The following is a 72,089-nucleotide window of genomic DNA, read 5'->3' on the forward strand; positions in this document are numbered from 1 at the left end:
CGATCACACTGCAACAGGCAGCAATTCTGGGCACACACAAGTCCCCTTTAATTACAGGGATTGCTTCATTGCTTGAAACAGACCACTGAGGTTGAAAAACAGATGAGTGAAGACAAACAGCAGCCTGAGATATCACAGGACATAACTGGTGGTATGTCTTTCATGTTAAATTTTGCTGTGCTCTCCCCCAGGCCTGATGCTGAGGAGGCAGGATCAGGCCAATGTGCCAACTCCAGCATCGCAGACATCCAGGAAGCAATCAGGCACTGTGAAAAAGCTGCAACAAACAGCTGGTTTCAGCAGTTTTCCAACTTGACTTTCATTTCAAGGTGAAAGCAACGAGCTGGGCTCAGAACTGACTTCAATTTGGTTTCACAGCCATATGGGGACTGATGTGCCAACAATAATGCTAGCAGTAAAACTGGTAAACATTCAAGGGTGACTAACATTGTCACAGTTTGCATCTAGAGCCCAAATTAATTCCTACTGAAAAGCTGATCAGAAAATAGTCTGATTTTTTATTAGGCTTGGATAGTATCAAAACAGACTGTAAATGTGTACTATCAGTTGAGCAGACCTCAGATGGATGCTCTTGACCACCGTAACCAAACAAGGTGCTTTGGTACAGGCTCCAAAGGAGGTAAAGCCTGACCCACAGCCAGGCCAACGACTCCAAGAAACCCACAGAAGAACAGAGAGATCCTGAGAGCATTGATGTATATGATCTTGGAGCACTGATCCTGAGATTAACTCATGAACATCAGGTGCACCCCTGATTTATCAAGGAACAAAGACAGTTGTGGATACAAGGAGTCTCACAGATAACTTTCCATTTTATACAGTTTGAGTACAGCCCAACCACTTCATTCCATGAATTTGACAGCATTCACAAAGGCAGCAAACCAACCCTGCAAAATCTCAAAGTTTTAATCAACGGATGGAATTTGCCTAAAGCAACAGAAGGAGTCAGTGTCAAAGCTGGCATAAAAGCATATCCATGGAAAAAATGTTTAAAACTTCTTTCAAAAGAAATTTGCCATTGAAATTGTCAGAGAACTCAACAGAAAACTTTGAATGGATTACTTTCTCTGCAGACTGGGACATATATGGTACAACAACATTGCCATGAGGTTGCCTTTATTCATTCCATAGACCTTGTGGTTGTTTCTCTCCACATGTGAGTACGTTTATTTTCCTCATTTTTTTTTTATCACTGTTGGCCTCATGTTGTTGAGGTTTCAAATCATTATTTATGAGACATTTTTCAATTTAAAATTAAAATTTACGAAGCAAATTATACACTGGATGAATACCTCCTGCTTCCAGAAGGACCTTCAATAGATACATACATATGTGTGCATTTCTCGGTGGTAGGAATTAACCTGGCCTCTGCTAAACTGGTTAATTTAAAATGCATAAAACATTCCAGAAGCTCAGGAGAGAGCAACCAAATGAATGTGGTGTTACATGCTCAGTTTCATTCTTCATCAATATTTATTTGCTTTCTCTACCCCCGCTTCTCTGACTAAAAGAATTTTAAAAGTCTTTTTTTCATTTAAAAGATGAATCTGAACCAAACCCACATGTCAAGTGAGAATCTCTTTCCTGCATCTCCCTTCAAAGGTTTTCATGTCACTGTCCTTCATTGCATAGAGGAAAGTCAGTGGAATGTCTGTTGGACACATTCTAGTAAAACCAATTTATCTCACACAGAGTGGCTGCAATAAAATAAATATTTGTTTGTGGTGTCAAAGGATCCATGAGGAATTAATTGTGTCTTTAATTTTCTCACTATGTGCATAAGTGACCTTCTCCCTCTGAATTAGCACACTTTATACCACAATCATTTATTTCGTGCATGAAAGCTTCTGATCTTCAGCACTGTGACCTACCTGGTCCCGTCCTCTCCTCACCTGCTTGAGGCCCAATAACCTCCACCTCCACATTTATAAGTTTCTCATCCTTCAAGCTGAGAAGATTGCATTGATACAACTGCAATCAGATTTTATAATTGGAGATACTGTTTTCATGTTCTGTGTATTTATGATGATTCCCATATCCCTAAAATATGTATGGCGAGGACTGTCTTGTTTTTTCACATCATCGTCACGGGTTCTGGGGTCCACAGTGAAGTTCCTTCTGTGATAGTTTTGCATCAGGTTAGAAGAGCAATTCTTATATGTCTGTCCCATATGGGTCATGGTATTTGGGGACTGAACCTCCAGTTACTTTCTCCACCAATATTTGCACAAGGCCTGATACCTGCCAGCCTTGACTTCCATGCCCAAGCCCCACCTATGGGTTTGGGCTTTATGCTTCCCATGGGCTGAGTCCAGGATTCAGACACATCAAGCTGGTAAAAATCACTAAGAAAAGAAGTTTAAGTGAGACCAAATCAGACCAGTGCCTTTACAGACATTTTGAGAGGATGATTTCTCTTGTTTCTGGGGATGACCTTAACAGCCAGTTTTCCCTCTCCTGGGAGCACACCAGGAACTTCCTAAACTGAGGAACTTGGAGCATAAGTCATGCCTCAAACAGGACACACATGCAAAGAGATATGAGATTTTCCAAGCAGCAATTAATAACCCTTTTAGTCCATAAGGAGACACTTCCTTTATACTCTGCTTATATTACATTACTTTCTTTTTACTGCTTATAGTTTCAGGATTTCAAAAAATCTCTCTTGTCCTTGAAAAAACTTCCATGGCAGAATGAAATTCTCAAAAATTTCTGTAATCTGAAAAAACAATTTTCAGACATCTCTCCATTCAATGTTCTGTAGCATTCAGAAAAAAAGTGGAACATTAACATTTGTCACCATTATCAAAGTATTTATAAATTTGCTTTTCTGATAAGATTACCAAACGTTTACAGCCACCTTGTAATGAAGGTACCAGCTCTTCCACTATGGAGAGCAGCCATAAACCCATTTGGAGGCCTCTTGCTGGGTGAAGAAAGACAGACCTTCATCCAGGTAAGTTCAGGTTTATAAAAGGAGAGGTCACCCAGACTCCAAGGAATGAACTGAAATTAAAGCTCTGGGATGTTGTCACTCTGAATTAACCAAATTGTCTCATGTAAAATCACATCATGATGTGTGTCATGGAGGGGAGAACAGAGATAATTCAACATAGAAATAAACTGCAGAACTTTTCCTTGTTTCATAGGCTTTGGTTTCAAGTTTTACATCTTCTGTCCATTTTCAGAAGCTGAACAGAAAAAAGCTTCACAAAAAGGGCATAATTCTCTCTCCAGAAGATAAGGGTTTTTCCACTATTAAAATAATAAATAATTAACTGATGAATTAAAATAGATGACTTATTTTTTCCATAGTAGCTGTTGTACAGCAATCCCTGGAAAAACTTTGAAGTACACCAAGAAAAAAAAAAAAAAAAAAAAGAAAGGAAATTTAAAATACATTAAATGAAAAAAATCAAATTACTTTTCTTCTAGGAAAACTCTCCTTTACTCCTCTCAGGCAAGGCAATGCTTCAGAGAGAAGTCTATTGTGTAATGAGTCACTTGCCAGCACCAGCAAGCTCTCAAAGAAGGGAAAAAAAAAAAAATCAATCCTCTCTGGGATTTCAGGATTTTAGGCCAAGAAACTTCTATTTTTCCTTTTAATGATTCCTAGGATTTCTTTGAAAACAAAGGAATGAAAGGGGGGAATAAAAAGCGAAAGAGAAGCCAGGCAAACTTTTGTCTGATCCTCACTGGTACAGTTGTGCCTCAGCTTAGGCTGATCCCTCCGTGCCATGCCTTGGTGATGGTGTTGGCACCAGCCACTTTGCTTCTGGGTGCCTTCCCAAAAACATTCTGCCAGTTTTGCCCTGGAATTGGATTGTTTCCAAAGCCAGATGAGATGGAGCCTGAGGACTGTCAGACACCTGTGAGCTGGAGCCTTTCTTCATGGGTTTTCTTTCAAGCTACTAAGACTGGTTACATTCAGCTGCATTAACTCCTCTGTCTTGTTTGTTTATTGACTGTATCCAGAGCCTTTGGGTGAGGTTTGCAATTTCAAGGTGGGAAAAAGGAAAAATCTTCTTGTCTCCCATCTAGGGCTCACAAATCTTCAGGCAATGTTTAAAAGCCCAAGAATGTCAATTTTGACTGAGTTTCTCACATGAGTTTTGAAGGTCACAGTAACACTATTCTCTATCCAAGGTGTCTCCAAGCACCCCAAAAAAGAACAATCATCTCAGGTATTCACACTGGGAGAATTATATAGGAGTGAAAGTCCTCAGAGGGACTGAAACTGCTGCTTCTCCTTTCATTGCAAATCTGCAGCTGCAGGAGATATTTAAAAGCATCCTTCCTGCAAGAGCAGAGCTGCTCTTGCAAGTTGGTGTCATCCAAACTGGTGCTCCCAAACTAGAGTACAGCTACCCCTCCCAGATCCTGTCTGTGTACATCACCATCACTTTACAAGTAGAGAGGAGAGGCCAACAGGTCTGAGTGAGGGAAACTCCCCCATTTCCTCTCTTTGCTTCAGGTACACTAAACCTGCAGTGCCCCACTACCCTCTGCCACCATGGAATCAGTCTCTATAACCTGCCCTATCACTTTTTTCCCCAAGAAAATATCACTGATCATATTCCTCAGCAGGAATGTCACTGGTGCTTGAACCAGCCCCAGGTGTTATTTTTATGACACAGAAGTAGTGTGAGGGATGAATAAAAAAATCCAAGCCATTGATAAGACAATTTTCACTTCCAAAGATGAAGCCTAGTGAGCAAACTGCAGACACCAACAGGACAGCCTTTCCTCCAGATTTCTGAAAAGAGATGAGTATGAGATACTGGAGTCTGCAGCTCCCTTCACAGCACTGTAAAACAAGCCATTTATTCTCTAACATCCTCAAACTTTAATTCCTTTAATAACCAAATTGCCAACAAAATTAAGTATGACAGGTCTGTTTCCAACCCCTTTAATGAACCTCTTGTTTTGCCATCCACATTTGCCTGCCTTTATCACTTTCTCCCTTGAGTCTTGGCTCTGACACCTACAAGCCTCAAAGGCTTTATTTATGTTAATTATGAAGGAAGTTTCCTTCTAAGTGAATACTTGGATTATCTGACTCTTGATTTAATGGCAGAGTCAGCTTTATACACTGTGATTTAATGTTAAAAATATGATCCAAGGGAAAACCAGTCTTCTGAAGTGCATGAACTGACAGCAGTGCCACTCTGAGCTGGAGTTTTTCAGTGCTGGCTGATGCCACACACTTGAAGCAGGTACTGCAGCTTTGCAGACAGCCATCAACTTTTTCCTTGTGCTCTTCAGTCCCAGCTCTCTTTGTGGCAGTGCTCATTTTTTATCTCCAGTGATTAACTTAAGGGCGCAGCTTGCCCCAGAGACACAATGCAAAATGCAGGTGATGTAGTTGTGTTTGGAACAAAGCAGAAAGGAGCTTGACAAAGTCACTTACTCTGAATTTTATTGAGGGACGTATCACAGATTTAGCCAAGCTTGCCTCTCTCATGGCCCAGGGTGTTTCCTGTGTGCTACTTGCATGTACTTCAGAGTACATGCTAGAGGTAGAGGGAGAATCTGAATAGTCAAAGGGGAAGCTCAGAAGTAGGTTGAGAGCTGAAGGCACATATTAAAGTCTTCCACGAAGACTCAACATGCACAAATCCAGACACTGTAATTAAGCCAGCTTGCAGTTACTCATCCATTAGTCACTCACTGGCTTCTCCAAATATATCATGGCTGAAAGTCCCTCCATTTCCCTTCATAGGATATGCACCAGTGATGTATGTTCAAGGTTTTTCTGCTGCCTTCTTCAACTCAGCCATACTAAACAACTCAGCCCTATTTCTTAGGCAGGCAAGTGAAGGTAGAGGTCCTTACTTGTTTGGACCCATTTTTAAGACATGTGACCCATCTTACTCTGTATTGAACATACAACCCTTACATTTCCTTGTCATCCCTCATGTCCCCCACACAGCCAGCTGGCCCTGAACAGCCCCCTGAATCATCTGTAGAAACAGCATCACTTAACACCAGCACTGGGAAGTAAAGCTCTAGCAAATTAGTTAAGAACGTTGTGAAGGTCGATGTACATGACAAATTGTGTGCTCACCTCCCTCATCTTCCACCCTAGAACCAAAACCATCTTGATGAATTTTCAGCACAACATTAGGACATGGTAGCCAGATTCTCTGGTAATGAACACTGGGTGAATGTCCACTACATTCATTCAGGTGTGCTTCTCATGGTGCTGTTACAAACAGCATCATTGCTTCTGTTTCCCTTTCTCCACTTGTCTTGCAACATATTTATCTGGGAATTCCATGATGAGGGAGATGTCATTGGTATACAGGAACCACTACAATGGAGGCCACAGTAAGTGCTTACCAGAAAAGGGAGGCTGCAAGAATCCAGGGTGTCTCCAGGAAATTCCAGCACATCTGCAATGCCTGTTGGGAATGGGTGGAAAAGATAAAATATCATAGATGTGGTCACCCTGAACATTTCTTGCTTAACAGATAACACTGTCTTCATTCATAACACTGCTAAGCAACAGCAGAGATTCCAGCTTATCCTAGTGGTACATCTCAGCACAAGCTGTGCTTTTCTGAGCCTCTCACAGAGAGGTCATTGCCAGTGGACAGAAAATGGGCATTAGTGATTCTGAACATTTTACCAGCCTCTCACAGAAGTGCTGCATAAGTCAAACAATGACCTGCTTATCTGTGCTGTGCCCCTGCATGAGAAGAGCACCAACAAACTGGAACATCAGTGCTTGCAATAACAGAATAACTTTTTAATGATTTATGATTCGAGCTAGGAAACTTGCTAGCCAGATGGATCTGCAACTGAGCAAACCAAGGCTGACCTGAGGCTACAGAACCTGTGTCAGCACACTGCAGAGGTAGAGATTGATTGTACTATTTCATTGCCACAAAATCATCTGGTTAATTCTTAAGATTTTTTTTTTAATTTTTTTTAATTATTATCACTCAATCCAGACATACTCTGTTCACTTTCTTATCTGGCGCTGATATACCAGCTTTTGGAGTTCAAGATCTGTAATAACTTGCTGCAAGATATTAAGCCTTATTAGGTATTTTTTGCTTTTGAGAACAGCAGGCAACATTTGCAAAATTATGGAAGACAGGTAGCAGACTAAAAATACCAGTCATAGGATCACAGAATCACAGAATGCTTTATGTTGGGAAAAAACTTTAACATTTTGTCCAGCCGTTATCCCAGCTGTGCCAATCCCACCACTAAGCCATGTCCCTGAGAGCCACACTTACACATCTTTTAAATACCTCCAGGAATGGTGACTGGGGAGCTGCTTCCAGTGGTTGACAACCCTTTCAGAGAAGGAGCTTTTTCTAATATCTAACCCTCCACTGGCACAACTTGAGGCCATGTCCTCTTGTCCTTGAATATGTGGGCTAAGGGCTCATATTCTTCCTGACTAGTGTGTTCCCTGATAAATATGATTTTTTTTTTTTTATTATGACATCCTTCAGATCAATTATTTTATTTCAGTATGACTCTATTTACTCTTACTTTTCTTATAAATTGTACCGTTTCATGTCTAAGTAATGAAAATCTCAGATGAAAAAGTGTCAAATGGTAAATCTAACACAGTTTTCTGATTTTCTGGGAAAATACCCTGCTTTACTCAAAAATTCTATTTTCCTTTCCTGAATATGGTCATCTAAATTAAGACCCCCTTAATTACTATTCACAAGCACTGTGAATTATAAGACCATGGTTTTAGGTAAACTGAGATGCACTGGAAAACTTGCAATCATTTTTCTGGTGGATTCAGGGTGTGGAATCCCAGATACTCCTGTCTGGTGAACACTGGACAATGATGTGTGCTCACATCTTCTTTGCTAGACACAGGCTAAGCTGTTTGGTTTCTGGATTGTAACACATCACCAAATTTTCAGGAACTTCAGCACTTTCTCTGACTTCAGATATTCAATTTTCATCACAGAAACATCTCCTACCATCAAGTCCTCACCAAGTAGAATTTCCTCCTACTTGCTTTCCATTCCCTAATGTCCATCTAGGCTGTCGTTATCAAGGTCAACTTTAATTAGTGAACTGAAGATTGAGTACTTTCATTAATCATCTAGAAAAGGGAGCAAACTTCATATTAATGCAGTGGATTGTTGACATTAGGATGGAAGAGGTCACACCCAAGGGAGAAGGAGAATTATATGCTAAGGAGAACAAAGAAATCATTTGTCTTCAGGAAAAATATTCCTTTTTAATACTTCTTCAATCTTTTCTATCTAACTTTATTTCTTAGCTTTATTTTCTAAATCAAAAATATCTTGTTAGGCATAGGTCCTATTTTACCTTTTATACTGAAATACAATATTTATGATCCTAAATTCTAATCTGGATTCATTATGAGTTTTTTTGAGAAGAGGAAGCCACTGGGATGGTACTTCATGTAACCAAGTAACCTTTCCTGGAGAGAGGTTAAAATGCAAATTGGTTTCATTTTACCCCATCTTTTGTGCAGATACAAGGATAGATGAGACCTACATGGAAAAATGGGTTCAAACCAGAATGGCAAAACATGGAAGTTGAAAGCAAAGCTTTTGGAGCCCATTTTTGTTTCCCTTATAGTGAATTCTTTCATAGCATTTTAAACCAGATGTAACATTTTCTCCTGCCTGATTGTAGCTTCTCACACAGACCTTACAGAGAAGATACAAACTGGAGAACAAAGAACTGAGTGTAACATATTTCACATACCACCTGGAAATACAACCAGTCTTCCCTTGGAATGAAAAAAATGCACAAAAAGTATTACTTCTACTGCATTTATTCCTGTCTGTATTGCAGTTTAGCACCCAGTTTCTGTGAAGAGTCTCATAACTAATTATATTAAGCCAAAGAGAAACAAATACATTACCTCTTCAGGCTTCAAAAGAGGGCATCTTTGGAGACCTTCTTGACAACAAAGCACAGAGGAGGATGAAAGGAGTGTTTTACACTTGCAAATGAATGTGCAAGAACAGGTCAGGGTTTTTTTAATGGTCTGCTTTGTACAGTTACTCTTCAATAATGTTTTCCAGGTCTCAGCTGTGAGTCAATGGGTAAACACAAAGGTATCATATCAGAGTAAAAAGTGAGACAAAGGGGAAACATTACTAGATGACTAATTGCTTGGTGGATAGGAAATTCACTGTAAATGTGTATGAAGCTGCAATTTATTGCTGTAGCCAAGCCTAGCTATTCTAAGATGCATCTCCTTCATACATTCCTTCGAGATAAATTTATAAAAGACTGGTTTTCAAAAGACTAGAGAAAAGAAATCCATGAGATCCTTGACACATTTGACGCATGTTTTTCATTTTGCAGCCAGGCCTTCATTTTTCCTTCTACCCTTCCCACATCACAGCACGTGCCTTTCAAAGGGGTCTCAGGGACAAGAGAGGAACAGATGTGATACCAACTACTAATTTCAGGTCTATATTAATAACTTGGAGATAAGCAGGCTTGCCATTCACCCATTCAAAAGGCTCCTTTTCATGTCAAAAGTAGATTACCTGTGTATTACACTGTTAAGTATTTCACATATCCATCAAACCACCACAACAGCCTTATGACTGACACTGTCCTACTTTTTCTCCCTGTCCATCCCTGCTTGGTGTAGTTAGAGTTGCTTTCTGGTAGCACCAACCCTTATTATTTCAGAGGAGACCCAGTGGCACCTCCAGAGATCTTCCCTTTCATGCTCAGTTTAGATTTCCCAGCAACTCCTTCTGGGAATATATCCACGTATCTTACTTCAGTAAAAGCTGTTGTGTAATAATAGTTTGAAAGATCTTTTCATTGATCCCTGGTACTCCTTGTTTATCCAATTTTCTGCTCAATACAATGACTGATGTGTGCTCTATCAGACTCACTCTAGTGAGGTGCCTAAAGATTTGTTGACCCCTGCAGCACTCCCAGCTGGAGTTTAGTTCAGAATGAAAGGCAATTAGTGAAGAGAGTTCCACCCAGCTTTACCACAGGTGGTTGGATAAAGGAAACAAAGATGCCATTGCGAAAGTGTTGTTTGTTTGTATTTAACTTGTTCATCACATTAAACTAGTGAGGGGAATGTAGGTCCTCATCCTGTTTACACAAAAATTAATTTGTGCAACACCACAACCGCCTGCAGAGTGGCTCATGAGCTGTCTCAGAGGGGAACTGGGCAGATATAGAATCTGTTCCACCACAAACTACTTGGACAGAAATACAGCTGAAACCCCTGAGATGAAGCAACCCTGAGTATTTTTCAAGGAAATAGCCCAAAAATCTATTCAGAGGGCTTTCCTTCAATGCACAATTTCTAAACAAACACACTCCTTTCCACACCATTCTTCTCAGCTTTGAGAACTCTGGAATAATCATTGCCTGGTTTTTTGTTTTGGTTTTTTTTCCCCGTGTATGTTGATTTTGTTGTATTCCCATATGTCTTTGAAATGTCCTGAATCTATGCTTATTCACTATATACTTTGCCATTATTATACAATTATTATTATACAATGCCAGAAGTGACATATCAGAGTGTTCTGGAGAAAGTCCATGACCACATGGTATCCTAATAGCAACCTGAAAATGTGAAGGCCAAGACTTACACACAGTTCCAGAGGCCAAAAGGAACTTTGTAATGCTCCTCCTGCCTTTTATATCTTTCATAGGATATAATACATTTAGTATTTGTAGCCAAAGGAGGCCTTGACATGATGTTTCAGTAAGTTTCTAAGCCAGATCCACAGAACCATCCTGCATGCAGTGGGTCAGCTTTTGCTGGAGTGAAAACCAGAAATTAATGTGTATCACAAGCTCACAAGGGACAAGATGAACATCTAACATCAGCAGCTTGAAGATTCATCTCAGGCTTCACATGATTTATGAGGAATTCAATAGATACTTTTATGGCCTTGTAGAAACTTCGGAAACCCCTGTGCTTGAAGATTATAATTTTCCAAATTACTTGTTTTGAGCATTATCAGATCCAATCAAGTCCTTAAAGCAAGAGCTGTCTGAACTTTTAATTTGATACTGTTGTTATTGCAGTTTAAAATTATAAGCTCAATGTAAATTAAAATAACATCCTCTATTTGCTAACTGGCACAGGATAAAAGCCAAACACTTACCAGCATAAGTCTTCAGAGAGTCTCTTTTTCTTTTTCCTGAATGCTAAAAATCTTTATTCCCCTTTACATTTTTTATTTTCATTGGCAAGATTAAATACATGGTTTGATGTGCAACTGGGCAGTACAGAGATCAGACACATTCTGCTTTCCTGATATAAGTTTGTGGCTCATTTCATGTCTGCTCTGTTTAGAAAGCCCAACCTGGCAACTGAGGCACAGCCTTGGATGCCTGGTGGCAACCAGATCTCCAGAACAGTCACCTGCACTTACCATAGTCTTAATGGCAATAAATGGGTGTCAGTATTTCCTATTCTATCATCCTCACGTGTTTCAAACCCTAATGAAGGACTGATTTACACAAAAGTAAGAGACTATTACACCCACTTACTGCTTTCATTGTCTTGTATCTCTTGTCCTTTGGAAATCCTTGGATGCTCTATTGACAAAGGAAAACTGCTTAGAATCAAGATATGCCAAAATGAAAGAGAAGCAGAGTTCAGACACACAAATTATCTTTTTAGTTTTAATTAGTTAATGAATTGTTGTAAATCTTAAACAAAATTCCTATGGGGAATCATAGAACCACAAAATGGTTGGGTTAAAAGGGACTTTAAGGGTCATCTCATTCCAACCCATTGGAATCATTGGACATCATTCACTAGACCAGGCTGCTCCAAGCCTTATCCAACCTGGCCTTGAGCTCTTCCAGGGATGGGGCAGCCACAACTTCTCTGGACAGCCTGTGCCAGGGTCTCCCCTCCCTTACAGGGAAGAATTTCATCCTAATATCATCCTAATATCCAATCTCAACCTACTCTCAGTTTAAACACATTCCCCTTTGTCCTATCACTCCATGCTCTTGTCAAAAGTCCCTCTCCACCCTTCAGGTGGGGCCTCACCAGGAGAAAGCAGAGGGGCAGGTTCCCCTCCCTCACCTGCTGCCCACGGTGCTTTGGTTGCAGCCCAACCTGGATTTCTGTGCTGCAATAGCCCAGCTTACTTTGCTGACAGTGACCTCAGTCTTCAAAGTGATATATTTGGAGCATTTAAAAGAACTTTCTGGGTATTTTACCCTCTCACATAACCACTTCCAGAACCTTAAGCTGCAAGACATAGGACTTCTTGCTTTAATTTTCCCATTTTCCAGTATCCCAATGGCTCTTTTCTACACTTTCTTCACTCAAGAGGGAATGTATTCAACAGAAAAGTTCTTGTATGTACAAATCACTTAATTGCAGTTCCCAGTGTTTAGGGAAATAGGCAAATTACAAAAGCATAACTGTCCTTTCTAGGGTGAAAAAATGAGAATTAAGAAGTTTGTGAACACCTAGTAAAACTCATAGTTGTGGCTGCTTTGGGGAGTCACAGTACTTTAATTGCAATATTGGAATAAATGCTGTGCCTAATATTTCAAATATTCTTCTCCAGCTGAGTACTAATCTTTCTCACCTATAGTGATGGGTAGGAATTTATCATGTTTGTGGATAATAAAATCTTTGATCATGCAGACAAACATTATAGACTAAAGTCTATAGCTGGACAGCCAAGCTAGGCTGAGACCTACAAATTAAACACAGAGAGATTGGAATAGCAATTGCAGAGAATTCTAAAGCACTTACAGCAAAATCACAGTGACCTGAAAACTCTATTATCTTCTTCTAACACGGATAAATTCAGAGAGGTCCATAGCTGTGTACTACACCACAGGTCAGGCCACCTGAATGTAAAGGTTCCTTTGGATGTTTTCATCCTGGAATCTGTGAGCCTGCAGTTGATCCTCATAATAAGGTATAAATGTGTAAGTTTAGCTCATTGTGTCCCACAGTGCATGATTAAATCAGAAATGCTAGTTATGGTGCTTGCAGCTGTGGCACTGGAAGGGGAGAAAACTCAGCCTGTGAGGTTTGAAGCATGGTGAAAGAAAGAGATGTTCTCCACTACCAGGAAAATCAATAATTGGAATTTACTCTGAATCCTTCATTGTTTACTACCTAACTTAAATCGCTTTCTAAGAACACAAGTGTGAATGGGGAAAAATTAAGTTAGGACTCCTCTGGAAAGTGTAATGTTGTCCTGTTCCCCTGCCTTAGTGGTAATGGATCTGATTCTGTTTTGCACTTGTATATTTGAAATCCCTTTCTATCCTGAAAGATAAAGCCAATATGAATTACTGCTTAACAGAATTGCTAGAAGAGTGCCATGAATTTCTCTTCCACTGAGTATGAGAGACTGAAAAAATGAGCTGCCATTTATAGGAAGGATGTTACTTTATTTGAAATACAAGTGGTTATGATTGGTTATACTATGATGTTATTACTTCTGCAACAATCCTCTGAAGTGTTAAAATTCCTTTTTTCATCTAGTCTGATGAATCTGTTGGAAGAGGAACTTCTAGGACATAGATTCATGCAATTAATAACTGTGATGTACTGTGTTTGGAGGAACTGCTCATTTGTGCTATTCTCCAAGCATTTCTAGGCAGTGCTTACCAATGTGGTCCCATAAAGGACACAAAACTTCAATGTGAAGGAAGCATCACCTTCACCCCAGGTACTCAATCTCTCCAAGGAAAAATAGTTCTATTATACCAATGCCAAGGTGGTCTTCACAATCAGACTGAAATCCCTTCAAGAAGGAGAAATAAATGTTTTCCCTAACAATTGCTTTGAATACACCATGGATGGAACATCCCTAAACAGTGTACACTGCTCTCCTTTCCAACAGGGGAAACAAGATGAACACCAAGCAACATTTAGACACATTGTGCACTGTGCCTGACAGTTTTAAGGTCATGTAGAGACAGTGACTCATTAGAAACTCACCTATTAGTCCTCTTAAACTCTGTTTTTCAGCAAGTGCAAAGTCATTTACAATGAGGGGGAAAGAAATCTCATTAGTGACAAGCAAAGCAGGACAAGTGACATATCCTTGGCCTTTTGTCCTTGTAAGCAGAGGTGCCCCAAAAGTTTCCAACAGTTTTCAAAATATTTGTAAACAAGTAACCATTCCAGAGTCTATTTTTGAAGTCTTTGGCTACATGAAAAAATTAGCTGTGTCCTGATATCAGGGCCTTTGAGGATAATGGTGTTTTATGAAATGAAGGTTGTTGTCAACTTTGGGGAACTTAGAGATGACAATCTTTCCAGTCAGTAAGGGGTATCAACAAGTTCCTTTCCAAACAGCATATTTTATGCTCTTTGGTTTCTGAATAGTTATAAAAGGCAGGAAAGAATTTTATAGAATGAGAAAGTTATTTCTATAAAATATTACTGGGTGGCTGATGTGCAAATTATTAATATAAAAAATTACAGTAATAGGCATGTAAGTCCTTTCAACTATGATATGAGTTATTGTCAGAGAGTAGGACACAATTACAGAAAACTTCCCATCATCAAAAAGAAGCTATTATAGGTAAAACGATATAGAATATTGTTTGGAATTACATTAAATTATACTGAAATCTTTAAATCACTTTCCTTTTACATTAAATTTATGTCTTACATATTCCAAGATGTAATTTTGAAAGTACAGCTTTTTAGAAAAGAAGATATTGCAAACTGAACAGGACTAAATTTTAAAAGGCGTGATATGTGCAGATACTTCATTTTAACTGGTGGCAGCTGTTTCAGGAAGTTAAAGGCTGATCAGGCCTGTAATAGAAATAAAACAGTCATGAAATGCACCTCAGTGCCATGGCAGGGAGAGGAACAAAGCAAAAGACTGTGAGTCGGATGAGCCTCAAGTGGCCCCTGCTGTAAACAGATTTAACGAAGCTGTATGAAATGGGGAGCTATTCCCTCCTCTCACCAAAGCAAGAATTAAGTGAACCAAAAGTGTGTTTAAGTTCATAGAATTTTTCAGGGTACCCATTGTGCTGGCCTGCATCTAATCACCATTTTTTATTAGGACATTAACCTGCAGTTTCTGCCTTATTCATACATGACTTGTTTCAGGGATCAGGAAAGACCTGGTGTGAGGAAAACATGGGAAACCTTTTCCTTCCACGAAGAGGCAGTGCCTGAAGGGCAACATGTAACCATCCTTTTAACACTTCCTCTGATTCCAATGTGCAAAACAAAGTTAGCAAAGCTCCAGGTGAGAATCCAGTGTGAAGCTTTCCTACACAACAGACAGTACAGGTTAAACATAAGAGTTAAGGTAGGCACCAGAACTGAAGGCACAGGTAGCTTTTGTGTGGACCTGGATTCTGTTTCATTTGGACCCTAACTGAAACATTAATTACTGTTCATTAAATGTCTTTGAACTGATATTTGTCAAACATTCCAATTCCCTGAGTTTTCCACTTGTCATTGTTCAAAAATTTTCATTTCTTTTTCGACTAGTTGCCACAGAGAAAGATAAATGACTAGCCCTGGAGAAGGATCCCATGGAACACTGCATGCTGGGACTTTCACAGCAAGTTTCTGCTCCAGGGATCATGGCAGACACGGTGAGCTGTAGTTATTGATGGTGTGTCTCTGCCTCCCCTTATGTGTTCCCTCTACAGAGTTATCGACAGATATTTGGCACTCTCCATCCCACAACCTCCTTGCTCTGTACCAACAGAAAGGGCTTTCCACCCCCACAGAGATGATTGTCATGCTTGGCACCTGCTCCACACTGCCATGAACCAACCAGATTTATTCATTTTGAAATCTAATTAAATCTCTTACTGCCTTATTGGATGAGTCATTTCATTTTTTAGAGACTTGTCCTAAGTTTCCTACAGGTCTTTCTAATCCAGAGAGAAAAATAAACCAACAAACAAAAAAGCACGGAAACCAAAGTACTGGCACTGAAGTTTTGGGCTCAGTATGAGGAAGTGTCTTGTAGTCTGACCTTGGGAACATGGTAAGAAATCTGCCATTCTCTCAGCCTCATCCCAGGATCCAGCAGTGAAGGTGATGCCAAATTCCTTTTTCATGACATTGAAGGTATGACTTAAAATCTGTCAAATTCATACCTGTTCAATTCATTCATGTTGAACTTTACTTTTCATGCTTTGGGATTGGGCCCAAAGGCATTATGGAACAACTAGATGAAGACCAACCAAGAAAAAAATCCCAAAGACAGTAACACAGTTCCAGTATAATTCCCACTGAAGTCTCGAATCTGTTGGGGTTTATCTTTTGGTATTTTTTTTAGGTTTATTTATGGGTTTTTTTGTATCCTGAGTTAGAAGGCACCCACAATATTCATTGAGTCCAGCTCCTTGCCCTGAACAGCATCATTCCAAAGAATCCCACCCTGTGCCTAAGAGCACTGTTCAAACACTTCTGAACTCTTTCAGGATGCTGTCACCACTTCCCTGGGAAGTCTGTTCCAGTGCCTATCCACCCTCTGGGTGAAAAATCTCTTCCTAATAACCAACCTAAACCTTCCTTGATGCTGCTTCTTGCCATTCCTTCATGTCCTGTCACTGGTCACCAGAGAGAAGAGGTCAGTGCTGCCCCTCTGCTTCCCTTGTGAGGAAGTTGTACCCGCAATGAGACCTTCCCTCAGTCTTCTCTTTTCCAGACTGAACAGACCAAGTCACCTCAAGTGCTCCTCTTTTGGATTCTTTATTCTTCACCACAGTGCTGCTATGAGAAAAATATGGAATCAGACATCTGGGAACAGCCCACCTTTGATGAGCCCACCTTGCCTTGCAATTGCACATAGATGAGTTTTTTGGAAATTGCCAATCATATTGACCTAGTTTCAAACGTGCACAAAAAACAACTATACACAGGCTAATTCCATAAAATCCATTTCCCACAGAATTCTCACTGTCTACTCACACTGTGTAATTTTTTAGTCCTGGAGGTATTTTCATATATTTTTAAGTCTAGAATGATGCATCTTCCTCAGAATTTACGATCATATTGAGCTTCTTTTTTGGGGGGTTGTTGTTGCTGCTTTGGTTTGTTTTGTTTTTTATTTTGTTGCACCTCTCCATGTCGTATCATAAACACCTTCCCTGTAACTGTGCATTTCCATCTCAATCATTTCTTTTTAGAATTTCAAATCAATCATCCCCTTGCCTCAGTTTTCACTCAGAGTCTTTCCTCCTCACCACCACTATTCCCTCTGGAATATGGTAGCTCTTCCACGGCAGCAACCAAATACAGCAGTGAAATAAAGATTTTCTCCCAGGAGAGGAGACTTTTACAGTGGTGCATCCCCTGCTTCTCGTTTCCAGGCCACATTGTGGTCTGAGAAACACGTTAGGCCTCAGCCCTGAGAAACAGCACCTGGGCTCAGCTCTTCCCGAGCCTGTCAGAAACACCCAGAGCACATCAGAAAACTGCTGTCTAACCAGCATTGTTTTCCTTATGAACAGCCTTGGAAAATATTCTTCTTGCCTGAAGGGTATAACATTTCTGTTCTCACCCCTCCGAAGAAAGTGCCAACCCAAACTGGCCAGCGTGGAATGTGGCCCCATTGTTTTGGGTAAAGCCCGGTCTTTTGCTACCCTATAAAGAGTGGTCCAAAAAGAGACCCTTTGAGCTCTCCTGGGCTGTGACCACAATCTCCCTCTGAGTGAGGTCTCAGAGCCAGTGAACTCTCAAGTTTTCTGTACTTGGGGTTGTCTGAAAAATTATGAGTCCTGGGCCGATACCTCACTCCTCAAGTCTGGCCTTTGCCTATGAGGAGATGCAAAATATCTGAATTATTTCGCTGACCTCCAAGGGGAATTTCTCACAGATAACTTGCTTGCACTGACTCTTTGTGTCTGTGTGCATAAACTTGTGCATATGTTATAGCAAATCTGGGAGAAATTCTGCTTTCTTAGTTGTTTTAGTACCTTGGATATTGAAGTTAGGCCAGTAAGAAAGCTTGTGACTTATGACTTAACCTTATTTAAATGCTTCTAGGTTGTTCTTTTGCTAAACTGCGAAGTTCAACCTAAGTTATAAAGTTAAGTGCTGCTAAGTGTTGTACTAAGTTTGACTTCTAAGTCATAAGTTAGGTTAAGTGCTGTTGAGTGTTATTCATTTGTTAAATTGTTAAGTTATAAGTTAGGTATAAGTTAAGTGTTTCTGTGTTGAATTGTTAGGCTTAAGGTATAAGTTAAAGTACTGTTAAGTTTGTCTTGGGCACCTAAACACACACACACACACAGATATATGCATACACACGCCCCTAGATAGCTCTCAGTTAATTTCTGTTTTGATTGCTTGGATTTTATGTGGTTTTGTTGTTGTGTGTTTTTCCTTACGGTAGCTTAAGTGTCCTGTAAGTTGTAGAGTGAATTGTGTCAATGGAATTTGTTGTGCTGTCGTTTAATACTAAATTTGGTTTCTGCTTGTATCCCTGCCAGTGATTTTTTAAGTGATCTCAAACACTCATTTGGAACACTCCCATTCCATACAGACCTCCACAGGTCCTCTGTGACCTCTCACCTCAAATCTTGGCTACAAATACTTTCCACCATTACTCTAAATTTCCCTATTTTTTACCTTTTTCTTTTTCAATACCAGGTGTCTTCCCTTAAAGCAGTAAAGCATTATGGAATATCATTTGTATAAAAGCCGAAAGTTTCTTTAAAGTTATGCCCAATTTTTGCTTTTTTGAGGACTGGGGTGTTTTATGCCCAGAAGCTCATTATTTGAGGATGAATGTAGTTTAAAAGAGATAGAGAGCCAGGCACACAGCCAGTTTTAGCCTACTTTTGAGAGCAGACACCAGTACTTAATGCTACAGTTTTGCACTAAATATGAACAGCATCAGACTTTTTAACCTAGCAACTTTCAATGAGGTATATTTGCTACCAAATAATAAATACTTTCTGCACCTAATATCTCAGATAGAAATTATCTACTTCATCAAATTTTGAATAATTTGCCTGGGCAGAGCGTATTCAAATCATTTGATAGTAAGTAATACAACAAAAAGGAGTTTCTAAGATGTGGGTGAAAGTTAGGCCATTTGTATAGAGGGTTTATATTTGGTTGAGCTGACGGGCAACAGTGGGAGTTTTGATCAACAACGTGACAAAACCAGAATCATTGGCAGAGGGAGAGTGGTCGTGGGGGTGAGAAAGAGATGGAGTCCAGAAATGGGGGACCTGTAGGGAAACAAAAAGTTTTTCAGAGCTTTGAAGAAAATGACAAGAAGGTTTAACATGCTGGAGTGCTGGTTCAGGAGCTGACAGCCATCCTCTGTTGAACAGGGTTGTATTGTACTTTCTCTTCATTTTCAGCAACAATTGTCACAGTTCATCCCTATCACTGCAGTGCTATAAAAAGTTAAATATTGTTATCTAAACACAGAGGGAGGGAGGGAAGTAAGACAAGTTTAGAAATCCACTGTTATAAAACCAGAAGAAACAGTGCTGGAGACAGAGCCTGAAGAGATTGTTCCCAGCTGTACAAAAGGCTCCACCTGTGTCATCCCATCCCACTTGAATTCTTTCTCCCCAGCTTAAACAGAGACATTGTAGGGCTATATATAACCCCAGGGCCTGCATGAGAGGTTCATTTTGGTAGTGTTGCACCATCATCCTCATGGCTGTTTAGCAGCACAGAGTATCATTCAAATATAACACAGGAAAGGAGATGATCTGAGGATAATGCATGAAATAAATAATACAATTGCAAAGCTGTTGGGACTTAATTATGGGATGCAAGCAACCACTGCATCTGCACCACAGCCACCTGGGAACACAGTGAAATTAATTATTTTCTATGTGCACGTCATATTGATGACTCTTTTCTATTGACACTCTTGATACTGGCAGCAAATTAGATTTTTCCCCATTCTAGTACATACTAACTGAAAGGTAATTTCAAGTCTGCATAGTCACAGACTAAACTACAATCTGGCAGCTTTGAACAAAAGAAGGAGAGAAGAACAAAGCTTTTGGCTTTTTTTTAAATGCTACTGGTTTCCTTGTGCAATAGACTGTTAAATCCTATTAGTAAAGTTTCCTCAGGAGTAGCTACAATAATTGAGGAATGTGGCACTCTCAATTGCCGTGATGCTTAAATATCCAAACACTTTGTTTGAGGACAATATTTTAACTTTTTTTTTTTCTTTTTATATAAAATCAATGGGAAGATAGACATTACCACCCTTGGGGCCTCTGAAGCCACCAAGTCAGACCAATCCCTTTGGCAGAGTTTGGATGCTCTGGTGGTCACCGAGCCTGATCCAGACAACAGAGACGTCAATGGGCAGTGCCACGTGACAGGCTTTCAACAAAGCTTCTCCACATCTGAGTTCCCTTGTTATTTAACCTGCTGGGAGATGGCAAGTCCCTGACAGAGGAACACCAGGTAAAGAGAGACTCTCTCTGCACAAAGAGTTATGTTTCTTGTGTCATTATGTGAGCAAAGAAAATCCCTTCTCACTGGTGATTGCTTTTGTAGAATTGACATATGCCTGTGTTTTGGAGGTCCTTTTAGTTGTAAACAATGAATCACACAAGGAAACTCTTTATTCAGCTCTTAACTTGTTTCAACCATGAGCTGAGTTCTTCTGTTTTAGGACAAAAGAATTCAACATTTTTTAATGGAGTGGTTTGGCTTTAGCTCCATCTCTATGGAGAAAAAAAAAAAGAAAGCAAACCAAAAGTGATCCATTTAAAGATTTCGTACTGACCAATTCAGTTCTTCTTCAGCACCAGAAAAGATATGGCTCTAAACTAGGTTTTCATGTGTACAAACTAAAGTCAACTCCCCGCTTGTGAATTCCATTTCTCTAAGAAATGGAGATATTCATAGGGATTAAATAAGAGATGGTACATAAAAATCACTTTAGACATAAAACCCCACTTCAACATCATAATGACATTAACAACTACTCATTGAACTGGAGACACAGAAACAGCTCTTAATTTTCCTGAACCTAAAAGTCTTCCTTGTATAAAAATGAACACAAAGGAAAAGCAACAAGACATTGAGCATGATTATTTTCCAGTAGCTATTCATTCAAAAAAGCATAACATCTAATGATATTGTCTTGGAAGAGCTGAACTAAATTGCTTGAAAAGATGAAGTACTGCTTAGCAAGTCAAGAGTTTTTTGGTGGTCTATCATTCTGTACTAGTTTAGCTCAACCTTCCTTAGTTTATAGAGCTGCCAAAACTCAGTTTGGCAATGATGTTATTATGTTTGATGAGTTCTTCTTTTTCCTTAGGCCTTTTGATTTTCTGTAACTCACTGATCGTTTCAGCCAATGTGGCAAGCTGAAAGACTAAGTATCTTCCAGAAATGGATATGAAAGGAAAAAAAAAATCAAATACTGATTACTTGCAAATATAAAATAAAAAGTAGTCAGGCAAGGGCATGAGGAAAAAGAGAGAGCAACTGTTCCTTTGTATTAGAAGAAAACTGTATAATTTATTTAATCTGTATTTCATGGAAATAGAATTGTTTGGATTGGAAGGGACCTTTAAAATCATCTCATTCCAACCACCCTGGCATGAGCAGGGACGTTTTTCATTAGATCAAGATGCTCAGAGCCCCATTCAATCTGGCCTTGACCACTTGGAGGGATGGGACATCCAAAACTTCTCTGGGCAACCTGTGCCAGGGCCTCATCCATCTGATGGTAACAAAGTCTGTCAAATATCACCTCATTCAATATGTTTAAAAAATCATAGAACCCTATGGTATAATCTGAGTTGGAAGTGAGCAACAATAATCATCAAGTCCATCTTCTGGCACCACACAGGAATCCCACCATGTGCCTGAGAGCATTGTCTAAATGTTCTTCGAGCTCTTTCAGGCTTGGTGCTGTGACCATTCCCTGAGGAGCCTGTTCAGGGCCCAACCATCCTCTGAGTGTAGAACCTTTCTTTAATACTCAACCTAAACCTCTCCTGACACAACTGCAGGTCAGTGAGTGTCTGCCCCTCTGCAAAGTTATATTTAGCTTCTGTAGTGTATAGTTATAATCAAAATAATTGCTTGCAGACATTGTTTTACTATGCATGCTTTCATAAGTCTGTTTCTCAGTCAATGTTCTTTTCAGTATTTTTTCAGGCACTTTTCAGTTTTTTATAGACACCATTAGTGTGTTTGAACCTCACTGCACATTCTGAGTTTTCTTCACAAAGTTTATTACTGTTAGCTGAAATTAGTAAATTTTTAGTCTTCCAGAAGATCCATCTAGCTGGATATTGATACCCAAACTACACCAGCACCTCTGAAGGCAGGCATGTGCAGGAAAGACCCATCAAAAGGCAAGAGAATATGTAATATCTCCCTTATATGTTATTTTTATGAATGATAGAAAGTGCTCAAGAGGCAAGGTTTGAACTTGAGCAGAATCCCAAGCACAAAATGCGTTTCTAAAGATAGACGTGTCTTCCTCCAAAGACAAAGAATATCAAGACCTCAATCAATGAATGCAATTTGGAATACTACAGCTTTGCTGAGGGTTTTTATCACAGCTGGGAGAGCTGAGCAAGTGTGCTGAAACTGAGTGAATCTCTTCAAGGTGAATAAATATATGCACAGTCATAGAAGGACACCTTCATTTCCTCCATTGTTACTGTGTAAATTATGAATCTATCAGTACATATATCCTCAAATTTTACTGTAACAGCTGCCTGGGTTTGATGGTTTGCAAGAACCAAGCTAGCCAGAGAAAGTTTTCCAAAGAGATCTGCAAAAATAGAAATAGGGATGAATCCCCCACCCCATATTGGATCAAGAGATGTCAGAGGCGTGCTCCTCAGCTGGGAGTGTAGGCTGGGCCCAAAGAGACATTATTAGCCAGGGCATGGGGCAGCTGAATCCCTCTGAATGTTGTGACAGTCCCTTGGTTTAAACGGGAATTAATCAAATGTGTCTTTGTAAAGTCTTCAGCATAGCCTAGAGATGTTGCTCATTTTTTTTTTGTATGCTTCAGTTAAGTTTTGATACTAGAAGATAGTGAAAAAGAAAAATATCTGCATTTTAACCTGTCTGACAGCCCTCTGCCTTATTACAGCCCTCAGGAATTTCTGATCATTGCAACAGATCATAGTAAGGTGATTTTTTTAACACTGGTAAATGCTCATCAAGGCCATGCTTCAGACACTGAATGTCTTGTAAATTAAGGCAGATATGAAACATGTTCTCTAGAGCTCATAGGTTAGGACTTTATTTTAAAAGTACTATATGGTTTATTGCAGGCCTTCAATAACACACACACACAAATAAATCAGGCTAATCAATCCCTAATGTGCTGGAATGATGCCAGTAATTAATCTGTTTAACTACTGGGACTGAAAGAACAGTTGGGAAAATGCACCCCTTTTCACCTGAAATAGCAGTGTTGTATCTTAAGTTCACAAGGCTGTAACGGCTCTGTAAATATTATTGTGTCATTTAGTCATGAGAGCTGTAATTCCAGTCTCTGTACCTGACCTCTTCCATAGCATGGGATGATTCATGTGCTTAAGTCCTTTTATCTGGAAAAAGATAAAAGCAAAAGGAGACAAGAGAAGAGGCAGCTGTGACTGTTAAACCTGGTGAAGAAAAGGATTCCTATTCATTTATATAAATACCTGAAGGAAGGGTGCTAAAAAGGATTTAACCAGGCTCTTTTCAATGGTACCCAGTGTCAGACCCAGGGACAATGGGCAGAAATTGAAATACAGGAGGTTCTCTCTGAATGTAAGAATACAAGGTCCTTACTGTGAGGGTGATCAAACGCCGGCACAAGATTCCCAGGCATCTCCATCCTTGGAGATGTTCAAAAGTTGATTGGACATTTGCCATTCTGGGCAAGATCTTGGGAGGCCTGTGTGAGCTATGAAGTTGGGACACATGATAGCCAAAGGCCCCTTCCAACATCAGTGATTCTGTGAGAAAAGAGAAAGGAGAAAATAAAAGAGAGAGGGAGGGAAGGAGAAGGAGAAGGAGAAGGAGAAGGAGAAGGAGAAGGAGAAGGAGAAGGAGAAGGAGAAGGAGAAGGAGAAGGAGAAGGAGAAGGAGAAGGNAGAAGGAGAAGGAGAAGGAGAAGGAGAAGGAGAAGGAGAAGGAGAAGGAGAAGGAGAAGGAGAAGGAGAAGGAGAAGGAGAAGGAGAAGGAGGACAAGCTAGTTTATAAAGACACAATCAAGGGCAAATGCTCAGTTGGTCTAAATCAATCAGAGGAACTTGTCTAATAGCGCCTATTCATGACATCTCTTCAGCAAACACATTCCCTGTCACATCATGTTGGAGCTCCCACACAGTTCCACATTTCTCTAGTCTGATCAAGGATGTATCTCTCTTTGCTTATACAAGCACTGACTGTCTTCAAGATACTAAGCAACCAAAGAGAAAACAAATGATTAAATGGATCTGCTGAAGTAAAAAAAGAAATATTACATTTAGGAGCATCTGACCCTCCATCTCCTAGCAGTTAGAACACACAAACTATTAAAAACTCGGGCTAGTGCCTAGACCAGCTGATTTCTGTTCCCCATGTTCTCTCAGAAATTAAAGTGTACATCCTGCAAATTAGACATTCATTACCTACCATTTAAAACCCTATTACTTTATTCTGATTTATACTTGATCAATAAAATAAAAGTACATTAACAATGAAAAAGCACATAAATGTCTATTCATTTCCTATTAACCCACAGCTGTAAGAAGGTACATCAAACTGCAGCCTATTCCTAATGAACAAAGCATTAGGAGAAAAGAGAAATAGAGCAGAACACCTGATCATTAAACCATGATGATTACAAACTCTTAATGCCATAATGACTTATTTCCTTGGCATTAAAGAGTGATACATATGTTCTATTCATTTATCCAAAGATATTATACTTAAAAGCTATAAATGGTCAAGTTATGCATATACGTAGAAGCATTATTGGTTTGGGTGGATTTTTGGAATGTGAGGTATGAAATTAAAACATTTTCAATCTGTTAGTTCATTTTTTTTGCCTCCAATCTTCTTAATAGAGACGTTTAGCTAAGCAATGTTCTATTTATTTTCAAACATATTTTAGAATACAGGAAAAATTCCAGTGAACTAGAATATAATTCTTATGACCCAATATTTTAAAAGAAAAATGTGAATAACAGTAATTACAGCACTAAATTTTTGTCTGACATCTAGCCTGGGGGGTGAGAAATAGCCAGAACGATATATGAATTGATTAATAAGGAATTTAAATGGCAATATGTAAATCAGAGTTCTATCATAGGATCATAGTATAATCTGAGTTGGAAGGGACCTACAAGGGCCATCAAGTCTAGCCCCTGGTCCTGCATAGGAGAGCCCCAACAGTCACACCATGTGCCTGAGAGAGTTTTCCAAATTCTCCTTGAACTCTGTCAGGCTTGGTGCTGTGACCACTGCCCTGAGAGCCTGTTCCAGTGCCCTGGGGGATGAACCTTTTTCTAAGTGTGATAATAGATCTTTTAAAAGAATATAGTGTGTTTTTTTTCTTGAGACAGCAGGCTTGGATGAAAGACAATAATGTCAAAACAGTGGAAATCACTATGATATTTGACTTTACACCAGAAACAACTTGTACAAGAACTAGGAGGATATGAAACGAATATGTAGATGTTGAACTTTTTACAACCCGTTGACTGATAGTTTTTGACATGAAATTGCAAACAGAGTGTATATTTAGTTTGGTTTCTAAGCAGAAAATACTGAAAAGAGAGGTTACTGAGACACACAAAAAGTTTGCTTTTATCAACTGTCAAGCTATTTATGAAAGAATAAAGAATAATGTATTGGCCCCTTTCCTCTTGGAAGTTAATGACTTTGGAAAAAAATCACGACTTTTGAGTGTAACATAGTCAGAAATTATGATATGACTCTTGGATACATAAATTTGAGGATTTTTGAGTGCATGAACAGAAAATACACTGGCTCTCAACTTTATAAAGTATCACAGCTGTAGGATGGTTCTTCTAGTTCAAGTCTCTACTCATCCATTTCAGGATGGTTATCAAAATATTAGAAGGGTCACATGGGTAATTTACACTGCCCACCAGTTATCACATAAATCACATGCAGATCTGAAAAGTGAATTAAAGATTCCTCTTTCTTTCAGGTAATCACACAGAAACATCTAACTGAGACTAAAAACTCAGACAAGAAATAACTCATAAACTGTCAACAGGCAAGGTACTTAACCATCAGAGCAACTTATCAACAGCTGTGATGGATTTTCTATCCCTGGAAAATTTTAAATAAATATTGTATGTTTTTCTGAAAGCTCCATCACAATTCAAGGAGAGTTAATGGTCTTGAAAAAGGAATCACTTAAAGCATGTCATATAGCTTGTTTAATACATTTTACACTGGATAATTACTATAGTTTCTTCTGGCTTTAAAAGCTACTACCGTAGGAAAAGAGCAAGATATTCAAGAGTTGTAACTAGGGTTTGAGGGCTAGAATTTAGCATTTTTCTATTTAATACTTGAGTGTATGACTTGGGTGTCCATGATTAGACAGTGACTTGTGAATTCTGTCATAGTTACTGTTTCCAGTATGTTTATATAGGGAGATCTATCACAGTTCAAGCTTATTTTACATTAGTAATCTGAATTTTTTTGAAGACTGGAAACTAGAATCCTTAGTTTCCCAAAGAATCTTGACTGTAATGTGAAGTCATGATCCTTCAGCTTCTTGTTGAAAGTTCTGGGAATGGTCAAGGGAAAGCTTAACCATCTGTTCAAGCTTTCTCTGTTACAGGTATTGACATTTCCAAAAGGCAGCTCTGCTTTTCCAAAACAGCTCCCTGCTGTCCGGTCATTACCGCTCCAAGCCAACTAAACCTTGTGAAACCCGGCTGCTTAACTCATCCTTACCGTAGAATTTGGATCTCTTTCCCAAGCAGCCACTTCTGGTTTCCACAAATATCCTCTGAGGCCATGAGGAAAAGGTAGTTGTATATTCTCTGCTACAAATACCCCGCTGTTTATCCCAAATCATTTCACACAGCTTCTGCCTTCTTATCTTTACTATTGGGATGGTAAAGTCTTGGCTGTAAAGACAAATTAATCAATCAGCCAGTGAAGGATATCTTACTGTGAGGACCCTGATTTAATTCATAGACTCATTACATTGTTTAAACTGGAGGGGACATTAAAGATGATCTCGTTCTAAGCCCTCTACCATGAGCAGGGACACCTTCCACTAGACCAGGTTGCTTTAAGCTTCATCCATCCTGGCCTTGAACTCTTCCAGGGATGGGGCATCCACATCTTTGGGCAGCCTGTGCCAGCACCTCACCCCCCTCACAGGGAAGAATTTCTTCTTTATATCCAATCTAAGTCTATCCTCTTCCAGTTTAAAGCCATTCTCTCTTTCTCTCTTGTCCTATCATTATATTCCCATGACAAAGTCTCTCCAGAAATCTTTTTGCCCCACTTTAAGTACTGGCAGGCTGCAAGAAGAGCCTTGTTTTCTCCAGACTGAATAACCCCAGCTCTCTCAGCCTGTCTTTGCAGGAGAAGTTCTCCAGCCCTCTGATAATTTCATGGCCTCCTCTGGACTCACTCCAGGTAAATGCCATTCCTATGCTGAGGACCCAGGTGGAGTCTCACCAGGACAGAATATTAGGGGAGAATCACTTCCCACAACCTGCTGGTCACCCTTCTTTTGCTGTAGCCCAGGATTCAGTTTGCTTTCTGGGCTGCAAGTGCACATTTCTGTTTTGTTGTATTGCCAAGCATCAGGAACTTAACAAAGATCTTGGGAAGTTCACGGAACTCACACTGTGAGAAATAATGCAGAGCACATTAACATTTCTTTTCTGTCATATATTCATTTAAATCAAATAAATCTTCTCTAGAGCCTAATTTTGACTCTGTCAGAGGTCTTTTATTACGTTATTATGATCATATGTAGCACCATGAAATCAGTGATGTAAATCCATACATAACGCATATTAGTTAATGGTTTTCTGTGTATTGTCTGTGATTGAAATTTCTGTGATTGAAAACTCAGTCAGAGGTTTACAGTGCCTCAACATTGAAACTTATCTCAAAGCATCCTTCCCACAAGCAGTTTCATGATGACCAGTTTAGTCAAACTTTGCTGTACATCTCCTCTACAGTGCCTAACGTATTCTAAAAAGCCAAGAATATGGCAAACAGGAATTATTAAATACCACCAGCCTAGGTGCAAAAAAAGCTTTATAGAGATTAATAAAACTACAAGGGTAATAAAGCAAAACCTTTCAACTCATGGGAAAATAATAATCCCTTTTATAACATTTCTGATATTTAGGGTTATTGAAGTTGGAATTACTTTGTCTTAGTTATTGATTTCCAAGCCTTCACGATTACTGTTCTTTAAACATTGCAGAGTCATACTGTGCTTTGCTGCAGACTCTAAACCAACAAGCAGATGCCACTGGAGTCCCAAAACCACAACATTCCATGAGTGGTCTTTTTTCCATCTTCAACTGGCACATGAAACCTCTGTTCAGGCCACCTTCCTTCATCAAAAGAAAAATTACATCCCACCTACCATCCCACCTCCCTCCCTCCCTCCAGGTTTCTATTCAGTGGTTAGCAGCAATCTTTGTAGGCGATTATTTCTTCCTTTACATTAATCAGTAGGAGCAGAGTAGCTCACTCCACCAACAAACATTAAAGTCCTGCTAGAAGTCATCTGCCCTTCCCCTCCACTGGAGCAGAAGGTATAAACCTATGCTCATTTGGCTCAATTCTTGATGCTCAAATATCTCTATCTCTTTTTTTCGCCTAATAGACAAGTTATCAGGTGATTTTCTCCTTAACTGGTGATTTAGAAGCTCTCATTTTCACTTCTAGAAATGGATATATGAGCATTTCAGAGAATCATGATTTCAAGTAGATGAAAACTACGCTGATGAAAGACCCTTCTATATTGCCAGGGTAGTCTAAAAAGAATTTTGGTTTCTCTTTTTAGCACAAGAGTCATGCTCAGAAATCTAAAACAGTCATGACATCCATTAGGACCTGGTAGCCATAAAGCCAGAGGCCCCAGCCTGGCAGGTTCTGGGACCATGATGCCCATTTGGGGCAGGGAGCTGCACCAACATCCTACACACAGAGAGACATGGAGAACATGGCATGGATAATAAAAGCTGCAGAACAACATCCAATGCTTTTTCTTGTTCAAAAAGCAAGAGTTTGACGTCTCCAAGGCAAGAACATCTTTGCCCTCTGCACATCAATTCTTCCCATTGCCCTTCAAACTTGAGAAAAGGGAGATTTTTGTTTGTTCTCCTTCAAGAGCTATTCTCTTGATTAAGCAGCTTCTTCACCTGCCCTGAACAAGGCTGCACTTGGACAGCTGGTGAGGGGAGACTGATTGTACATGAAACCTGTGGCAGGGAGATCCTGGGCCATAAGGGGCATAGAAAGAGCATAATAATTATAATGGTCTTTTCAGTGGTCATTACACATACAGAAGACAAGAGAGGAAACTGTGGTATATCTAATGTGGTAGAAAGGAAACTGAACCCATTATAGATATCTTAATTTCTGCTCAGTATTTAGCAGAAGAGTCTTACCACGCTTCAGCCTCTCAGTCGGGAGAAATTACAATGCCCTATGAATAATAGATGAAGTGCTATTTTGATGATGTAAATTAGTATTAATGCAGAAGATTATTTTAATAGTGTGCATAAATGGAATTTTCAGTGCTGAAAGGAACCCTAATTAAATCTGATTCTTTCAACCATTCGCTGCTACGCCACTCAGCTTTTTGGCAGGGGGGAGGCTGTTTGTTTTCTCTAACGCTTATTTCTGTCTCCTCTTTAAATCATATATTGTTATATTTAGTCACTACAATCAAAAAGTAAAATAAAACCCTAATGATGAAGTCAAACAAGAAGGCTTTAATAATGCAGAGCACGCTGTACCAGAAGGAAAACATGCCAGTACCTAGGGAGAGTCATACTGGGGACAGGCATGCTTTAATGCTAGGAAACTGCAGAAGCTACTTTCCATTCCTCTTGCTTGTTTGTAACAAAACTTTGTAATTTCATCAGCACAGAACAGCCAAGAGCTGTTCCTGCAGAAAGCCCAAGGGATTTTGTTGCCTTGACCTTCTCTTTGCCCGTTGCACACAACATATACAATGTGTACTGCTCGGTGATATACGTTCACCATTACCACATAATTGGAACACTGCATTAGATCTGGCTTGGGAAAAACAGGCAGTCACATCACATCTTTCAAAGGTTTTTTGTCCCACAGGAATTTCCCATTCAGCAGGCATCTACCCAAAGCCCTGCTCACATAAGAGTGACTTCCCTATTTAGACTGACCTTCTGCAAGCTCAAGTGCTTCTAAATAATGTTTTCTAACCCACATGCAGGAAAAGAATTATATCAATGAGATTACTGTACAACCTGTCACGTGCTGTGCTAGTCTTTTGAGCAATATTTATGACCATGTATTGTGCTATAAAGCATAATGAACAATGACAATATATCAATGGCATATTCATCTGAAGAATCATTATTTATATGTTTTATGACAGGGCTGTTCCATAATTTATTTTAAAGCTGCTTGGTGTTGTAAATACATTGTGTAATAGTTTCTATTATATGTTCACAATACGTTATTGAAGCACTGAGATTAAAATCAGGTGTTTATTACTGAGGCATTTTTAATCTGTTACAAATCATAAAGGAGAAGCCAGGAGTGACTCACCAGCTTGGTAGAAATTTGAGTTAATTAAATACTTACGTGAGAACAATAGTTGCTGTCAAACTGGAAGGCCATTGACAACAGACTGCAGAGCTTCTGCTTTCAGGACACCATGTGAGGCTTATTTCAAGTTCATTTCATTTGCTTTTGTTCTGATGATGTTGATACAGATATAAATGCCTGTTTACAGATAACAAATAGGTTTTTGAATCACTCCTCTGGATGAAGAATGCCATGAGGAGTTTTTGTTGTTCTCCTGCGACCTTCAGTAATATCTCTCTGAGGTAGGGATAGAGGTTATCACCCCTGCACATCCAGGCTTTCCTCCTCCATAGATGCCACTGGCTCCTGAAACCTGCCAGCAGAGCAGATGGCCTCAGTGCACCTCAGCCAGGTTCTGAAGAACTGAGAGAGCTACACACCCAGGCCATGGAAAAAAGCAAAGAGGGAGAAAAAAACCCACTGTGATCAAGGCACAGGTATTTGTGCTGTACATATCTGTCCTCCAATCAAGTCATAGCTGTTTCTTCTCCTGAATCACATTTTTTTACTAAAGAGAACAGAATTTTAAAGTGTGCAGTCACCACTTCTCTCTTCCAGATCCATCCCACCTTTTCAAGGATACTCACAAAGTATGCCTTCTGACCTCTTAATGGCCCTTTCAGCTTGCTCTGGGAAGGCAGCACTGCTCACTTGACTGACCTTCCACAGCACAGGGTTTTGGGGGTTCCCCCCACCACCCCCTTGATGGCATCTAACCCTAGAACTAATAATAGAATAAACTAATTAATTGACCAAGTGATACCTGGGTAAGACTTGTTTGTAAACACAGCATAAAATGTATTGCAGAAAAAAGGATCCCTAAGCAAACCAGTTAAATTCACAAACCCCAGTGGGCTGTCAGGAAATGTCAGTTCAGGTCCCTCACCAATAAATCTATTTCAACACTAATATCTGTTGTCACATTTAATTTTCTTCTATGACTTGTGTTGTGTGACTGGGTTGTGCTTCCTCTGCACTGTTCCTCAACATGAGGGTGTTCTTCAGGGTGAAATTTTTCAGTAAGACCTGCACCTTGCACAAAAATGGTAGGTTAAAATAATATGTGGCTAATAATTAACTCATCTTCTCATAATTTTAAATTCCTCATCACACTATATTAAAAAATATAGTGCAGTCATAGACCTCAAGGTATATCACTGCCACCAGTGTCATAAAAATTGCTCTCACAGAAGCAATAATGAAAACTCCAGCATTGCATATTCTCAGCCAACTTTCAGGATTTGTAATGTGTCACTGCTACTTGTCTGCAGTCATTAAGGAGGTCATCTGACAAGACAGACCTGAACTTGGACTTCAATATTTTCATCATGGAAATTTAAGCTTCACTCAGATGTGTTGACCTGAAAAAGGCACTTAATCAAAAGGGATCTCTGCTCAGAAAGAGAAAGCTGACTTTTTTCCAGTAATGGCTGAAAATGTGGTTGTCGTGGCTGAGCATTTAATTGCACATCTGTTTGCAAGGTTATGATTTCCATTCCAGTTCACCGACATTTACTTTCAAGACACTTCCAATGTGATTAGAAATTCTGCATATAAGCCTAGCAGCCACAAAACTGGGAAAGGTGTCTTGTATCTGAAGATACAAAGTGACATCTTAAAATACTCCTTAACATTTTCCAAATACTCTGACTACATCATCTTAGGAAAGTTTGTTTCTTCTTTGACTTTCTTTTGAAATGTAGAGAAAATATATATATATATATATATTCAACTAGGCTAAGTTTGAATTTCATTCCTAAAGCAGTCACTGATGAACTAGTTTGTGTCTGTTTTACTTTCACCTTGAATTTCAAGATGAAGGTCTTTATGTTTGGATGTCAGCTCAAAAATTAAAGCCAAAATCCAGAGACGTGTGGAGGACCACTGAGTCCTTCATACTGCTCACCTCTCTGATCCAAGCAGTGGCATATTTCTGGAAGAAGATTTTGAAATCTTGTCAGTGTTTTTTGTTGCAGTATTGTGTGAAGAAGGTGGGCAGCTGTAATGTGTGCTATTAAAAGATAATTTTGAAAATGTAAGTAATGGAATCTGACAGGGATGAATTTTTCTGTCTTTATGATGGTCTGTGGTACCAAAGAAGTACTGTTAACCTTAGCAGGGAATTAGGGGCCCTGGAAAGATAATTCTTTTCAGTGGAGTATCCTCGTCACTCAGGCAAGGGAAAACCACCAGCTGCTGCTATTAAAACAAGTTGTGGAATGAGCACTTTCATGTCTTCCAACTACCTTGTGAATAGCAAGAGAATGTTTCTTGTCAGTGGTTTCTTTTGTTAGAGTTTTAACCCAGTTAATTCCACCGACATCATTCTAGTGGATTCTGAGCTGTGCTGACAGCAGCTGCTGACTTGTCCAAGGGGGAGACAGTAAGCATGGGGCTTCCAACTTTTTTCAATTTCTCCTCAAATTTTCCACTTGCAGCTTCAATTTACATTGCTGTCATACTCCTAGAAATCTGAATACCATGAGTAAAAAGTCAGAATATATATTTATAGTTTTCAGACAATAAGTTTGCTGTTGCAAGGTGACCCCCTTCTACCATCTCAACATTTTCATTACATTTCTTTTTGGAGAAGATTTCTGTTCAGGAAGATGTTGCAGCTTCAGGTTAGATTCATAAATGTGAGTAAATGTGAGTAGGACCAACACCAGCCTCAGATCTGGAGGTATAGCAGTTCTTGCCTCCTGGCTAAGGAACCTTCCTCTCAACTCATTTTGGTCTTCCAAACATCTCAGAATGATGCCACCTGCTTCCTTTTACTCATCATGCAAAGCGGCAGCACAGGGGGCTCAGATATCCAGTTTTTCATCCCCTGACACCTAAATTGGAAGGATTTATTGTGTTTTCCCAGATCTCTTTCTTTGGCCTTATTTGTGCACTTTCTGTCAAAAGAAGGCTGAACAAGCCTCTGGAAAACCAAGAGGCAGGTATCTTCAGGTAGGCACATTGATGGACACTTCAGCAATTACTTGTCCTTAGCTATCTCCATTTCTAAAATTCAAATAATGATTGTTATTTAGCTTGAGGGCATACTGGGAAGATTAATTAATTAACTGTGTTCAGAAAGCAGAACAGTATCTTTTGGCTCCTAATTTAAATTCAGTAGCCAATGTTAAGTTCCTAAATCAATATGTAGAGATGTGAACACAAAAGATTTGTCTTTCAAAGGAGTTTGTGTCCATTCATCTCTCAGCAAGAACTCTCCTACGCTCTCTACTTTTAATTGACTCAGTTGAGAATTGGGAACCAAACCTCTGACCATTATAATCTATATTTTTGTTTGTCAGAGGAAAAATCCAGCCTAAATAATGTGGCTATTAAACTCTTCCCAGCAGCAGCTATCCATGATTAAAGTGTTATTCTCATTAACTTCATTATAAGCCTCTGCAATCAGAAGATACTTCACTAGTGGGAAATTTCTGAGACTGCTTCTACTCTGATTAAATGTCTTTTGTGTATATTTGCAATTGCAAACATACATACATATATATAAACATTTAAAATGTCCATGCCATACTCTTACCTCTGCAGAACCATTGAGTAATTTTACCTCCTCATAAAACAGACAGTCTTTTCCTTTCTTTATTTCCTCCCAATTTCATGGATTATCTGACCATAGTATTTTCATATTATAAGAGGACTGGAGAAGATGTGGACCTGTCAAATGTACACATCAAATGTAACTTTTCCCACTCCTCTTATCCTCACAGTTCTGTTTACATGTCAACGTCATTCCTTTCAACTTCCTCTGAAATACCTGATGCTTTCAGGTGATATCATTGGTTTGAGCATGAAGACTAAATTGTTAAATATAATATCATTATCATTCTTCAGAGTTTCTTCTAGTTGCCTAGAGAGGTGGTGAAAGAACTTTTTCCTTCTTAGGTGTAATTAGTCCCATGGGGTGTTTTAGAGGAAGATTTTTCCTCTCTCTGAATCACTCCAGATTGCTAGAGACAGACATAGGTGATAAATGATCTCAGAATCAGAGAATCAATTAGGTTGGAAAAGATCTCTAAGATCAACAAGTCCAAACTTTGAACCATGTCACTAGACCATGGCACTGAGTGCCACATCTAGTGATGAAAACTCCACCACCTCTCTGAGCAGCTCATTCAAATGTTTGATAACCCTTCCTGTGAAGAAATTCCTCCTGATGTCCAACCTGAACCTCCCCAGGCACAGCTTGAGGCTATTTCCTCTGGTCTTGTCACTGGCTGTGTGAGAGAAGAGACTGATCCCTGCCTAGCTCCTGTCAGGGACCTGGAGGGAGAGAGAGGATCCCTCTGAGCCTCCTTTTCTCCAGGCTGAGCCCACCCAGCTCCCTCAGCTTCTTCTCATCAGACTTGTGCTCCAGCCCCTTCCCCAGCTCTGTTCCCTTCTCCAGACATGTTCCAGCACCCCAATGTCCTTCTTGAATTGAGGGGCCCAGAACTGGATGCAGGATTGGAGGTGTGGCCTCCCCAGGGCCCAGCACAGAGGGACAATCACTGCCCTGGTCCTGCTGGCCACACTAGGGCTGACACAGAAGGCCAGGAGGTCACCAGGCCCCCTTACCCACCTGGGCACACGCCAGCTCTTGTTCAGAATGCCCATACATCAGAGTGGTGCAGAGTGCTGGAGTGGGATTTTTGCTTTTGTCCATATAACTTTGCACTCCCTGCCCCCTGTGAGTACTGGAGGATGTCATGGCAAAGCCTCTGGTCTTCTTTGCATGCCATACTATAACACTGGCAATTGATTTTTTGTTATAAGTCTTATCACAGACTGTTATAAATGCTTTATTGGCCTGTAAAGGTATGTGGAATAAATTTTTATAGACTTTTCTGTACTACATATTTATTATACTCTTGTTAATAAATGTAAGGAATTGAACCTGTTGAACCAGCTAATCCAGTCCAGAGTTTGCATGTTCACTTTGGTGTGACAAGTTCTTTAATCAGCCAAACATTTTCAATGGATTTTTCAACTCTCCTGCAATTGATTTGTGTGCAAATACAACAATCTGGACAAGTCCAAATGGTAACCACTTGTTGAAGTGGTGAACTTGCAGAACAATCTGCACTTAGCTAAACCACTTGAGTCCAGCTGTGGAAACAATCCCATTTCAGGGAAGGATTTAAACACACAGAATAATTGCTCAAGATGACTGGGATTATGATGGATTTGCAAGGATTTCCAAGACAAACAGGACACTGGAATAATGCAGTCAAGGCCTCCAATGTTTGCAGTTAACAGAGCACCAAGGAACTGTATGACCAAAACTTCTCTCAGATACATCAGAACGTAGGGAACTCATTAAGCAACGAGGCATAGATTTACTAGGAGGGAATGGAAATCACTACCTTAGAAAGCATTTGTACTCCTGGTGTGACTCTAGCTGATCATCTGAGCTGATGAATTTACAGCACAGATGGATCTGGCCTCACCCCATGGTCACTTCCAGCTGTGTTGGGGTTTTTCTGACTCATTCTGAAAGAAGATCTTTTAATTTCTGTGGGTTCCATAATGCTAAAGGTCCAGAGGCTTGGAGGATGTTCTTTTTTCTCCCCACTGTGTGATACCATGCAAGTCTCTTAGTTTCTTTCAGTTCTATTTTCTACACTATGAAATAGCACAAAACTCTACCCACCACCAAGCTGTGGTAAAAACAAAGCAGTTTGTAAGAGTAAAAGCCACTTTTGTTTCTAAATACTCCCACACGTTATATATTGTGATGGGGAAATAGAAATTAATATACCAGGTTTTTTTCTTGGTTTTTGCTAAGATTTTTACACTGGTTTTAACCCTTTAAGATACTGGGTTAATACTTGGGCTGTGTCTGGAATCTCCAGTGTGAGGTTTGAATTCACAGCATTGTTAGAATGAGCTGTAGCTCACTTTACCTGAAAACAGAAATTATTAAGGAGCAGACAGGGCACAAGCCAGACTAACCTTTTTATACTCCTTAGTGCCAGAATGTTGTTCTTGGTAACATCTTTCCCATGGTCCTCTTTATTTGCTCTTGGGTAGTCAACAGCAGAAGCTCAGAGTGCAAGTCAGGTGATAAGATTTCTCAGCAGGGTCTGAAGTCAAAAAATACCCAGAATCATTGGAGCCAAAGCTGTGAAGATCTGCCAAATCTGTGCTTAGCCTTGCTCTGCTACAGGAAATTATGACCTGCCCTTACACCCTGCTTTCCATCTGGCTTCCCTGTGGTTCCTTAAGCAGAAAAAAAAAAAACAAACCCCTAAAAAAAAATAAAAATCAAAGTTTCTTATTTATAACCATGTAAGCAAGATGGTACTTTGAGAATTATACTGTATTAAGTAGCTGACACACTCCTCAACAAAGTAGCTGAGAGAAAAGATCTTGAAAGGCTTTGTATTAAATAAGTGAAGACAAGAGGAATACATCACACTAGAGACACTGATAAACAAACAAAGGCCTTATCTGAACATATGTCTATAACAGTTGTCAAATGATTAAAGAATCACAATTTTTTCACTTTGGAAGAACAGATAAATGAGTGACATTTAAACCTCTAAACAGTAAGACCTGTGCTCTCACCTTTTTTTGATTCAGGTACTATTTATCTCCATGTATATTTCCCTGCAACTAAACAAAAATGGTTCCTATTATATTTTATTCCTTTCAGAAAAAAAAAAAAAAAAAAAAAAAAAAAAAATCAAACATATCCTGCCTGGGAAGAAAGCCAAAATGTTGAAAAGATATGATGAATGAGTGTAGACATTAGTTGAAGCAGGAACAGTGAAAAAAAAATGCCAGGCATTGGCATGATACTGTTTTTATCATCACTAGGGAGTCTGAAGCCTGCCACTTGTTAAAAGATTTTTTTAATTTTTTTTTTATTTAATATTTAATTCTGTATAGACTGAGTGTTGGCTATTTTTAATTAAATGTCTATCTCTGTCACACCAGTCCCCAAACAAACAGGCTGGAAACCACAAAAGACACAGGGGCTGTTGTTGGTTGGTTCCTGAGATACACAAGGGAGTTGCTCCATACTGGCTCCCAAAACAGGAAGCCAACATTTTCTTCTTCCCCATGCAAGCTGAAATCTTCAGTCAAGAGAGAATAATGGAAACCTTTTCCTCACTGGAGAATTTTCCTGGGTCACAAATCCCTTAGTCATTCAAAACTTGGCTCCAAAGCACAGCAAAGTTTTTTGGTGATGTTTCCATAGAACTTCAGGGTTTTTAAGTTCTGCAAACATTGTGAAATACCCCACCATGTCCTTGACATCCAGAGATGATTTGGGTCCTGGGGGAGACTCCCAGCCCAATAGAGACCAGGTGGGATGTGCCAAAAAGTCTAAGATGGTGCTAAGTACTGAAGTTTAAGCAGTAGGCACTAAGTGAATTATGAGCAGAGTTCTGTCACAGTCCCTTCACACTGCCCATTCCAAATAAAAAGCATTTCCTTCCATCATATAGCAGTAAACAAAATTTGCTCTGTCCTGCTCACAGTTACCTCGGTACCAATCTGTTGCCAGGCAAAGATGTGCAGCTGTGCTGGTACAGTGCAACAGCAAGAAAATCAGCCCCCCCATAAATCCATGAGCATGATTTCATGGATTTCTCCCCATAGATCCTGGATCTGACTCACATGTGGCCAGTTTGATGTCCAGCCAGGGTCAGCTGGACTCTCCCTGCACATCACACCCTGGTATTAACAGCAGACATTTTCTGTAAGAGCTGCCTGCCTGCAGCAGAGAATAAATTCCTGCTCACCTTTAAGCTCAGGACTTCAAGTCTGAGCTTGGGTGATACCTGTTAATATCAAGGCTTCTGGAAGAACTTAGGTGGATCTGTAGGCACACAAAGTCTCAGTGCTCTTTCAGCAGCCTCTGTATCTCCAGGTCAGCTACAACAGTACCTGGGTGCCCTGGGTACTTTTCCTTGCTCTTACCTTCCACCCCAGCTCCTCCAAGGAGTCACTGATAGCTATGATTTCATTTATCTGCTCTTTATGCAGGTAAGAGATGTGTTTTGTCCCCCATTTCTGAGGAGTGCCTTAACAGCACTATGTTTAGATGGGTTTCTATAGGAAGGATGTCCCCCCAAGGAAGTGTGACAAATGGAAAAGCTAATGAAACTAAACTACAGGGTTTTTAAAGCATGCAACTCTGCTCAGAATGAAAGATGCATCTAGATTATAGCTATAAACAGAGCTCTTCCTGAGCATGTGCAGGGCTCAGGGCAGATCTGCCTCCTCTGCAGCTCCTTCAAAAAACATGGCAGCAGATTTATCTGCCCAAAGTGTCCTACTCAGTTAGAAAGGGGGTAAATCCCACCATCAAGGGGATAAATTAATTTTCTATTGGACTATTTTTTGTTTTTATCAGCACTTTGTCTGAAAAAAACCCACAAAAACAAAACACCAGGTGCAGAATTTCTCTTAAGATTTAAACCATGGAGCTCAACACAAGCCAGAAAGGAAAAAATGGAGAGGCTTTAAGAACCCTGGCTCCACTGAAAGCCCAGGAGCTGCTCCTGCATACCTGTGCAGGGTTATTAATAAGGCCAACGTGTCCAGAGCCATTTCAGCTGATGCCTGAGCTGCAGAATCACCACCTGTCAGCTCCATGACCAATGTGGCCCCTGACAGCAGATTCAGCTCAGGCACACTTAGCTCACTGTCTGGGATGCATTTAGGCTCTTTGTTTTCTTTATGAGATGAGGATTTGCCAGCACTAGTACTTCTATGTACTGACAGCTTAACTGCTGATGTCAGATTTTGCTGAGAAATGAGTTAATTTATGATTGCATGAAATGTTTGTCAAAAAGACAAAACACTTGTATCTGTTGGCAGTATATAAAACTATAAATACTAGAGAACACAGTGACAGGAGCCAACATTTATTAAAATTATGGCCTGTAATGTTTTCAGTAACCTCTTTCGTTTGATTATTATTATTATTTTGCATTGGGAGGTTTCTAAAACTGTGTAGCAGGCAGAGCATGCCTAGAATACAGGTGGGCATCAAGTTCCAGCATGAAGGACTCAGAAAAGGGAACGAGTAGAGATGTGGGAGAAGTCTGTGATCACACCTAGTCAGACTTCTCCACAGCTAAGTTCCACTGCTCTTTCTGATGGAGGTGATGCTCCTTATCCAGTGACTTTCTGCTGTCTTTACTGCAGGTTCTTGGATAGCAATCATGTTGGAGAACACTAGGAAAGTGAGGAGTAGGCTGTCTTCCTCCTGACTTTCTGAAGCCACTCTGCAGAACTGAAGAACCTTCTGGGTTTTTGCCAAGGGTCACAGATGCATTTGCCAGCCCGAGACAACTCCTGATCCATGAAGTCATAAGGGATCTCGGTGCACTGAACAAGGTAGGGACTCTTTATAACAAGCTGTTCTTGTTCATTCCCACCCTCCTCCTCCTCGTTTTGGATCCCAGATCATTCCAAGAAACAGCTTCAGCTGTGCTCTGTCCTTGCTATTTAAATCACTGATCAGGACTGATGGGCCAGTCCTCAGACAGCTACAGGAGAGGGGCCTTGCTGCAGAGAATCTCACACCTAAAGGCCCTTAAATAAAAGGTAGAAAAGGAATTAGATGTCCAGAGAAAAGAAGTAATTTACTTGAGAAGAAATTGTGGCTGAACTGGTGACAGATCTTAGGTGTCCTGACATAAAACTTAGTTCCATGTCCACTAATCCTTCCACTTTGTCTTTTTTCTCTCTGACCTCACCTGTCTTCCATACTCATTCCTATTGTATCCTATTCCCTTTTTACCTGGGCCTTTCTGTCACTTCTAGGGAAATTTCCTGGACTTCATGCTCTTCTGTCTCATTCTCTGCTTCACCAAAGTATTTTCTTGCTACTGGCCCCCAGTGAAAATAACACTTTGGATTTAATTTCCTCACATTTTTAGAGTTTGCATGTCTCAAGCTGCTTGTGATCATTTTTTTCCAGAGCACAACCAAGGAGAGAACCACCAGTATGAGACTGGCAAAATTCCAGACAGACAGCATTGCACAGCCACTCCACTGTCAATTCATGAACCTTTCCACAGTATTTGCTCTGATTTTCTTTTTATCTTGATTTCAAATAAATTGTCCAATCATTCCTTTGAGGAATCAGCACTAGACATTTGTCATCTTTTGATACAATCCTCTTCCCATGAAATATGCAACTTCAGTCAGGCACCTCTCAAATCACATTCACGGCAATGTCATGAAGATATTTCAATTATTGAGATTGCTATGAATTTGTATATTGAACAGTACTAACCTCCTCTGCTAATCTCAACATTAGCAAAAGCTTAGTCATTTCCTTTACACTAAAATTTTGAAGCAGAAGCATGAATTCTGGGGAAATCCTGAGTGGAAGATGTTTCTTCTTTAAATTTTGAAGTTTTAGGCTCAATTCAGTTGCCCAAAAAATATGTAGCATCTTTTAAGAGGCCACTGACATCCAGGAATGCTGCACAGGTGTGCCCCAGGAGCTACAGGACAGGCAGGATGGATTAGGAACTCTGAGGTGGTCCTAGATGACTTTCATCAGGCATGGTGTCCCCTTTTCCTGCTGAGCCTAAACCAGGACTGTAGCAGGGCACAATTTCAAGCTTAGCTTATCACATTTCCCAGGCTGTTATCTCCTGCATAGCTGGCAGGGAACAAACTGACATCACTGAGACCCCTCTGCCCCTTAGATCCTCTGCTGCCCTTAACTTCTGCTGCAGAAGAGGAGCAACAACTCAGCATGTTAAAACTTCTTTAATCTGTACAGCCAGCTGGGGTAGAGATCTGAGCAAGAAAAACATGTTCTGACAGAATGTTTTCTAGGCTTTTCAGGAGAAATTCTGGCCATCACAGATCCTTTTCTGGCTTGCAGGGAAAAATTAGTAAGATAAATGGCCAGTATAATGATGTGGTCCCTTGATCTTGAAAGCATGAGCAGTCAGGTAAAGAAATTGCATTAGCATGAAACAGAGAGAGCTGCAGCAGTTAACCTGTTCCAGTCCTTAGAGGATCACAGTAATGCTAAATATGGTCTCTTACTGGGAATACTGTCATGAAAGGGCACTCTGAAGACATCATAGAGTTAGTAAGACTTCCCAGAGACAGACCAGTCAGATCCCCAGGGGTGTGTCAGTCACTCATGTTTTCACAAACATTTGTGATGCTAAACATTTCTCAAGAGGTCTGAGTGTCTCTCTACACAAGCTATTTTGCCAGCAAACTTCCACTTTTCTTGGGGCTTTTACCTTAATACAGCAACAGTCTTTAGTCATTCCATCTTACAGTACTGAGGAAATGGGGTTTTGCTGCCAACAGAAGAGCCAATACTGAGCAATTCCACTGGAGCTATGCACTCACAGTCATAAAGAAAGATATTGCCTAAGAAGAAAAGAAAATTAATAGGTGCTTTTAATTACATGATAGATTTGTCATGGTGTCAGATTAGCCTTATCTAAGGGCTGAAGTTCCACCCTGTCTCTTGCTTCTGCTCTGACACCTCTGCTTTTGACCCTTTCCAGAACTTGTTTTTCCCCCAGCACCCCCAGACTGGCTGAGGTGGAACAGCTGGAGCCCCCTGGACCATCTGTGTCTGATATGATATGGGGCAGCCCTGAACTCTCCTCACAGAGACCCCCCTGCAGCCCCAGAGCCAGCACCTGGGCATGTGCACCTGGTACACATGAGAAGAAAAATCTTAAAACAGAGCTAAGGCATTTCAAGTTTAAGGAGAGCTACATATCTGGTTGAGCTTAAAAATCAATTATAAGAATATGATAGTAGCAGAACAAATTGAAGTAAAATTATATAAGTACAGGAAATATGTATTTTGTGGGTCTTACAGGATATTCATAACTTCATTGTTTAAAGACAGGACTGTGGGATAGGTTCAGCTTCATCTCTTCAACTGTGGTCTCCCAGAGATGAACTCCAGAGGTGCCTTGTTGAGTAGGAAGGGCAGTGGCAGAGCTCTGATCATCTTCAGTGGGTGAAGGTCAGGAAAAATCCATGTGAGCTTTAAGCAAACCCAAATAAGTTTTCTTCTTAACTGGGAGATGAACTCGCTGCCCTTCACCAACCCTGTGAAGCCCAGCATCAGAGTATGGCAATGAGAAAAGGTAGGCAGCCACTGCACATAAAGTCCTTTTCCTTATGTGGACAAAGACTGCTTGAACCAAGCCACAAGGATCACTCATAACCTCTCAGCTTGCTCCTCAGAGCACCTGTGAGTCAGACCCTTAATTTGCTTTTCCCAATGTTTCGTTCCTGCTGTGTTGCTGGGGCTCAGCTGAGCTGGATGCATGGCAAGTGGCTGAAATAGTTCTCAAGTGGAGAAAAAGCAAGTGTAAAACACAGCAGAGTGAAGAAGACTTGTGACAGTAGATCTGTGGTTCTCCTTGCACCTGGAAGCCCTGCTTGATGAGAGCTAATAGATTGGCAGAACACTTTAATATCACAGTTAGACAAGCTGGGCATCATCAAGAAAGATTCCAGATGCTGAAAGCAAAAGGAAGGAAAACGTAGCAATGAAGTAAATATCCCAGCAAAGTCTCCTTCCCTCACAGCTCTGACAACAAGGAAATTAGCTTTGAAGGTTTTCAATACCACAATATGACTGAAACTCAAAGAAAACAACTCTCCTCTGAAATTTATCACAGTGCTTGCAAATTCCCTCCCCTGGATAGGGCAGGCTTCATCTGCCTGCTCTTTTATCTGTCTCCCATGCAACTGTGGATATAAATTCTGCTTAAAAAAAAAATAATAAGTGTTTTAGAACTTGTACTTCAGCCAAGATTCAATGTACTTTTCAACGTCAGCAAATTGGAAAATCTCAGTGTAAGTTGAAAGTTGAAATAAATAAGCTCTGAGTTCTCTGCTTCGGTGGGAGGATTTGTTTTGCCTTTTCTTTTTCTTGGCTGCTTGTATTTTTTTTTCCCCCTGAGATTTTTTTGCCTTTTTCCCTAACATGTCACAAGCAAAAAACAGTAAAACATTTGATGGTGCAGTTAAGGAATATGGAGAAGAGAGCAAGCTGACCACGTAAAGTCATTACAGATAGGCACTTTCTGGTGAAAATGGTGGGAAAGATCCAGCTGCCTCTGCAGGTGCCAGATCCAAAGCCTCATTTCCAGACACAGGAGCCTGGACTGCTTGCAGAGACTGCTTTGTGAAGAGAAGGCATTAAATTCTATGAGGCAGCCCATAAGAAAAACAAATTACTCCCCCACCCTCTGCACTGACCCTCTGTCTCCAGCCAAGACCTCCCAAAGGCTCTTTCAGCCACTGTGAGATTCAAAATGGCAAATCCTGTTTTGGTGGGTGGTTTTATAGTAGAAACCTTGCACTTGGGAAAGTGCTCAGGGTGTCAGCACAGGGAAAGGATTTTTCTGAAAGGGATCAATAAAAGCCACACATGAAAGCCAAGAGCACACGTGCTAGGAGATGGGAAATGCCAAAGACAGATTAATCCCTCTCATCTTCAGGATCTAAGTGTCCAAATGCAATACTGACATGACCGTTCTCCTTAAGATGGGAGCCACTTTTCAAAGAGACTGCTGGAAGTGCAAGGCTCAGCCTGGAAAGCAGATGTGGAACCACATGTGTGAAACCTCTGGGAATGCAAACCAAGGTGGATCCAAATAATTTTACTTCCTTGTGAGCCTTTTTTTCTTAGTACAATCTTGTCCCATACTGTTCCCCTCTTATGAAAGGTGAGGAGCCCTGACTGGGGCAACAGCCAGGATTATGGACTTTACATCAGGCTGAGCAACATCAAAATCTTCTCAACTGTTCCAGCAATAAGAGGATGTTATTTTGAAACTGTGGGGCGAAACACACATGGAAAATAAGCAATGCTAATGAATTTCAAGAAGTAATTTAGTGCTACTTATAACAGGGGAGCACAATCACTCAGACTGACGAACAGTCTAATTAAGAGTAATTTTTGAATAATAATTCCATCTAAATAGCCTGTGTGCATGTGTGTGTGTGTTTGTACAAATAGTGAATCTGTCTTGGCTCTTGGTAATCCTGTGAGTGCTTTGGCAAAGGGGGCTAATAAACCATGAAGTACAGAGATTCAGTTGTCTGACAATGCTTCATAATAAGAACAGGAAACAAAGTGTAAAAAAGGGACGGGATATGAATGCATTAAATGTTGCTTGTTTTTCTGCACTCATATGAAAAGAGTGAGCCTCCAACAAGTGGAATTGTACCCGGCAGCATCAGAGGTGTTTCAGATGCATTCTTTGATCAGTCATGCTCCTGAAGCAGAGGAGATTTTGTCTTGCCTTAGTTTTAAGGATCACACACCAAATTCCTTGTTGCAAGATTATTAAAAATATTTTTATCTGTCATAGCAAAAGCTATGAATTCCCTGAGAGGAGAAATACAGAAAAAGAAATCCCTCCTATGATCTGTTGTAAAGCAGTGGTTACAGACCCAGCATCAAGTTTTTATATATTTTTGTCCCTGGATCTTATCTCTTAAACAAGTGTTTCTAAGGAGTATTAGATTTATAGTGCTGATAATGTGCAGAGCAATGCTTCTTGGAAAATTGCAGAAGGAAACAAAGGAAGGAAACATAGTGGGTTTCATTTCTTTCTTTCTTTGCAAGGAACACTCATTAAGAACTTTGCTGAGAGATTGGTCGGTGTATCTTTCCCCCCCCCCCCCACTCAGATATAAGATGTACTCATATGAGAACACAAATAGCAGTAGAAGTGAAGAATTGTGTATTTTTTACTAACACTGGAGGAACCACTACTGCAGTGCTGAGTGCAGTTTTCCTGTCTGCCTTCTGGGATAACTAGAACAGGGGCTGACAGGTATGACATGGAGAAACACCACAAGAGAACATCTAGGGTGGGCTTGGAAGTCAGGAGAGGCTTCTGTACTGGTTACATAAAAACTCACCCCACCTTCTTTTACTTCTGCTTCATATCAACATCTCCCACCTTCTTTTTCTAGTAATCTGGGAGCATCCAGTTCCATTTTCTTCTACACGAGTAAGTTGCAGCCTCAGGTTGCTCCAGACCTTCTGTCCTTCAGCCATTTATCTTCTTGCAACCATGTGATTTGTTTATTTCTTCCCCAAAAAGACTTTCAGCCCAGCTTCTTATAAAATAGCCTCTGTAACACACTCACAGACACACTCAAGTTCCAGTGCAACATCCAGCAAGGATTCCTGTGGCCCTTCATTCCTCTTTCAGCTGTCCAGCATTTCTTCACTTCCCACCTCCAGAGCCATCAGAGCACTTTTGCCAAGCTCAGCTTGCTCAGCTGCACAGGGGTAAAAGAACATGGAAATGGGAAGAATATCTTGGGTTAACCCCAGCAGGCATCTGAGCACCACAGAGACACTCAGCCATTCCCTTACAGTGGGATGGGGGAGAGAATTGGAAGGGTTAAAGAAAATTCACAGGTTGAGATAAAGACAGCTTAACAAACAGACAAAAACTGTGTGCAGAGCAAAATAATGAATTTCTTCACCAAATCCCATCAGCAGGCAGATTTTTGAATTTCAGAATCACAGAATATTCTGAGTTGGAAGGGACCCACAAGGATCATCAAGTCTAACTCTTAAATGAATGGCCCACATAAGCATCAAACCCACAACCTTGGTGTTATGAGCACCAAGCTCTGGACAACTGAGCTCATCTCAGCCAGTTCTAAGAGAGCCCAGCTCCATCTCACATAATGGTCACTGAGGAAGACAAATGTCATAACTCCAAACGTCCCTTCCTTCCTCCTTCTTCTTTCCAGCTTTATATGCTTAGCATGATGCCATATGGTATGGAATATTCCTTTGGACAATTCATAAAATCATGGAATCACTCAGATTGGAAAAGATCTTCAGGGCCATCAAGTTCAAACTTTGACCAAACACTACCTCGTCAACCAGACCAGAGAACTGAGTATCACATTGAGTCTTTCCTTAAACACCTCCAGGGACAGTGACTCCACCACCTCACTGGGCAGCCCCTTCCAATGTTTGACCACCCTTTCAGTGAAAAAATTCTTCCTGATGTCCAACCTGAACCTCTCCTGGTGCAGTTTGAGGCCATCTCCTCTCATTCTCTCACTTGCTGCCTGGGAGAAGAGACCACCCCCCACACACACCCTCCTTTCAGGTGGTTTTAAAAAGTGATAGCTGGGTTCAATTGTCCTGGAAGTTTAATACATTATATGTCACTGTGTAACCTACACTCTTTTCATGGCAAATCAAAAACATGACACCAAACCAGCTGCTATGAAGAAAACTAACTCCAAAACAGCACAGAGCAGAATAATGAGGTTTCAGACTATCTTCCCAATTAAGTGTCACAGTTGTTACATGGGTGTGGAAGAGGAAGAAGCTTTAAGGGAGGTAAACAGAAAAAAAGAGCACAGTAAAAATGCAAAACCCACATGGACTTCCATCACCAAAGGCCTCTACACATTTCACAGAGCACAAGAGGAACCAGGTTCTTTATTTGTAACCTAATGCTTGAGAACCATTAGGCTCAAGAAACATCCACTTGCCTTTTTTTTCCTTCAAAGGTGTAATTAGGTAGCTTCTCAAGACCTTTTTTTGGCATTGTTTCCAATTATTTTTCTTGGGTTTGCTTTGGTTCTTTTCAATGTCTGAGACTCAGGCAGCTCTAAAAAGAGATACAGACAAATACAATAATAAATCTGACTTCTCTCCACTTAGTCCTCTATCTAGAGAGTTACTTTCTTGTACAAAATCAATCAAAACTTTTTTTGAAAACTGATTTACTCTACCACGTAATCATAATGTGAGTAACTCAGATTTATTTCAAGACACATTCTTCTTTACAGCTGCAGTAGAAGATGAGGAACAAGGAAAGGCAATATACATCAACCTGTTCACCTGCAGTAGCTCATGGTACTCAGCAGTAACATCTAAAAATAGCCCACAGAATGGAGAAAGATAAAAATATCTAGATATACAGATGCATAGACATATCTAAAGCTTCAGAAAAAAAAAATTATGTTATTTCAAATAACACATCTGGGAGGGAAAAAAAAAAAAAAGGATGCACCTACATGATTTCTGGATTCAGACTTCCCAAAAGCAGGGAACAGCTGAGTTCTGAAGTGCTCATTTTTTAAGGGAAGTGAGAAATACAAGTGTCATGATGAGAAGATGTCAGAAAGAGGCTTCAGTGGCTGGGTACCAGCCTGGAATTGTGTTGGATAAAGTGAGAGACAGCTCATACTGCACTGACCCCAGAACAGAACATACACAGGGAATGCTCAATATTAGCAGTGCCCTGGTGCTCTGCTTTCCCTAAAGTTTTTCTGGCATTAGTGGGATGATAATTCAGTTTATAGAATGAAAATTCTTCTGGGGAAATATTGATCAAAACATGTGCTGTTCTCATTGCTTATTGCTGAAAATAACTGCCTGCTTTTTGCAGGCATTATTTTTGCTTATTGCTTATTGCTGAAAATAACTGCCTGCTTTGTAGCCAAGCAAACAAATTTGGTGAATATAGGATTGCATAAGGTCTACAAAGGCATATTAAATGTGGGATAGGTACTCAGTATGATCTACAAAAGAACCTAAAAGGAGAATTGTAAAGGATTAGGCAGCCATCAATCTCTGGTCCTTTTGCAAGTGCTGTGTGGCACCCTTACTCATCTCTGTATGCAGAAATCCCTTAAGAAACACACCAAGCTTTAATCCCAATCCTTTAAATGACATTTGAACCTTGGATTTCAAGTTTTAAGCACAGAAATTAGTCATGAGCAGAATTTCCCCTTCACTTCTCAGCTCCCCTACAAACCTTTCCTTCCCCCATCTCAACATCTTCAGTGAGACGCAGACTGTACTTGCGGAGAAGAAAAAGGCACCTTTCATTTTCTGGAGGAAAGCAAGTGAAAGTGAGCCATTGAGGCAGGACAGGACATGCTCACTGATCTTATGCATTTTGACTGATCTCTTCTCTTTGTCCCTTGTGTTTCTGCCTCAGCCTTCTCTCTTTGTCCTCAGCTTCCACTGAGATCAACAGAAAGTCTCTTACCACACCCTGTTACTTGCTAACACCAAGCTTGGAGCATTTCAACATTTTCCCTTAAATGTATGCTCTGACTGTGGAAAAGCAGGGTCCTTAGGAAATTTCAGCAAAATCGCTTCTGCTTCTGTTTGAAGGAATAACACAAAGGGAAGAAGCAGATATGAAGTAATTTAAAGTAAATCTAGGGAAGTAAATCTTCTATAGACTTAAATTATTTCACTATTTTCATGGCAATTCTCTAGTACCCTCATGCTCACCTCCATGCTTCACTTCCCAACAGTGTTCTGTCCACTCTCCTTGTGCCTGGTGAGCTGTGGTTTCAGGAGAGTATATCACACAAAGTGTTTCAGTCCTTCTAGAACTTTCAGTCTAGCAAGGACACTCCATCCCAGGTTTTGAGCCAAATTTTCCTGAGGTTGCTTCTTTTGGCTGGTTGGGACAATTATGGGACTGAAAATAGGTTGGCCCAGGCAGCCAAGAGGAGCAGAAGGGCTCAGAACCCAGCTAGGGGTGAAAATGGGATGAGGAGCCAGAAGACTGTAAGGGAGGAGAAGGGTAAAGCACTGGGATGAGCAGAGGATTGATTTCAGGCAGTGCCACAGTCCCCAGAAGGGGAAACTGCAATTCCCTGAGCTGTAGGATTGCCCTGGGATCCTGCAGCTTGCTGTCATAGTCCCACTGAAAATGGGACAGAAGGGAAAACATGCAGCCCACCTACCACATCATCACCAGCCCCTGCAGAGCCCTCACAGGAGGATGCAGCCTGGTTCTCTGCCATCCCACACAGCCAAAGGTGAATCTCTCTCTTCTGCCAGACAGAGGGTAGACTACTGCAAGAAATATGCCCTGAGGGCTTCTGGCAAATTACAAATGAAGTTTTCAGATTGACAAGTCTGTAAGAGACACAGACACAATCTTGTGCTGGGACAGAATGGCAATAAAAAGCAATCGTGCTTTTATACTGCTGAGCAGAGGCAGTAGGCATTAAAAAAAAAATGCTCAGCCAGCAAACTGAAACAGCAACAGCAAAACACCACATTTTTTGTCAAAATTCAAAACACCTCAAGGAGTAAATTAACACTAATCAGTTTTGAGCTCCTCATCCCTTCAGAAATGGCAATGTTGCCATATTTATTGTTTCAGTAAGCTTCAAATGCTGGAACAGGGACCCCTTAAAAGAAACCAGAGAGTTTCAAGATGTGGTGGTTGTAAGTGCATTAGTTGTGTAGATGGGGAGATTTTGCCTGAGCTATTTTTAAAGACCATCAGAATTACTCATCTATAGTTAGCACTGCTAGAAAAATTATCTGTCCAGTATATTTCAGACATCAAGTCTAAAAAGGAAACTGAATGCCATGGAGAAAGTAATGAGTGCTATTTTGTTCTCCATTCCCTATTTCAGTCTAATATTTGATCCCACCTAGTTCAGTGACCAGTGAGAATAAAGATTTCTTGGTTACATTTTGAAATCTCAAGACCTGAGACGGGTGAGTTATGATTGCACTCACCATGAGAAGGGTAAAAAGAAGCCCTGAGGAACCACACTGCCAATGCCAGGATTGAGACTAAAGATTGATGTCCAAGTGTTCTGCCTGTGGGGGAACCTCAATAACTCTGCCTTCAATATGCACTTCAATAAGCCAAAAGATCTGGTTTACCCTTATTATTCCAAGAAGCACATGCTTGACCAAGTGCAGGTTTTGTGAAAGAGAATTATGTTGAAAACTAATATCACTGAGCTGTCAGAGCTACTGCAGGAAGAGCAGGTGTGTGCCAAAGTCCTCCTTTCACCTTCTTATGTGATCTGAATGAAGGTTCCTGCTTTCTTCCCTGAGACACATCAACTTAGCATTCCTGCTTTTCTTGCTTCTTATGGATCATTACTATGACTACCAGTCTAGAAAGAGATCTAGGGCATTTTTTAATCAACACACAAAATTCAGGTTCCTTAATGAGTACGTTGATTTGGGCTAAGATAGTTCATTTTCTTCATAGTAGCTCACATGGCGATATATTTATGATGAAAACAGTGTCAATAACACAGGGATATTTTATTGCTGAGTAGTGATTAAACAACATCAATGGTTTTTCTGTTTCCTGTTGTCCTGCCACTGAATGGGTTGGAGTGCACAGGAAGCTGGGATGGGACACAGCCAGGATAGAGGACAACAGTGTCTGTCCCACACCATATGGCTTCATGCTCAGCAAGTAGCACGAGACAGAAGAAGAATCTTAGAGCCATGGAATAACAGAATATGCTGAGCTTGGAGGACACATCAGGATCATCAAGTCTAATTCCTGGCCCTGTGCAGGATAGCCCAGGGGTCACACCATATGCCTGAGGGCATTGTCCAAACACTTCTCAAATTCTGTCAGGCTTGGGGTTGGCACTTCTCTGGGGAGCTTGTTCCAGTGCCCAACCCTCTGGGTGAAAATTTTCCTGCTATCCAACCTAAACTCCCCTGACTCAGCTTCATGCTGTTCCCTCCAGTCTTGTCACTGGTCAAGAGAGTGAGGTAATCAGTCCTTGTCCCTCCACTTCCCCTTGTGAGGATGTTGAAAACCGTAGTGGGGTCTCCCCTCATTCTCCTCCAGGCTGAGCAGACCAAGCAACCCCAGGACTCCTCATACCACTTTTCTTCCAGACCCTTCACCATCCTCATTGCTCTCCCTTGGACAGTCTCTAACAGCTTAATAACTTTTTTATATTGTGGTGCCCAACACTGCACACAGGACTCGAGATGAGGCCACACCAGTGCAGAAGAAGGAAGAGAATTTGGCCATCAGTTTAAAATTTATAGGGGTTAGGGGATACTGGCTAACAGTCAGCATGCTCACACAGCCATCTTTCCTACTCATTTCAGTATAAATTCAGACTAAAAATTTGAAAAAAGAGTCACGATTTCTACCCATTTTCCTCATTCTAATTTAGAGAAACTATTTTTGTCAGGACACAAAAGCTATCATCACTAATATCCAAGATCCCCAGGGTATCTTTTAGAGAAAGATGCAAACATCTGTATTTGGCATCCCTGGAGGCTTAGAGTCCCAGGAAAGTCAATACCCAGCTCTCAACCTGTGTGATCATATTGCTCATTAGAAGTTAACCAAAAAGGCAGGCCATGGGCCTAATGAGCCATGAATACTGTTCCATATTTTGTGGGGAGAACAGCCATGGGACAGACACTTCTGGTTTTGTTTACAAATTTCTTCCAGCTTAGGTGCATTTTGCCTTATACCAAAAAAACAAAACAAAAATATACAAAAAAAAAAAAAAAATCCCAAACAAAGCAGCAGCAAATTTAATTTACTTTGTATGCATAAGGCAGTGGAATGAGGAAAGCACTAGGACTCAGGCATCTACCCTACTAGCAGTGCTGCTTACAAAGAAATTACTCTGTTCTCACAAGATTTTGAGCTTGGCTTTTAATAACAACTTCTATGAAGTGCTGGCCCCTCTTTCTACAGGAAGAGACCTCCATTCATGTAAACTTTCCTTCACAAAAGCATGTGCTAGGAATATTTGATGTCATCTTCTCTTTTACCTTTTCAAATAAAGGCTGGGGATATCAAGTGTTTGTTGTTGATTCTGTCAGCTGGGACTTGCTCTAAAAGTCAACTAATATGTGACTCACAGCTGTGTGACAAAACTTCACAGGAATACCAGTACTGCCCTTCCAGCCTGCTTTGTTGAAGTAGAGAGACCCTCTTTTTAAGGCAATGGGAAGATGTGTTTTCTTCCTGTGATTTAAGGTAAATCAGACCAGACAAGGATCAGATCATGTCATTCTGCATCCAGTCTTCACAATTCGATCATCTGGTCACCCCATGCCTGAAGCACATTTTATTACCAAGGAAGACACAGCTCCTCAACCCAAATACAGAAAATATTCAAGAAGTGACTGTGCTCTAGCTCTACTGAAGCTTTTGATTAGGCAATTCATGATGTTCCTAGCAAAAAGACCCATCAGTGTGTTCTTGTCAAAGAGCTGCCAGTCCAAATCCTTGCTTTCATAGTCCTCTTGTATTATGCAGGTCTTGAAAGCTTTCTGTCATATCACAGCATTAGAATTCACAAGATCTTTCTAGATTTAAAAAATGTATTAGTACTAATCTCTCTCTTTCCCATTCAGTCTCTCTCTTTCCCTTTCAGTCTCTCTCTTTCCCCTCACCTGTGCAGTTAGCCAGATGGTAACTAAGGCAACCTGGATTTATACTGGAATGTGCAGACCATAAAGTCTTTTATAATTCTCTAACTCATAATATTTCTGTAAGAATCTGTACATAAACAAACAAGGAGAATAAGAGCCATTCATGAATAATACAGCTAACCTGAACTTCTCCATGAAACCTTTATTGGATTAAATGGAATCTTCAACTCTTCTTCCAGATACAGACATATCCCATCTCCAGAGACAGCCTTACTTCAAGTTTTATATTTTCACCTCATTCTGCCTTTAAACAATGAGTTAATCTCCAGCTAATTTATTTTCAAAATTCTATTTTCTCATTGTCAAGCTAATATCTTTGGAGGAATCAAAGCTGCTTACCATAAAAATTAAAGCACATAGAATTTGGGATTTCATCCCATTGTTATCTATTATTGGACAAGACTTTCTGCAAGAAGTAGTTTGAAGTCTGATGACTTGCACAGCAATAGCTCTAGAAGACAGAGGTGGGATCTGCAGAAGGTGAGGAAGTCATCCTTGCAGGGATTTGTAGCGTTGTGGATAATATAAATAAATTTGGTCTCACAAGCAGAAGACATCATTCCCATGTCCTGAAGTAGTGGAGTATAAACATCCCATGAATGCCACAAGGGCAGTGCCCAAAGCAATGAAAAACAAATTCATGTCAGAAGCACTCTTGAGACAAAAAAAAAATTAATTCTGTTCTTCTCTTCCTCAATACAACTTTTTAAAGACCTGTTTCAATACATCTTATGGGCCACAGAAAGCGCATGGTTTCCATTATGCATCTGGACAGCATCAGCCTAGAACTAGAAACACTCCTCTTCAAATTACAAAATGAAAAGACTCAAAAGCAGGCAGAAAGCAGCCTGGGAAAGGTTATTCAAGGTTGTCCAGCTTTGGAGAAGGAGGTTGTTTATGAAAAATATTGCAATGTTCTCAGCAGCTAATCCAGTGTCTCTCTCTGAAGCCCAGGCACTCACTGAACTCAGCTCAGCAGTGTCTGCAGGTGACTGCACTCAGTAATGTGAGAGGGCCCTGAACTCCTGCAGGGCCTCATACAGTCCTAGGATTCCTGGGTGCAGCAAATCTCACATTCAACCCAGATCTCCAGAACAGCCTCAGTCATTCTTCATCTGCCTGCTCCTGCCTCATGTTGCTCTCCCCCTGCTTTAACAGTCACAAGGTCTTTATAGCCTAATGCATTTGGTGCTGCCTTGCAGTGCTAAATATTGCTTCCTGTATATAAAATACAGATTTTGCATTTGGTTGTCCTGGAGAAAATTCCTGTGAGAACTGAAAAATGTGTGCAGTGCTAGGGCATGTCTGTGTAGACAGACTTAGCCAAAATTTATCTGCTGTCCTTCCTGATTGTTCCCAGGGTCACTGTTACCACAGGAGCTTGTAGAGCAGCAAGGGCCATAGACTCATAGAACCACAGAATGATTTAGGTTGGAAGGGACCTAAAGGATCGTCTCATTCAACCCTCTGCCTTGGGCAGGAACACTTCCAATAGACGAGGTTGCCTAGACCCTCATCCAGCCTGCTCTTGCTTCTCAGTTATCAGAAACCCTCCACTAGCAACATATCCCTCCCAGAATCTGCATTATCCATCTGCTGACAGCAAGAGACAGTACAGGTCACCATCAGCATGCTGAGGCTGTCTTCCAGATGTTTGACCACTGTACTAACAAAAGTGTGTATGGATGCCTGAATGATTCCCATTAATGGATGAGAACACCACTTTGCAGAAAATTCTGAAACAAAAACTCTGCGGTCAAGAAGCCTCCTGTTTTTATGACTGTGGCAATATCCATTCTATTAAAAAAAAACCAAAACCTTGGCTGAATTTTATTTGCAGAGACACCAGAGCTGGACAGAGCTTTGAACTCTGAGATGTCGATAGACGTCAGCAATGGTTTGATGACGAAGACTGCAGCTGTGATGCTCTGTGAACCAGGGAAATAAACCTCCTGGGATCAGGCATAGAAATGAAGCTGAGAAGTTGCTCTGCTGAGAAGCAGAGCAGTCAGTAGTGTAATGACTTGAAAGCCTGGGGATCATGCAAGCGATGATGTCTGTGCTGCACACATGGAATTCAATCCCTTCTCCCACATAAAGGCCCTTGACTGTAACACTACTTTATGGACAGAGAGATATTGTGCATCTGATGCCTCCTCTTTTATTGAAGTCCACAGGATTATGAACTGTAAGTCATTTAACCCACTTTAGATAAGTATCACTTTCAAATCGGATTATAATTTGCAGAGGCACAACATGTTCAGGGCAAAACCAGTCAGACACCAAGATAAGTATTCCAGGAGGCTCTGCTGAATGGCAGCCTTGCAGACAAGGAACCAGGGTACTGGGGGCATTGTAGTAACACATGAACTGATAAAAGAGACCATTTTAATTCAGCCTGAGACAAAGGTGAGCTATTAGACCTCCCAAGACAATTGCTACAGAGAACTGGGGAAAGCTCTGCAACATGCAGCTCTTCATGGTTGCTCGTGCTGCTTTGGCACACATATATATTATTAATGCTGCTATTTTTATTTTCCCTTTTGCTGTGTGAAAAACTATGCTATTCTCTACTGTTCCAGTGACTGTCCTTTGAACATATTTTCATTTCCCATTCTCCCACATGAAGCAGTTGCCTATGTCCAGCAGAACAAATGAAGAGAAGAGCTGCCAGCTCTGACTCAGACGGGTGGGGGATGCCACAGGAAGCAAAGGTGAATGTTTCTCTCGCAGGACATCTCAGGCATTCCTCGCAAGCTTCACAGAAATTCTGGAATATTAATGAAAGAAATGCAGGTTTCCCTCCCGCCCCTGCTGGTCTCAGAGACGTCGATGAATGAGTCAGTGATGAGCTGCTGCTGCTGCTGCGTCATCACTGTAATCATTGGGGAGAATCCCGAGTCACAGGGAGAAGCTTAAGCCATGGAGTTACTCCTCACCAGAGTGCTGAGGCGGGCAGGGCAGGATGACATTCAGCACTGGGCTCAGAATCAATTCCCTGGTAGGATTAAGCTGCTTTGAAGAAGAGGTCTCCCCTTCCCCTGTAGGCCCTTCCTTGCCAAGCTTTGCATCCACAGCCTGATAAGAAAGGAGAGTTTTGAGTGTGGCATTTAAGCTTCTGATGCCATTCAAAAAGAAGGATGAAAGTGCACAGACTCACAACTCTGCTTCAGTTTTCTGTCCAGCCAGACGTACAAACACAGGAAGATATTGGAATATTTGGATCCAGCTATTGGCTCTGCCAATTGATTGATTTGGTTAAACCAGTGGCACTCACTTCTTAGAATGAGAATCACAGAATCATTAAAATTGAAAAAGACCTTGTCAATTATACCATGGCACTAAGTACCACATTCTGTCATTTCCTGAGCACTCAAAAGTTTGGTGACTTCACCACTGCTCTGGGCAGCCCATTCCAATGTTTGACAACTCTTTCCATAAAGAAATTCTTCCTGATGTCCAACATGAAACTCTCCTGATGCAGCTTGAGGCCATATCCTCTTGTCCTGTCACTAATTTTCTGGGAGACGAGGCCAATACCATATAGCTACAGCCTCCTTTCAGGTGGTTGTAGAGAGTGATAAGGTCTCCCCTGAGTCTCCTTTTCTCCAGGCTATGGTATGTGTTTACAGAGGTTTGCATGACTCCTATTAGTGGATGAGAAGACCATTTTGCAGAAAATATGAAAAGAAAAAATCTGTAATAGAGAAGCCTCCTGTTTTTATGACTGTGACAATATCCTTTCTATTCAAAAACCCTCTTGGCTGAATATTGTTTACAGAGCTGGGTAAAGCTTTGAACTCTGAGATGTCAATGTCAGCAATGATTTGATGACGAAGACTGCAGATGTGATGCTCTGTGAACCAGGGAAATAAACCTCCTGGGATCAGGCACAGAAACAAAACTGTAGAAGATAGGAGATATTTCCCCCTGTACTTGGATGCACTTTTAACTATCATTCAATCATCAACATACTGAAAAGCAGTGATCAGGCCTCACCTAACCTATGTGCCTTGGGAATCTAAGTTCCCTCCAAAGACATGCTCCAAAAAACCCAGTATTTTTCCATCAGCTTTAGCTGATGGTGAGCCATCCACAGAGCTAGGCCAAAGCAAGACTATGGAACTGGTGTGTGAAACCAGATTTGTCCTGTTCATCTTATCAGTAGGTTTGAAGTCTGGGTATGGTATTATCTTTTGGAAAGTCTTGCAGCACAGGAACTGGTGAATGTTTAGGGATTTTTGTAGGTATGAAGGGGTAGAGAAAAGGAAATCATTGGTGTCATCTGCATCTTTCAAAACTCCATGGAGTTATTCTGTAGATCAAGAGATTCCATGGTATTGAAGTATTGGAGTATTGGTCCTGGTATTCTGGTGTCTTGTATTCCTAAGAGGAAATGCTCAAGGGCTTATTATCTTACTAAGATTTTTTATTATTTGAGCCAGATTTTTTTTTCCTTGACCCGAGTCCTATTTCACTTTGGCACCTGTACTTCATTATTGAATTTTTCAAGGATTCTCCATTTCTCTTGATTTATGAGATGAGAGGGAATGACAAGCCTGATTAATCACTGTGTATCTCAGCCTTCAACAACTAACTTTCATAAAGGTCAGGGAGGCCATGAGAGTCATGGTCCCTTAAGAGTGATTTTGACACAGAAACTGAATTTATATTAGCGAGCCCCACTTACAGCAACTTGAATTCCTGCCTGTTTTCGTTTCTGGCCTTCTGGTTCACCAGCAAGCAGAGTCCAGAAGCATAGATCCACTGTACTCAGTGTTTCTTCATATTGTTCCTGAATGAAAAAGCCTCTTGTTTCAGTTCATTGCCTAAAGCAAATTTTTTCTACAGGGGCATCAGAGTCCTGAAGTTTCCTGGGCCACCATAAGCAGGAAAGAAGACACAACAGGGTTGGCTGAGGCCCAGTCTCCAGCTCTGTGTGAGGGAAATGCTAATCCTTAGCCTTAGGGTAGTGTGAGGGTTCATTAGCTCATGTTTACATAGTGCTAGGCATTAATTATTAAGTCAAGCTGCCATTGAAGGGAACAAAAGGCCTTGGCTTTCTGAATAATAGGGCAAGCATTTCTTGGAAGACTCCCACTGTCTCTTTGACAGATGCACAGTGTGGCATGGCATGTGGGAAACTGCAACGTGTTTTCCTTTAAGTCACATAACTAATTAAACTCATGAGATAGCTCAAGTTTCACTGAGTAGTGTGGTGTTTTGGAAAGAATACTGCAAAGCTTTGTGAATAGCTGAAACTCTGAAGGTGAGGATTGACTGATGAAGAGTAGAAAGACAACATCCCTATGAAGCAAATGGTGAGTATTTTTCTTCCAGCAATTTTTTTAGTGTCAGAAAGAGGAGACACAAAGAAGTCAACATTTCCCATTCATGAAAAAAGCACTAAATAAAATTAGGACTCCACTGAAGAATTTACTAAGCAATCAAAAAACTCCAGCCTCTTTTCAGTATAAAGTCAGTACCTTCACTCTGCAGCTGAGGAGAGCATAGCTGCAGGTTTCCATTTACTTCACAGATACCTGGTAACTTCACTGATGGATGAAACCCTCTCATGACCAAGAACAACTCCTTAGCCTACAATTTTCTGAAGACTTTCCTAAGTAATAGAAACAACAGGGACTGTGCCATACCAGTAGCTACCCAGTCCTGGTGTTTTCTCCTTGAAAGTGAAAACAGCCAGTGTCAGGGGTCAGAAAAGATCCTGACCTGGCTATTCTACATATGCACCATACCTCAGCACAACAGGTGACTCAGAATACTTTAAAAGCCGATGCTGTACAAAACAGGAGTATATTTCATCTTGGAAACACAGGGAGCTACCAAATAATTGCCCATATGGGCATCATTGCTGCTCTGAAAATTTTAAGTGATCTTCAGAGACATATTCTTTGTGAACATGGCTCTGGTCACAATTTTATCACAAAATTTAATGCTTTGATGTAATTGCTTACAGCCCCAGCAGCACCTGTCCCATCAGGTGATTTATCTTTACACACCCCCCTCTCCACACTCTTCAACCTCATTTTAAAGGCAAACCCACAGAAAAGCTCCAAAGTAACACCCCCAGAAACCCCTGCATGGATAAACCACAGCTACCAAAGGTCAGACGGTGCTGGGCAGTCAATGCCATTTTTTTTATTCTTGCCAGGGGAGTTTTAGTGCTCAGGAAAAAATGTAGGAATTGTCTTTACTATAATTAATCCTTGTTGCTTTTACCACTAGCACTACTGGTTATGCTGTATCACCTGTAGCAGTGGTAGTATTGGCAGTCGTAGTAACAATAGTAAAAGGAGCATTATTCTTAGTAGCCAGAGTCATGACTTCAGCTTTCATCTGAAAAATAAATCTCTTAAGGAATCTCAGTTTAACTGCACTGGCAAAGCCACTTCAGTCTGGGGAGGGGGCTTGCTGGTGATGAATATCTGCTTGAAACTCCTGTGGCATCCCTGGTACATTTCTCATAGGTACCAGGGCACTATCAAACAGCAACAACACTTAGTCAGAGCTAACCCAGAAACATCAGAGACGGAAAAACAAAATGCACTCCACCGAGTAAGGGAGGAGCACAAAGAGATCCTCATTTGAAGCGTAGAGGCTCTGCTGGGATTTACTGTCACCAGTTAACTGGTTCTGCAAGGCAACCACTTATGTGTAACTGATAGGTAGTAAAAAGAATTATTTGATGATTATCCCATTGCCTTTCCATTACTGGCCTGACCTGATAAGAAGCAGCTCCCCTATCCATCACAGCTGTGACCATTCTAACTGAACTCATTTTTCAGACCACTATCAGTCAGCCTCAGCTATTTTTACTCCTAGATTTATGGGGCAAATTCATCCCCTAAATTCAATTTTCTTTGATGAAAGCTCTTCAGATTTTTTTTTTTCATCCTTTCTCCATTGTCTGTGAGTTATGCTTTACCTTCTCTGTCCCAGGTAAGTCCCAGAAGGTTATCTGCACCTGCAGGGATATTGCGTTACTTTTCTATATTTCTTTTTAACTACTGAAGTTATTATTTTCAGAAATAATATTTTTCATTCAAATGTCACTGTAAGCTCTAGGAAGCCCTAAAACAAGGCAGAATCTATGTTTGTGTGTGTAGGTGGGTTTTCCCTCCTCCCCAGTAGACCTTGGACCAGCTGGTGATCTGTGAGTTTCTGAAGAATTGAGGACATCAGTCAATTACTCACTGGGGGATGCTCCCATTCACTTGCATTGCTGCTTCAATTACCCATTAATACTTGCAGCAGGCTTGGATACTGATATCTGTGTTAGGCATTTTACATCAGTTTAAATAGCAAGTGAAAAAATAACTTCCACAGAAAGGAAGGGAGTGCTTAGGGAAAAGAAATTAAATTCTCCAATAACTCAAACACCTACTCAGTCAGAAAGGTCCCATCCTCCCTACTCCTGTCAGCCCTGTGCAGGGATGCTGCTGCAAGTCCATTTTCCAGAGCTGAGTTTGGCTCTTTGGGGAAAATGTATCCACCTACTAGTGCAAAAGCTGAATATTTATCTTGCAGAAAGGAAATAAACAAGGTAAAAATGCATAAGTCTGGGTGAGGCACATGATATTCCTTGGACAACCTGTATTGCACTTAAACTAGACCAAATCCTGGCTGGGTAAAAAATAATTTTGTTGCAGAAAATTACCTTTAATAATCAGCCTTACCCATAAATACTCACTGAGGGAGCAAAATCCAACATATCCAGAATTCTACATGCCCAGATGCCCAAAATTTGGTTATGAGGTCTTGGTTTTAGCTCCCCTCTGCTTACAATGCTGCTTGAATTATTAAGTTCAAGTGCTTTAATGATTTTAAGTGTTGCATATGCGCAATACTTTGTTACATTTTACTTATCTTGGACAGCTAAACCTCAGCTAAACCCCTCTTAAACCCCCTTTGCACCACATGATAAAGTGGGGGAACCGAGGAGGGATAGTATCCAGTGCTGCCAGCCCTGGCATCCCATAGCTTGGAGCCAGACCCAGCTCCAGGAACAGGCTGCTGAATCTCCTCTGCTTTTATGGGTGCAGGGGACTTGTAACACAGGGACAGACCAGGGGAGCTAGTCCCTGTAGAGACCTGCAAAAATCACATCAGGCCTAGAACTTGGAAGTGCCCTGACTTTAAGGCATGCCTCTGTCCATTGAATCTGCAGCTGGTGTTTGGGGTGGAGGGACACCCTCTGCTCAGCACTGCTGGGTTTTGTGTGAGGGAACATGAGCATTGCCTGTGCCCCAGGAGATCTGGCTTTGCCTTTGGTCTTCAGCAGAGTACAGACATTCAAAACCAAAGGACTAGTGTCCCATGTGGTTCCAGGGGAAGCCTGTAAGGTAGACATTTATCCCTTCTAAGTCCTCTATCCAGTTCTGAGTCTTAAACTAGTTTATTTTATCTAGCCTTTTATTTATTTTTTTTTCCACAAAGGAGCAGCTTTTGTCTTGATTTTAAACACCACAACCACTTTTAGTGGAACAAATCTCAAAAAAAACCCACAGAGTAATATTTCTCTACGGTGGCCAGATGCTTCCTACTTCCATAGCAGATCTTAATTCTTTATGAAACTCATTCTCCAGCCCTGAGTGGTTGCAGAAGACAGCAGTAGAGCACCACCCCAAGCAGTCACTCATAATACTGTGTCATTATAACATATTGCTGTGCTGAAACACAATAATCCCCCCAAATCCTCTCCCCCCAACAAGATGTGGCTACAAGATAGACCTGTTTTAAAACATTCACAGAGGTTACACGTGTTATGCTGATTCCCCTCCTCCACATGGCAGTAATTTGGTGGGAACAGCAGTGACTTAGAAAGCAGCTGCTGGGTGTGGGATGTGGGGAGAAGAGCAGCATTTTGCTGGAAGGCACAGGTAAGTGTTAATTGATACCATGCACTAAGGAATGGCTTGAGATAAAGGGCCTTCTCCCCTGTTCCTTCTCCTTCCACCCAGCAGGGCAGAGCAAGGCTGGGTTGTCCACCAAGGAGCTCCCTCAGCACAGCCCACCCAGCTGCTCTGCCCACTCAGCATTCCCTGCCCAGAACAGGGATGCTCTGGGTCTGGTACATCCCTGTCCCACCCCCACTCATCACCCTGTGTGCTGAGTCCAACCACCCTGCCCTGTGTGAGGAGAGACAGACATGGAGCCAGTTCATAACCTCTCCAGTGCTCCATTGCCCTGGGGAATTCTGCTCAAGGGAATTATTCTCTGTGCCAGGACCTTTGGTTCACTACAGGGACAGCTATCTGCACATCTCCTGAAGACCATGGGAGCTGGTTTCTCTATTCTGAAGTGCTGTGGACCTTTGCTAGAACTAATCCTCTGCACTGCACTGCTCTGCTTCTCCCTGAATTGGCTTTGACTGATTAAGGATGTAGCTGTGTCTCACACTGTCATCAACCATCTTAACCTTGGCATCCAGAAATGAACAGAGACACTCAGGGAAAGAGCTAAAAGTCCCACATAGCATACACATCCATAATCAGGCCTGATATATACAACTACTTTTGTTTTAGTGGTAACAGGATCTGCTCCAGAACTGCCTTATGGAAAAGCAGGACTGTCCCTGTGGCAGGTCCTGCACTCACTTTTTTCCTCAGGCAAATTGAAATGAATGAACTGCAGCCTCCCTAAAACCCAGACTATGCGTGGGCTGCTCCTGCTCCTGGGGGTCTGGGCCAAGTTACTCTTCCCAGGAGAGGACCATGTTCTCAGGACACTGTCTGAGTGGGATGAAACTCTTCCTGCTGTATCAGCCTGTTTCCTGTGTCTCTGCAGTGTTACCTTAGAGCCCTTGCAGATTCAGTGGTCCCAGCACAAAGCTCCTGGGTCAGCTGCACATCAAAGACCTTCTGGCTCACTGGTGGTCATGAGAATATTCTCCTTTCTCCTGTGTGTGATGCTGCCAGGCAGCCTCTGGCAGGTGAGGGGGGCTTCATTCCCATTTTCTTGGGATTTTCCATGAATTGAGTGCTGTTAGACCATCTCAGTATCTTCATTTTAAGGCCTGGCATGACAAAAGGATAGAAAGTCTTGATATTAGCCCATTATCTCTAAATCTCTTCATTTCAGGCTGCACTAAGGTAAGAACAAATAGTAGTAATACCAGACATAGTGTGCAGTGCAGGAATAGATAATGTAGTTCACAGAGACGTTTCTATAAATATGTTACTTTCTAGTCTAGCAAGTTTCAAAGTTTCTTTCACACTCTGTGATTCAGCTAATAAGCTGAAAGATGCTTCTCAGGCTTCTTATTCAAGGACTTGCACAACCCATTCACCATCTGGCTGCCTCACAAAAGGCAACCCATGCATAGATCCCTTTGCTCTTTCATAATTTAAGTTTGCAGTTTCTTCAGATCCAACAATTTCTTACTCAATCTAGAAGAGTGTTGCAGCATCCCATCCCCACAACATGGCCTGGCCCCACTAGCATTTGATAATGTCTTTTGGATATAGCCTAGTGTGACTTCTGTTTGCCCAGATGGGCAATACAGTTATTTAGTGAATATTCCTCTGGTCAGGGGATAAATTATTAAGTCATTTTAAAATAAAAAGATCTCCCCCTCCTCCCCCCACAACAGCTATAGTCAAATGCCAGAGTGAAGCCTCTTCATTCCTCTCCAGATCCCACAGGGCCATGTAAATTGAGGACCATATTTTATCCAGCTAAATAAATGTTACTGATGTGTGTGGCCTACGGCTGCATTTTGATCAAGACTGCACTGAGCTATTAGGGAATTTGTGAATAAATGATCCATGAATTCTAGTTTTGAGGGAAATCAGCAGAACCATTCTGGCCCCACTCTACCCCCACTCCCTCCCAATCACGTGGCAGCCCAGCTGGTGACATTCTTTATGGCAAATATGAGAATGCCACCAGAAAATACTGTGTCTGAAGAGAAACTCTGACCAGGACTCTCACTGGACAAACATTCAGTTCTTTGAACACTGAGTGCAGAGTAGCCCATGATTGTTTCTGTGGGCATTATTCCTTCTTTTGGCAGCTTTTATCTCACGTCTTTCAAAGTGTATTTATTCTCTAAAATCTTGGACTTTACTGTCCATTTGCATTTTCAAAAACTCGTTTCTCTAAGTCCATAGCATTGTGCATCATGATGCCCAAGGAATTTTCTCAGGGCCATGTCCCTTCAGATTTTGAATACCTCTAAGGATGGAGACTCCACAGACTCACTGGGTGATCTGCTCCAGAGTCTGTGCTCCCTCAACTTCCCTTCTTACAAGAAAAACATTTTCTCTTACATTTAAATGGAATTTCCTCTATTTCACTTTCTGTCATTTCCATTTGTCCTGCCACTAGACACCACTGAGGACATCTTGGACACTGCAAGACGGCTCCATCTTCTTTAGTTCACCTCTTCAAATATTTACACACATGGGAAAGATTCCCCTGGACCTTCTCTTCTCAAGGATGAATATTTCTCTCTGTTTCTGTCTGTATGTCAGGTGCTGCAGCACCTGACCCATCACTGTGGCCCTTTACTGGACTCTCTCCAGCATGTCCATGTCTCTGCTCTGCTGAGGAGCCCAGCACTGACACAGCACTCCTGGAGGTTCCCACCAGTGCTGGGTGGGGGTGAAGAGCCACCTCCCTTGATCTGCTGGCAACACTCTGCTTTATGCAGCACTGGAGGCTGCTGTCCCTTTCTTTTTGCTGCAGGGGCACATTTCCAGCTCCTCTGTGTTGTGCACCAGGACCTCTGTGTTTTTTTTCTGCAAAGCTGCTTTACAGCCACTTGCTCCTGGTGCCTGGGGTTATTCCTTCCCAAGGGGTAGGACTTGGTGTTCCCTTTGTTGAAATTCATGAAGCTCTGTCAGCCCATTTCTTCAGCATGCTGAGGTCACTCTAAAAGGCAGCAGAACCCTCTGTTCTCTCCAGTATAACTCACAATTTTGTGTACATAATGTAGGACACCTGTATATCTCAAGCAGGACTTCTCAGTTGTACTCTTGGAGCCAGAGGAGTGAAAATTAGATATCCCACAATGTAACTTCAGGGGTCTAAATTCCTTATTAGTTGTGGTTCTGAGAACTGCTCTCCCTGTCATATCTCATTATCCTCCACTGCTCACTGAAAAGACCATATTTAAATATCAAAGCCCTAGTGCATACATTTTATTTTGGCCTCTGTATCTGTTAATAATATTAGTATTGAAATTCTGAGATTTCAGCAGAGATGGCAAAGGTGTCTCTCTGCCTCACACTCTCTGCACAGCCCTCCACTCACACGTCATTGCTTCTGCAAATATGAAAGCTCCATCCCTGTTCCCCACATGCCACAAAAGCACACCAACAATGAACTTTGGAAACAAGCCACCTTTCAGCTCATGTCTTTTTGAAAAACTCTGTTTGGTTTTGTAATTGTCTAATTGGCTTGGCTCACTGAATGAGATTAATCTCTGCAAGGAGGAAGTGAGATTCTGCTTCTCCCTTTACAGCTGGAGGACAGCATGAGGGCAGATGAGCATTTTTGTGAATCTAGGACACATTTCTCTCCCTCCTCTGCCCTTTGCAGGAGCTCCTCTGGAAGGACCTCATTAGGAATTCTTACTCATGGCAGCTTCAAGCCATCTGTTGCTGCAGAAGAAAGTGTTTACTCAAAGCATTTCTTTTCCTAAATAGTTACAGAACAGTTGGTGCTGTCTGGTGTTTGGGGGTACTCCTGGAGTGTGGTCAGTGTTCAAACAGGACCTGTCTAGCCAGATACTTCCAGTCTTTTTGCTAAAACACACCCAGGCTCTGGATCTGAATGGAGCACAGTAAATGTCAGCTGAATCTACAAATGCCTTTCCTGAAATCAGAACAAGACTTGGGCGCTTCCTAAATTTCTTCTCAACAATTAAAATGGTCTCATCCAAATCATTTGCAGGACTCAGATATTGCCAGTGACATGGATCGCTGCCCACTTCAAAAGATGTTTCCTTCTGCACTAGAGATGAAGTCACAGTTCCTTTATCATGAGATGGAGCTGTGCCAAGTGGGTTTCAATCTCACTTTTCTGATGGGTCATTCTGCAGGCCAAGAATTTGTTTTACCCTCCCTGAGCTTTAGATCCATGAGGATCCTTTAGTGCTTCTTGTGATGGATTAAAGGGTTTAGTCTCAGACCCCAGCTAGTGCCCCCCTCTTTGGAAAAGCAAGCTCAGATTATACTTAAACTACTCACTGTAATCAATGTCATCATTTGTTTTCGGATCCCCTCACAAAAGGAAGCATTCCCAGCCTGTGTCAACCCTCAGGTGGAAGCACAGGGAAGGTGGGAGCATCCCAACCAGCTCTTTTCCAGGAGTAACCAAAGAAGGGAACAGCTCAGTGATTTTTGAAGCACAAAGCAGTGGCTGTTCCGTGAGGACTGATGGGAATACAGCAATGAAAACATGAAAGTCATAAATTAAGTGCAGTAAGAACAAGAACAAAGGGAATGCACCAGACTTCTCAGGACCCATGGCAGGACAGACTTTGACTTGTAGAATTCAGAAAATCAGCCACTTTTCCTCTTGGTAGCCAGTTCAGAGCCATTACAAAAGGTGGCCTATCACTATAGGTGACTTTGTAAGGGCTGAGTAAGATCTGATCCAAGGACTTTACTGTGAGGAGAGAGCTTCACATTGTGCTGAGCAGATTTTCATTGATTCATTTGGCCCCACATTAACAGCAGACAGAGTGTTACTGAAGTCTTGGACACTCGAAATCTTGGCCCAGCTTGAAAGTTGGAAAAAAATACATATTCATGGGTTTGACCCACTTAAAGAATAACCTTCAGGTTTCCCACATGCAACAAGTTAAAAAGAGATCTCAATTTCTTTCCCAAGTCACAGGCAAAATCCTCCTCTTATCATCTTCCCCACTGAAGGATCCTAGCCTTTTGTGAATGGTGCTGGGGCAAACTTGCCCCTCAGAGAACAAAAACTATCATTAGAGAGAAGAGTGGTCTTAGCTGTAAGGAACTGGCCCAGGACTGAGGGCAGTGTGAATGTTTCCCAGCTGTGTGATCAGGATGCATCTTTCAGAAATGTTCTATAATTTGTGATTTTGTAAAAGTATTATTCCAATATACTTCTTTTAATGTCCATCTTGTTTATTTCCACACCTAGATTATAACAAGGAAATATTTTTCTATCTAAAGGCTTAGGACTTCAGTGCACACTACTACTACTACTACCACCACCAACTGATCACTACATAAATTTTCACTGTTAGCAGAGAAAACGATCCAATGCCTGTTAATAACTCTGATCCTCTGATTCAATGATTCTACTCCACACCTTTCCCTGAATCAGTGAGTCTGTATAAACCAGCTTTCACTGTGTCCTGTTCCAGGTACAAGGCTGGACTGGATGATCTCCTAAGGTCCCTTCCAAAGTGAATTATCAGATAATCCTGTTATATTGCTCAACTGGCTAATGATGCTTGGGTGACACATTTTATCTGAAGAGGTGACACATTTCTGGTGGTTGTGGTATCAAATGCCTCCAATTACTGAAGTAAACAGTAAATACAGAGCTCAGTCAGGTACATTCTGATGTGTCAGCCAAGGGCAACGTTAAATCTGAGGAGAAGGGAGCAGTGGACAAATTTGACTTTGCTACTCATTATAAATAAAATCTATGAAACAGAATGGTCTGCAAAAGGATGCAACAAAAGTAAGATCATTTAATTTACCTTTCCTACAGACTAGGCTAAATATAAAGTGTGAAAGGAAAAAGGAAGCTTCTTGAAGTGCCCATGACAGGGAAACATAAAATAATGGAACAATTTAGAGTGGAAATGAAACTTGATCATCTAACCTCTGAATAAAGCAGAGCCAACTTCAAAATTAGATCAAGCTGCTGAAGAGCTTTTCCAGTCAGACTTTGATTATTTCAAGGTTAGCACTGGGGCAACCTGTTCCAAGATTTGACCATTTTCCATGTGGTGCCTTTTTCCCTGGATTTCACTTTCTGCTGTTCATGTCTGTTGCTGCTCATCCTTTTTCTGCTCCAGCTGGAGTCTGGCTCTGTCCAACCACCCATACCACGTGGGAATGGTCCCATCTTTTTAGTGCTGGTACAGCTCTACTGAAAATCAGTTTAATTGCCCTGGGCTAAAACAAAGGGACAAATCTACCTTTCCCTTCTGTGGATTCACAGGGTGTTGAAATCTTCTCCTTTCTAATAATTCTACAGTGTCTCCATGTCATTCCCAAGTCGCTTTTCTTTATGCATGGATCTCAGCATTGCCTTTCATGATGCAGAGAGAAAGAACTGTTTAATACCTCATATCCCAGCATCTACTCTTGGTACCTCACTGGGATATTGCCATGGAAACAGGGGAAGTTTGAAATAAAAGCGAATACACTCGCTTTTCTTATTTTTCAGTAGGGACTTCAAAATTTACTGCAGTATAAAAAAAGCCGTGTGCCATCTGCTTATTGAAAATTGAATGCAAATATTTCTTTTCTTTCTTCTGGAGCAATAAATCACTGCTGTGGTGTATCCTCTCAGAAGCATCCCTAGAGGTGGTGCTTGAGTTTTTGTGTAGCTTCCTGTCCAGAAGTTAAGGTGATAAGAAACATCCTTGTCCTTCAGCCAGGGATGGCACAGATAAAGAACAGACTGAAGCCAAATGGAAGGCAACATGTACTGGAGACAAGCAGAACTCTGAAACAGCTGCTGGAACAGAATTGAGGCTCCATAAGTCACACAACCTCACAGCTATTTTTGGGGAAAGGTAATTTTTTACAGATGATAGGATGATGCAGAAGAGTCTTCACAAACACACCATTTTTCCCTCTGTGGTCATTTTTATTGTGGATCAAGTGAGTCAAGCACCACTGAACTGGAGGGCTGAGTCCTCTGTTTGCAGCAGCATGAGGCTTTCAGCTCTTGTGACTGTGATTTATTCACACTGCCTTCTAATAAGGGGCATCAGAGTATGATTCCTGATAAAGTCAATAAGGAGATAAGGAGCTATAGCATCTAACTCAGCTAGTTGGAGGAGATGATGGGTCTGTGTAAGGCACCATTTCTTCCTGCTGAGATCTGTTCAGGATCTCACATTCCCTTTGTGTTATGTGCCACAGCAGAGACCTAAGTCTGTGTTAGGAGGTGGCTAAAAGGAAGATCATCTCTTTTCACATCCTCGATCTCTCTCATTGTATTGAGATTTCTGCTGAAGAAAACTTTTGTCATAATTTTGAATATTGGTTTTGTGACCCAGACACTTGCCTGTCAACAACCTGTCTCTCTGAGGTGGAGTTTTGCTCTCTGCACTGGCATCAGTGTTTTGCTACACAAGGAAATTTCCTGTCACCAATGGAGATAGTCCAGACACACCACTGAACCTCTAACAGCTTTCCAGGCAAGAGAAAAGATGTGGCAATGCTGATGAGTGCAGTTGTTTCTTTACCCCTGATCTCAACAGCCCTTTCTCCAACCAGTGGTTAAAGAGCTTATATCTCTTCATGAATTTCCTCAGGCTCAGGCTGGCCAGGAGAGGCTGACATACAACTTTTCTTTAAGTCCAGGGTCACCACTTCCTCTAGAAGCAGAGGGAGCAGCACAGCCTCCCAGGTCTTGCACTCTGCACATAAGCCTGCTTCACAAGCAGCTCACGGGGCTGCAGCCTTCACAGGGCCATCCATCTCCTGTCTGCCTTTGCCTCTCCCAGAGCTGTTGAGGGAAAAGGTGCTCAGGAAGCAGTTTCAACCAGATTGTGTCTTCTGTTGCTGTTTCTCTGGTAATCAGACAGCTACACCAATAATCATGTCCTTACAACCCTGGCTCCTGCTTATCACAGGCTTGTCTGGGAAGGAGAGCTTGCTGTGCCCTGTTCACTCAGCCATCCTCTATGATTAATGTCTCCCTACCTGAGCCTGCACAGCTTTCCCTGGGAGGCACTGAAGCTGCTGCATGTGCAATGTTTTGGGCCCACTGGAAGATGGGTATGAATGATGATCACTAGGTAAGTCCAGGGTGCTATGAAAATGTCCATGAGTGACTAAAATTTACACAAAATTTATTTTAATAATAATCTAAGTGTGCTTAGATTATGTTTCATTTAAGCTTCCTCCTCATTCATAGACATCAGATCAAATCTTCCACTGTGTCCATCTGGAGAGACAGATCCATTGTGTCTGGAGAAGTGTTGTTGATACTCAGAAACTATATGTCACTGCTATTATATCTACGGGGTAAGACTTGATTGCAGGTGTCTGCTTTGTGTTGCACTGATTCAAACACAGAGTCACAGTCTTGTTCAGGCTGGGAGGTACTCCAGAATATCTCTAGCCCAGACTCCTGCTTAAAATTGGAACAACACTAAAGTCAGACTAAGGTGTTTCCAGCTGTTTCCAGCTGTGGTGAGTTAACCTTGGCTAAGAGACAAACTCCCACTCATCTGCCCTTCCACTTCTCAACAGAACACAATGGGGGAAAAAAAAGCAAAAGCCAAAACCAAAGACCAGAAATGTGGATTGAGATAAAGACAGGGAGATCACTTATCCATTACTGTCACGAGCAAAGTGGACTCAAACCAAGGTAACTAATATATTGCAAGTAAAAGTAAATTTGGATTATGACAAACAAACTGAAACAGCACCTTCCCCCCACACCTTTCCCAGTCCTGCCTTCACCTCTTCATTCCAAGCTCCTGAGGAGAGGAATGGGGGTGAGGAGGTGGAGGTCAGTCCATCACAGCCCCTTTTAGTCACCCTTCACTCTTCACAAGTTCCTGCTGGGAAACCTGCTGGGTTGGTTAAACTCTTTTTGGGTTTTGAACCAGTGTAAGGATCAACCTTGTGAAAAGGTCCTTGGAAAAATGTAATTTCTTATAAACCAATTTCCTACAGAGCTTTAGCTGGAGTAGAGCAGGCCATATATCTCCCCAGTCAATCTGAGGTAGAATGAATTATTTTTTTTTTTTTTTTACTTCAAGATGACTGAATCCTTCAATCTCATTCAGCTCTGGACCACATCAGATTATCTAATGAAGCACAGGGAAGAAATGGCAAATGTGAAAATTCATCTGCTAAAAGAAACTCCATGGTCACTCAATGGTGAGACCCTAGCTCCCACTATCAGCTTGGGATGGATTTCAATGATCAGAAGCAGGCCAAAATCATCTTGAAATTATCAAAGTGCAATAAGTTGTGTTTGAGATGCCCAAGGGGGCTTCCAGAGCTCTCTCTTTCACTTAAACAGCATCTGGTCACCTCTTACTTGTTCTTCTTTTCAGTAGATCTGCCAGACTTGATGGACTTGTTTGCATTAGGACTCCTGACAAGACCAGGTCTGGCAAAGCCCTTTTGGCCTACAGGCGTTTGCAAGGAGGTGGAGAACGTCCAAAGGACAACAAACTCTGCATGATTTGTGTTCTAGATTCCTCCCTCTGTCTCTCCATCCCTCTCCCATGGGGGAGCAGACACTAATCATTGCCTGCAGCACTGGGTGATTAATTCAAATGATTTAGCACCTGGGGATTAACCTTCACACAGAGATCGATGTTTTGGCTGTTTCCTACATTATTACCCTTACAGCAATTACCTCCCACAGATACTTGCTCTTGTGCTAATGAGCCAGAAGCTATTAGCATCCACATCCGCTATCTACATGTTTTATAGTTGCAGGAGGGTTCTTTCTTGATGACCACAACTTCTAGACAGGTAAATTTACAACATGAGTAAAAAAGACTTTTCTGAAGACACTTTTGGAAGGAAAAAAGAATAGGGAAAATTGTATTAGCATTATGAAGAGAAGTGTGTCGTGATCATGAAATCAGAGCCAAGGAGAACAGAATCAGATTCTGTTAATTGCTGCCCTACCCTCCCCTTTCTTTTTCACCACATTTGTATTCAGCTGAGTCCTGTCTCAGTGGTGTTGGCTTTTACACTACCACCCATCAGTTTGTCCCATGGCACCCCACAGGCTCTTGCACCCAAATATGGATTATTTTAACCCATCTGTCCAAATATTCCTCTTGTTTACAGTAATCGAAATTCAATGAGTCGCTACCAGAATAATTGTGAAATGCAGAGTCTGTACCACGTTAGTCAGAGCCCATGCACAGCACAGAGACAGACA

The sequence above is a fragment of the Parus major genome, chromosome 2 (genome assembly GCF_001522545.3).
Source record: "Parus major isolate Abel chromosome 2, Parus_major1.1, whole genome shotgun sequence".
NCBI classification, from domain to species: Eukaryota; Metazoa; Chordata; class Aves; order Passeriformes; family Paridae; genus Parus; species Parus major.